Consider the following 71,230-nt stretch of genomic DNA (forward strand, 5'->3'; position numbering starts at 1 on the left):
TCCTAGGAACATATTTTCATATGATAAACAAAGGTCACTTTAAGCACAGGCACCGGTGAGTGAACAAATGGTAGCTGAAGGCTACGTGATAACTTCTAGCTGTTGCTGGCCTGAGAGCCTGGTTCTCCCAGCATCAAGGGTTTTCCTCTGGAGTGAGGCCCCAAGTTCCTCCCTCTAGGGGCTTTAAATCATTCTCTGTGCCCACCCATCACACAGACTTGGAGTGCGTTATACAATATGCACAGTGTCCAGACTGATTTCATCAGAAAGGGAGGAAATGGGCCACCTCACCATTTAATTACATAACTTTCATCCAATGAGCAAAACTAGGTTTCTGCCCCCCAAATTCCACCCCCTCTCCCGAGGCTCTTTATTTTCCTAGATCTCCTGGCTTTGAGACTGTATCTTGGATAGAAGAGCAGGAAAAAGGTATTGCTTGCCTCGGTTCAGAACGCTTGGTGGTGCCTCCACGGGAGGAGTAACGCAGCTGTTTTTCCCCCTGTTTGGCACCCTGGTCCCTGAGTCTACCAATGACCTCCCACAAATTCAGGAACTTTTCCTCAGGTAGAAAGGACCAGACACTCAGTTGGGCTGTGCTGGGCAGGGACAAATATGCTCCTGGGCAGCTTTGGACAGCTGTGGTCCTTCCCTGCTTTTCAGGATGAACACACAGGATTCCATGTGGCCTGAGGGGGCTGAGCAGGCAGTGGACTCTGGGGAGGCCCCACAGAGAGGACACTGATCCATTTCCTTCCCAGTGAGGTTAGCTGAGTGGGCTGTGGCCAGCCAGGGTGGGGATGTTGGGGTCAAACCAGCCATTACTGAGCCTTCTTATGTATGTGTGTGTGTGTGTGGGGGGGGAGGGCTGCTGATTGAATGCAATGGCTGAGGAACTCCCTAAACTCCAGTGAAGTAGAGACTGAGTCTTTTTTCTAACAGCAATATAGATTGCCAAGCCGAAATTTTATCAGACATGTTCTTCCTTCTTACTGTTCTTTAATTATCCTGGGAACTCAGGTCAATGCAGGTGAGGGTTTCCTGTGCAGGGTGGAGAGGGAGTCAGGAAGGGTGCATTTTTGGATAATTTCCTTGCTCTTAAAAGGGATTTAGAAAGTAGACTTGCATGCGAAGGTGGATCGAGATGGCCTGCCCTATCTGGGTTACAAGGGTCATAGCCTCCCCAGTTTCCAGGAGCCACAAATATGGGACAAAGCAGGGTCCCCCGAGGTGGAGCAAACACCGGGGACCTTTGAGCAGGGAGGGAGCCCTGTCAATGATCTGTGGATTCAAGGAGTGTCTCATCTGCCTAGAGAAGCAACCCGCCCCTTCCGGCACCTCCCTCTTCCCATCCCCCTCTGCACCCCTGCCCTTGCCACTGGGTGGAATCCTGGAAGCCCCGACCTTCTCTGAGGAATGTGGAATGGCCTCTACACCGTCTGTAACAAAGAGAAGTGCCTTTGATAACTGAGTCGTGGCTGCCCAAGTAGTCTTCCTGACACTTTATTTACCTGGGCCCCTCTTCATGTAGCTCTGGCTCCATGGGGCCACCACAGCTTCAGCCCCAGCCCAAACCCAGCCCGAACTTCCCAAACAAGTTGGCCTCTTCCAGAACCATTTGCTGAAGGCTTCTCTCGGGCAGCGGGTTGGAGACCAGAGGTACTGACTGGAAAGGAGCCTTGAGCAGCAAGGTTGGGGATGACCTTGGGAGCTGCTTCTCAGCTCAGGTAAAAAGGCTCTGAGAAAACTGCCAAGCAACTTGGGTCTAAAACTGAGAAAGCGCTGCTTGGAGCTCTAATGCAGGTGGCACCTGCATCCTCCTGGGGGCCACACACCTGCACCCAGAGGCCTGAGGAGCCACCCCATCCACAGCAAGCCTCGGAATAGGCACCCAACAAAGACCTGCTAGAGGCTAAGCCATCAGGATGAAAAGACACCCAGGCTCTCTCCCCATCAGCCACCTCCACCCCTCTCTGATTGCTTCCACCACCTTGTCACTGCGGGCACCCAGATGTGGGGACACTTCCACTCTGAGGAGCTTGTCCAAGGACACCATTATTGGCTTTCTTTCCCCTCACCCACCCAACATCCCAGACCCCAAGCTCATGGGCAGGGCCATGCTGCTACCATGGATCCTTTTTTTTTTTTCTGGAAGGAAACCAATTGGTTTTCACAAGGATTTCCTTTCTCCAGCATTCACACCCCAAGTGAGCCCCAGGCTTCCCTGCAGTCCGGCCAGTTCTGGGCCTGGCATGACCCCTGAGGCCAGAGCAACCCTGGCCACCCCCGAAGCATTTGGGTGGGCAGGCCAGAGCCCTTTCTCTGGCACAGAGCACAGAGACACAGCTGGAAAACCAGGACAATTAGCCAGTGGCTGGCGGCTGGGCCATAAAAACACAGGAAGTGGCCACCACAGGGCGGAGGGGACGGCTGTCCCCAATAAAGTAATTGTTACAAAGAATGCCCACATTCCGAAGACACAGGCTCAAGCCTGGGCCTCAGCTGACTTTCAGGGTTTGAGGCCTGGGAGGGGGTGTGGGGACGGAAGGAGGGACTGTGTCTCCAGGAAGAGGAGGAAGATGTTTACTAGATCAAAAGTCCTCAGTGCCCATCACTTAACCTCTCACATTCCTGCCCCATCAGGACCGCAGACACCCTTTTCACACGCACATCCCATTCTGTGATTTGAGTTTTGTCATAGGGCTTGCAATGTATTTTTTATTTTTTTCTGGAGAGGTCCGATGACACGCAGCTGTCTGGGCCAGGCTCAGGGGGTCCGTATGGATGACCTGCTCAGCTCTCCTACCTCTTGAGTGCTCAGCTTGCCGTCCCCCGCAACATGTTAGCCTTCTTCCCTAGGAAACACAAAGGACTGGCGGGACCAGCGGGCAGAAGATCCCGACGCCCTGAGCCTGCTTGGGCCTGGTGTCTCTGCGCCATGCAGCTCTTCTGTAAAATGAAGAGCATGGCAACACCGGCTTTGTCCCGGTTCTAGGGAGAGGCGAGGATCAGGGGAGATGAAAGGCCCTGGAAAGGGCTCCGTAGATACAAGATGAAGTGACAAATACCAGAGAGAGCTTAACAGTGAGAGCCGAGTGCAGATCTGAAGGAGAGCGGCCAGTGCCCCTCCGGTTCTAGATCAGGCACAAAGCTACCGTGTCAGCCTGCCCAGCCTAGACTGGCTCTGTGCATCCTAGCCCGGCATTGCCACCTGGATTCAGAGAGATGGCAGTTGGCGGCCTCAGGCCCACTCCCTGTGGTGGTTAAACGGAGAGGAGCGCACGTGCAGGAGCCAAATCTCCTTGGCCGCACTCCTCTAGGTGCAGATCCCCCGCAGCATAGGTCCCCACAGCTCACACTTTCGGTTCCTGGCCCTTGGACACAATGCTTCAAAAACCAAGGAAGATCCTCTCTCAGCTCTTCCCCACTCAAAGCTTTCCAGAAGCGATCATTAGTAATGGGCCAGGGTTCCCTTACCATCCCCTGGAGATGAAAAACAATTTTCTTCCAAGAATGTTTTACCTTGTACAGGAGAAAGTGCTTTTAGGACCTTGGTACATATTAGCAGACATCTTGGGCTTCCCTTTCCTTGATTTTTAACCACTTATTTAAGTATAGCAAACATAAGTGTAGCTCCCGGGATTCTCACAGACACGCGGTGTAACCGGAGCCTGCCCTGTAGCAACCTCCTCCTGCTCCCTTACTGCCCTCCACTAGCGTGGTTTCTAACTTGGTTTGTAGTTAAGACTTTTGAGTCGAGTGTAATTTCTTAAAATTAACTGCTTTAACTTAAATCCCAAATGTTAGGTGAACTCGGCGATGCAGCTCGCAGCTAGGGTCATAATTTATCTCCTACGGAGGGCGAGTGGTTTGGGGGGGGGGATAAATGATTAGCCATGGCAGATGTTTGGGGCTCACAGTCGTTCTCGCGGGGGGCACAGGGCGGGAAGGAGCCTAGCACCTCTGCCGTCTCCGCGCCTCACCTCAGGCGGTGGCTAGAAACGTTGCCGTCAAAGCAATGATTCCCTTTTCTTTTCTCTTAGAATAGAAGGAGCTTCTTAACACCCCCCCTTTCCTGCAAATGCGTCAACACTACCCCTTAGCCCCCAAGTCCAGATTCCTACCAAGACAGCTCTCTCCCCCCTTTTGCAAGTTTCTTGCTTTCATTCTTTGAACCTGTGATTGGAGGTTAGAGTGCACCCAGTTGGAAGGAGGAAGCCCTCAGCAATAAAGGTTTGAATAGTTAGCTGTGGTCTGGTCGCCGCCTTCTCGCGAGCACCCCCCCCTTATCTTTTAAAATGCAAATCATATTTGGGGGGTTGCGCGCGGGGTGCGCGCTGCGCCTCGACGTCTCCAGCCATTGGTGTCTGTGTCATTACTAATAGAGTCCTGTAAACACTCGTTAATCACGTCAGGCCTCGGCCCCGGGCTCCGCGCGCCAGCCTGTGGCGGGTCTTCCCCGCCTCTGCAGCCCAGTGGGAAGGAGGTGGGAGGAAAAAAGGAAGAAAGGGAGGGAGGGAGGGTGGAGACAGGCCAGTGGGAGGGACCGCCTTAGAGGCAGAAGCGCCGCGAGGAGCCAGCGGAGCACCGCGGGCCGGGGCGCAGCTACCCGCGGCTCCTCGCGTCCGCGCCTTTCCCTCTCGCTCCCCGCGGCAGCCCCCAGCGTCTGGCCCCAGGCAGTATGGTGAGGTTGGCTGCCGGGCCCTCGCCACCATGTACGTGAGCTACCTCCTGGACAAGGACGTGAGCATGTACCCCAGCTCAGTGCGCCACTCCGGCGGCCTCAACCTGGCCCCGCAGAACTTCGTCAGTCCCCCGCAGTACCCGGACTACGGCGGCTACCATGTGGCGGCCGCGGCCGCGGCGGCCGCGAACTTGGACAATGCCCAGTCCCCCGGGCCGTCCTGGCCCTCGGCCTACGGCGCCCCGCTACGCGAGGACTGGAACGGTTACGCGCCGGGGGGCGCCGCGGTCGCAACCAACGCCGTGGCGCACGGCCTCAACGGGGGCTCGCCGGCCGCCGCCATGGGCTACAGCAGCCCTGCCGACTACCACCCGCACCACCACCCGCACCACCACCCGCACCACCCGCCCGCTGCGCCTTCCTGTGCCTCGGGATTGCTGCAGACTCTCAACCCCGGCCCTCCCGGGCCCGGCGCCACCGCCGCCGCCGAGCAGCTGTCCCCAGGTGGCCAGCGGCGGAACCTGTGCGAGTGGATGCGGAAGCCAGCGCAGCCGTCCCTCGGAAGCCAAGGTGAGCGGCCGCGCACCCCGCGAGGGCGCCCTGGGGGGCGCGGACCCCGCGCCGTCTGCTGGGCGGGCCGCGTGTTCCGTGCGCACCCGGGTGTCCGCGGTTGTCGGGGGCTCCGCGCCTGGAAGGAGGGCCGGGGAGACAAGGTCGGGAAGCTCGGGCACTCGGGGCTTCTCCAGCGCCTAGGCTGGCGGGGCGGGGGCGGGGGTGAGTATGTTGGTTTCATAGCCCGGCTCAGGTTCGGATAGAGGAGAAGCTCCGCTGTAGCGAGTGGATCGCGTTCTCCCCGCTTGCTGCCTCCGCTCGCACTAGGGGAGCAGTTTGGAGACGGGAGGCGGGAGTCGCAGCTCCGCCGCCCGGCTCCGGAGCCTGCTCTCTACGCCCTGCTTCCGCGCCGACCGCTCAGGAAGGAGGGGGCCGGGGCCGGCAGGCGGCGCGTGGACGCAGGTCTGGCCATTCGGGCCCCTCAAGGGGTCGGAGCTACAGCGAGTCGGGAGACTGGGGCAGAGGTGCTGTGTCTGGAAAGGAGGTGTTGGCCCCAGGAACTAAGGTGAAGGGGGCGCGCCCCGGCCTTTGAACTTTTGATCTGCAAAAGGGTCATTTCAGTCTGAAGCTGGAGGGCAAGAAGCCCCGGGAGCGACGAGAATCCGTGGTGCGGATTCAGCCCCTGCTCCCAACAGGGGTCGTTTGTTCTGAATCGGGATGGGTGTGTGTGTGTGAGTGCGAGTGTGTGTGAGTGTGAGAGTGAGTGTGTGAGTGTGAGTGTGTGTGAGTGTGTGAGAGTGAGTGTGTGAGCGTGTGTGAGAGTGAGTGTGTGTGAGTGTGTGTGTGTGTGCGCGCGCGCACGGGGGCGCGCGCACACGCAAGTGATAAGACGCTGGTTCTGGAGCTGTTCCTGCGAAAGTCCTAGGTTTGCCGGACTGTGGGGCCCATTGGTTCCGGGTCTGCCCCTCGTAGCGTCGGGATGTGTGCGAAGGTGGGAAGGAAGAGTGAATAGGAGGCTTGGGAGAGCCCTGTTGGCGTCCCTTTTCGCTCCGCGAAGTCTTCCCAGCCCTCTGCACTTCCGCTCTTTTCTCTTCCCTCCTTTCTGACCCAGCCAGGCTGCGCGCAGGTTACGGCCGCTCGCAGAGGTTTATAGCCAATTACAGCCGTATAAATCAGAGCAACCGTTGGGGGCTGTCTCTGGGCATCCGTTTCTGCGTCACCGGGCACCTGCCGGGATCGTTCGGGTGGGAAATGCAGCCGCCCAGGGAGAAGGCACAGGGCCAGCCTCGAAACCTCGGCTTGGTCGCTTCCCCTAGAGGGGGCGCCCTGGTCGGAACAGAGCGCGCCCAAAGAAAGCATTCTTTACGGAGCCTGCCAGGGGCGCAACAGGCGGGGACTCGCTGCCTAAGGGAGACCTTTGGCGCGTCCCGGGACAGCGCAGAGCGGAGGGAGAGGGAGGGGAAACGCAGGAGCCCGGGCCGCGGGGTCAGCACCTGAGAGGCCGCTGTGAAGTCCCGCGACGAGGTGGCAAGGCCGCCGTCGGCGCCGGGCGCCCTTGTGATGTTAATGTGCGGAGGCCGCGGCCCGCGGGCCGCAGCCCGGCTCCTCTGCGGAGCATCATCTGTCAAGGGGCGAGGGGGTGGTACTCGGCCCGGCCCGCTTTGATATACACCTTCCCAGCCTTGCCATTGTCTCTTTTAGGGCCCGGAAAGAGGGTGGTGACTTTCGCAGTCAATAATGAATTCTGGCAAGTCCCTCTCATCTCTCCCCTCTTCCAGTCCCCTCCTTGGTTCCCAGGGGGTGTGGGGCGCCTCCAAGGCCCTTGGGCGCGGGCCACAGAGCGCCTAGGGGCCTGGTCACCACGTTTACCCGGCCCGTTCGGGGCACTCGGCACCCGAACGAGAGTCGCACCCCAGCACCCCAAGGCGAGTGTCTACTGGGGAGTTGAGCTCAGAGGACCCCTTTGCACCCCGCTCCCCAGCCCTGGAGGTGTGTTTTATGGCTCCAGCCTGACCTCAGTGCCAGCCGCGCCTCTACTACCTGCCTAACCTAGTCGGATTCTCAGTTTCCTCATCTGTGAAAAGGGGCGACTACCACTGGCAGCCTCCTGTGAGTCGCAACCTGTGAGGCTGTAGCTCGTGGGAACGCACCACCTCTTGGAAGGCCCTCGGGACTTGTTAGTTTCCCTCACTTTCTTCGGCGGCCGGGGGTCGCGGCGCTGCGCCCATTCAAATGCGCCTGCCGGGCGGTGTTTATGTTAATGCGCCTGGCGGGGAGGGGATGAAAGCCGGGCCGCCATTTGCTCAGTAGTGGTAATTCAAACAGAATGCGGTTGTTATTAAGGCATTGAAAGGGCTTTTCTTTGATAAGATCGCCTTGTCCGGCATTGTTTGCGGCTGTGTTCCCCTTTCAGCGGCTTGGGGGAGCTCCCTCTGATCCAGCCTGTATCTTCCCAGGGCGCTTTTGTTGTGGTTTGCAAAGGGTTTTACCTGAACAAAGTTGGCCTGCGGGGCATTAAACACCTCCGACTAGCTCCCAGACCCTTTAGATCTTTCTGTCCGACTGGGCACCGGGCTACAGAACCAGTTCTGCTGCCAGAAGACCCCGGCCTGGCCGTGGCTCTGCCGAGGGTTGACCCAGGACAGACGCGGTGGAGACGCCAGACTCTAGTCTGCTCCAACTGCGGCGGCACCATTTGTCAAGGCCCTTCGGTAAAACAATCAGCCCCAGGTTTAATATGTTGACTCAATCCAGTGAGTATAGATTCTTGGTCAGGATAGCTCTGCAGGGTTTGCGGCAAAATAAATGCGGGATTAAAAACAGAGTGGGAAATGCCAAACCAGGTTCCACCGGGTATATACAGTGTCCCCAGCTGGCGGGGCTTTCTGCTTGCCAGACCCCAGCTCAGAATTCCTGCAGAGGGGCCTGGGGTGCTGGGGGTGGTTCTGGTGACTTGAGGAAACCTGTCATCTCCTGCACTCCCCTTTCCACTTCCAAAAAAGCAAACAGAAAGCAGCCTCCACTACCACCAATTCGCAGTCACAATCCCAGTTGTTTTTAGGTGGGCTTTCATCTCTGGTCGGCCTGAATATTCCCGGGACTCTGGGTACTTTGTCCTGTTCTTTTTCCCTCTGGTCCTAGCTGGCTCCAGTAACATATTTGTTTCACCAAAATGGTGGTTCAGTTCTGCTTTCTTCTGTGTGTAGAGGTTTTAGTTTTTAATTTTTATTATTTTTATTGATTTAAAAATATGTCTTTATTGATTTCAGAGAGAGGAAGGGAGAAAGAGAGAGAGAGATAGAAACATCAGTGATGAGAGAGTCATTGACCGGCTGCCTCCTGCAGGCCCCCCACTGGGGATTGAGCCCATAACCAGAAATTGAACCTCGAGCTCAACCACTGAACCACGCCGGCTGGGCTAGTTTTTCTTAATTTTTAAAAACCACTTAACCCCAAGGTTAGTTTAGTTGTCCTGGAGAGCCCCACACCCTCCCCCTAGGGCTCTCTGTTGGGGGGCAGGAGCGATCTTGTCAGACTGGCAGGAACCAGCCAAACCCTGGCCCCCCAGAGCAGTGAGGAAGAGAAATGGCCCTTGGGTTAGGGAGGTTTGTCATTACCCATGAATGATGGGCTGCCTTTAGTTCACAGTTCTGACTTCTTCCTCCAGTGAAAACCCGGACGAAAGACAAATACCGGGTCGTGTACACGGACCACCAGCGGCTGGAGCTGGAGAAGGAGTTTCACTACAGTCGCTACATCACCATCCGGAGGAAAGCGGAGCTGGCTGCCACCCTGGGGCTCTCGGAGAGGCAGGTGGGAACTGCCCTTCTCCCTCCCCACGCGGTCACTGCCTGAGGGTAGGGGGGCGCTCCTGTGGGGAGAGTTAGAAGCAACGCTGCTGAAGCCACCTAGTTCTGTGGGCAGATTAAAGCACCAGGATGGAGAGAATTTTCCTTCTGAATGCTATCAAACAAACAAACAAACAAACAAACAAAAAACCCAAACTCCTTCCACCTGTAGTCTTTTTTGATGATGTTGATTATTTTTCTATTTTTTTGGGGGGGGGGGGTCAGGGAGATGTAAGAAAAAAACAGTATTAGTTTAATCCAGAATTCTATTTGGGTCAATAAAGACTTAAAGACCTATTCTCTTTGGGCCCAGCAGTGTACCTGGAAAAAAAATTAATAGATCCCAGTCCCTGCGCATAAAAACTAGCGGGGTGAGACTTGACTCACAAACTCTCTATATTGTCTAGAAAAAAACCCACAACAGGCCACATTGACAGCCAGGAAGCCCACATTAAATCTCATTCTCCACCCCAAGGTGAGGAATATTACTTTTTAGGTTAGCTTTGAGAGGCCAAAGGTTGCCATCTGAAGTCCATCCAGCCCTGGCTTCCTCTTGCTTAGTGCAGAAAGTGCCTTTCTGGTTTCTGTTTTCCTTGGTTCTGAGACTCTGAACTTTTCCAGTAAAGTTGTAGATAAAGGTTGCTTTGGAAAGAAACCTGGGGGAAAAGGGGGGAGGGGGGAGGCCCTTCTCTCAGGATGCTGAATTGGGTTTGGGAGGGGCTTCAGTGGTGGGCTGTTAAGGAGATGTCAAGAAAGGCTGAGAGAGGGTTTGGGGGTCCTTCCTGAAGAGAGGGCACTGCTTTAGTTAGAGAGGGAGGTATTGATGACATCGGTTCTCCCCCCACTCACATCCTCTTCTTCACCACCTTCTGTTTTCTCCACCCATCCATTTCCAGGTTAAAATTTGGTTTCAGAACCGCAGAGCGAAGGAAAGGAAAATAAACAAGAAGAAATTGCAGCAGCAGCAGCCTCCACCACCTGCAGCCCAGCCTCCCCAGCCACAGCCAGGTCCTCTGAGAAGTGTCCCGGAGCCCCTGAGTCCTGTGTCTTCCCTGCAAGGCTCCGTGCCAGGCTCTGTCCCTGGGGTTCTGGGGCCAGCTGGGGGGGTGTTGAACCCCACTGTCACCCAGTGACCTACAGTGGCCTGCAGCAGCAGAGCAATTTCAGGCTGAGCCACGAGGAGCACGAACTCTGCTCGAATCCTCAGGAGAAACCCCTCCCCTCCCACCCACAAGTGTACACCAACTTGCCCAGCTCTCAGAGGAAAAATGAGGGCCTGGAGTAAAGACAAGTGGGGTTGAAGGCCTCAGGGAAGACACTGTCCCAGATTTTGACTTTTTTCAGTCTGACTCTTTCGGCCAGTTAGGAGATGGAAAGGAAGACCACTGGGACTTCATGTAGTGCTGGCAGAAGCATTGTCTGGACTGGCTAAACAGACCAGCTTTCAGCCCCCTCCTCCCTCGCTCTTTACCTCCAAAATCTGCAGCATGCATCTCTGGTTGGCGCTGAGGGGAGACAGGGACTCAGGGGACCACCAGTGCTTGGAGCCAAGGTGGCTTCTGCCTACTCACTGCCATCCAAGGACCAGGGCAGGCAAGATTTAAACTGCAGAAGTCAGAGGCAGCTAAGATAGAAACCTGGACCCACCAAAGACTGCAGAACCCCCAGGTCTTTGTCTTTCTTCTCTCCCCCCCAGACCAGGACAGGCTTGGCTGGTGTATGTGTGGTGGATGGTGTGAGGGGTGGTTTTGGACTCCAGGCCCGACAGGGGGGCCGGACTGGGCCTTGTTTAGAAAGCCTGTCACCAGAGCTTCTCTGGGCTGAATGTATGTCAGTGCTATAAATGCCAGAGCCGACCTGGACTTCCTGTCATTTTCACAATCTTGGGGCTGATGAAAAAGGGGAGTTGTTGCTGCTGTTTGGGTTGTTGGTCTGTGTAACATCCAAGCCAGTCTTTAAGAAGCCTCTGGATCCATGGGGAGAGAAGTGATATGGTGAAGGGAAGTGGGGGTATTTGAACACAGTTGAATTTTTTCTATAAAGAAAAAAAAAAGAGATAAATGAGCTTTTCAGATTCTGTATTTATTGTCTTCAGATTTTGTCCAGATTTTTTTTTTTTTTTTTTTTTTTAAGAAAGAAACATCTTTCTCTACTTGCCAAGAAGCATTAGCAAAATCAGGGAGACGGTGGCGAAGGTTATCTGGACAACCTCATTTTACCCCAGAGCGTCAGAAGCCAGAGAGAGCAGGTTCTGAGACCTTCCCTGCCCCCAAGCTTGAGCCCAGCCTTGGTTGTGAAACGTGTGGTCCTCCTAGGGGTGCCTTTGGGCAAAATGCACGTCTGAATGGGCTGCTGCTTCCCAGCTGTGGTGAGCTTTGGGGGCTGAGGGTCAGAGAGCCTCTCATAGCATCTCATCAAATTCACACCAAGGCGATTGCCAACGTTCCCTTCGCCAGTGACTCCCTTCGTCCTGGGAGTGCCTCGCAGCGTCCTCACCCCAACCCCTCTCCCCACCTGCCCCGTAAACAAGAATTGAAGAACCAGAGTGAGAAGACCCCTTCAGGGACGGTTGCCCGTCACCGGGCGGATTCCCTGGGGACCGGGCTGCTGTTCTTGAGGCTCTTGGTCCTGGAAGCCGCTGAGCTGGGCACTCGGAGCAGGGCTTCGCCCTCCGTTTCGGTCTTCCCACGAGTCCCTCGAGCTCTACTCAGAGCCCCCCGGGAGGGAGAGGTGCCCCGAGGGCTGGGAGGGCGAGCGCCGCTGCAGACGTCACTCCCCCCGCAGCGTCTCTCCAATCCCGAGCCTTTCCGGGTGGCGCATTCCGCTCCGGGGCTGGGAAAGGGGCTCGGGCGGGGGGACAGTGCCGGGCCGCCTCGCCCTAGGGAGAAGCTGGGTTGGGGTCCGCTGAGCAGGGGCCCGGAGCCCGGGGGTGCGGAGGCGCGGGGAGGGGCGCCCAGAGCCGGCGCGGGCCTCGCTGCCACGCCCGCTCCGTCGCCGCCCCGCGGTTGCTATGCGTTGCTGTGAAACGCCTGTCAATAAACCCTGTTTGGAGTGGAGCGAGAGCCCAAGGGTTGTTTGCTTAGTGGTTAGAGGTTCAAAAGTCGGTATTGTCCCGCGGCGAGCGATTACAAGCTCTTCCCCTTCCCGGCCGCCCCGCTCTGCCGCCCGCCGCGCGTCCGCCCGCGCCTGGTGCTTCCGGCGAGGGGCGCGCAGCCGCTCGGAAAAGCCGGGGCCCCGCGCGGGCCCCCCGCCGCCCGCCAGGCTCCCAGGCCACGGAAAGGGCAAGAAACTCCGGCCCGCGCCGGCAAAGTGGGGCCACCGCGCTCCAACGCCAGGACAGCTCCCCTGGAGCAAGCCCGGAACACGGGGACGTGGCGCGAGTGGGCAGAGCAGCTTGGGGAGGCTCGGCAAGGCCGGTGCCCCGACGCCTGGGCTTGTCTCTGGCAGGATGACTCCCGCCTGCGGGCGCCCCCGGTGCTCTGCTGGCAGGGGGCACCCCAATCCCTCCGTCCCAGGCACCCTGTTCCTGGCTCGGGCCGCCAGGGGGCGCGCGCACTCTGGGAAGAGCTGGAGCCGCGGCCCGCGCGCCTCGCAGCCGCAGGAGCCCGCCCGCAAAGGGACCGGGTCTGACCCCGCCGGAGGGTGCGGGGCAGCTCCGGCGCCTCTCGCACCCGCCGCTCCCACACTCGGCCCGGCGAGGCTTCCCCACTATGGCCACGGGCCCGGGCAAAACGAAGTTCAATTAAAGCAGGCTCAGGGGGATTCTTGGATCTGTTCGATGTTTAAGGAAAAACAAATCGGCGGAGGGGAGATGCCCACCATTCTAAGACGGCCTTTTTACACAGGATGTTTCCTTAAAAAATCACAGTAGTTTGGGTGTGATACTAATATATGGAAAGACTGAGAACTTAAGATAACTAAGAGGAGGAGGAAGTACCAGCATTGGAGAATTAAGTAAAATATATATATATATGGAGAGAAGTCAGTCTGGGTCTTTTGTTGTTCTGTGAACAATTCATGGTCTTACCATACTCGTCCAATAAAGTTAACAAGATGCACTGCTAGTGAAAGCAGTAAAAGTTTCAACGAGTTTCACTTCTTTCTGATAATATCTAGTAAGACCCTTACACTAGTCAAGAAAACCAGTCTTAAATAGAAATCTGAAGATATAAATAGCAATATTCTTGCTGTTACAACTACTCAGGAAAAAAATGAAAGAAGGCTGAAGTGAAGGAAATCTCAGCTGCAGAATCTTAAGAGATTACATGGTTTTTAGGGGCACCGTTTTTACATGGTTTTAGAGACAGGCTGCTGTTTATCAGTTTAATGACCTTGGGGAGATCACAAGCTCTGAGCCACCACTTCTGCATCTGTACTATGGGGGCCAAGTGAGATAAGGTAGCATACACTGATGATTAGATCCTGATAATTACAGGAGCTGCTGCTTTTTTTTTTTTTTTTTTTTTGCTTTTGCTTTTTTTTTTTTTTATCAAGAACCATCTTCTCTGCAAAGTGCTCAAGGGTCCTTACAAAGAAACTTTGAACGTGGATAATCTCTCCAATCATGCTAGAATAACCCCTTTCCAGAATTGTTTCTAGTGCATTCAGGTTTGCTTACTTCAAAATAGCCTCAAGTCTGTTGTCTCTTATTTCCAGTCTCAGAGTCTGCATAAAATCTCAAGTGGCCAAGCACTCACATTCCAGATGTGAGGATGAGTTACTGACCTGGTAGCTTACTTGCCCTTCATCTACCAGAAGATACGTCCTCACTTATAGTTGAACTTTGGAGACAGGTTAATTGAAGATGTAGTTGGGAACCTCTTTATAATCAATCAGGACACTTTTAAAAATTCATTTATTTTTCAAACAATTTCCATCCCAGCATCTCAAAATCAATTCTGTACTCTTTATTTTGTTATTTTAGGTATTTAACTTAAAATTAAAATATTTTCTTAAATCACACTTAGACCATACAAACTTCCAACCCCCATAACCTTATATTTAGCCGTTTTTTCCTTTCTTCCCTACCCTTGTCCTTCAAGATGATGATTCTGATTTAGGAAATTGAGCAGGTTTTAGTGATAAATGTGGGGCGAGCTGAGTGATACTGGGCTAAAACAATCGCTAAATTTACTTAGCTACAACTCAGAGATAATATATACTTATATCACTACTTCTTGGGAAGGTTATGAAATTAGATCTAGGGGGAAAAAACTCTCAAATTCCAAACAAGGAAAGTAGAATCTGTCAGTTACAGAGATTATACCAACATTTACCTTGAAGAATCAGTTTAGAAAAGGTGGGTGGGGGCAATTGCATAGGTGACCTTCTGGTTCCAATGTTTCTAGTACCCAAACATTACATTTGTTTTAACAACAGCTTTTCCAAATTGGAATTTGTCATTAATCTCAATGACTATAGATAATATCAACTAACTTGCCAGAGCCCCCAAATTAAATGACCAGTTTGTTCTTTCTGCAGGATCCTGCTGATTCTGTGCTAGAGATCTAATCCATAAGCCAGAACACAACCAGTTTTGATCCATAAAGAAGAGTTCCCTGAGATCAAGTGATAAGTAAACTGTCCCTTCACACACTCAAATTTACTTAAAAATAATATTCAGGTCATGTATTGGGTTTTTATGTCCAATATTTTATTGATAAGAACCCAGGCGTTCATGCATTTTAATACTTGTGTTTTAATTTCTAGGAAATGAATTTTTTTCTAATTGTTCACATGTTATATCAGAACTCCCAGGATTGACAGTCTGCTATCATAACACTTGGTATCTGCAGGATGACAATAATAGGCTTTATATAAGCAGTAGTTGATAAATTCCTCTCCAACCTCAGCAAGCAATGAAAAACAATGTAAGAGCTAAAGTACAAATATACAATGGCACTTAAATAATTTTGATTTATTGTTGATTAGTAGAATCAGCAACAGAGATTATTGTTAAGTACCTAAACCACAGATTAGGAGCTGTTAAAAATGACCTGAGCAGGCTCTGTCTTTTACTTATGAAAGACACAGTGTATCGTTCTTTAACTCTGTGTACCTAATGTATTAAAAACAACAGAAAACACACCCTCAAACCTCAACAAAACTAGATTCTATTTGCAGCCCCTCCTCCCATTTTCTAGGCGGAATTATGTGCATTGCCAAAAACAAACACAAGAAAGACATGATTAAGCAAGAACAAGAAACCATTGTCCAGTAAGTAGCAATATACAAGAGTGCAGCCTGGAATCCACACATATAACTCACCACATAATCCACCAGTTTTGGTCCATGAAGAAGAAAAAGACTGCTTGTATGGAATCCACACATATACAAAATGCATATATAATTTTTCTTCTCAAACCACTTTATTGAAAATAATGTAAACTTCAGAAATCCAGATTCCTCTAATTACTTTTATTCCTGTTATAATTTTCATCATACCTATAAATTTCATATAACCATCTTTGTACTTTTAGAAATCTGTTAGTGACATACTGTTATACACATTAGACACTATTCAGATATAATTCTTGGTCATGATCTTAAGCCCACAGAAAGCCAACAACCAACATTTATTTCTCATTTCTTCAGGTAGAGTCTTGAAATGTACATCCAGTGTTAGGGTTGCTCCTCTTGGGGTGAACACTTGTCCAAGACTAAGCTAAAAGGCCAAATGGCCAAATGAACTGAATGACCAAATGACCGTGCGGCCTGCAGCTGCTCAGTGAGCCCATTTTTAGGTGGGTTTGGGAGTACTGAGTAAGCTACTTTTGCAAATCTAAAGCCAGACAAAGCAGATAAGCAGCACGCTGTTTCCTCAGCTCAAACTTTTCATTTATTCCCACCTCCCGCCACTACCTCAGAGAAACTACTGTCTGGATTTGAATCTTTGAATGTTTTAGACAGAAAAAATGGAAGAAAACTTTGCTCCTGCCCAAAGAGGCCGATTGTCTAACACGGGCGTGGGAGAAGCATCGGGCCTGGCATCAAGACACCTGCGCACCGCCCAGCCCTTAGGGAGACAGCGCTCAGGTGACAGCGGCCTGCCTCCCTCCCCCGCGGCCTGGATGGACGAGTCACAAGGCTTCAGGCTCCTGGACGCTCCCCAAGGCCCAAGCACCACCTGACCCCTCCAGCTCTCAGCGGGCGTCGGGTCTCCGGCGTCCGGTCTTTTCTGCCTTCCGACACCCGGCGGCCAAAAAGGCAGAGTTCGCGACCGGCCGGGGACAGCGGCACGCCCGCGCCTGGACTTGCAGCCGTTTCCCGGGCGTGGGAGCGCGTCGTGGGTACCGGCCGCCGAGCCCCGGCCGGGAGCCCAGCCTGGAGGCGCGAGGCCCCGGGGACGCCACCCCCGCGCGCCCCGCGCCCCAGCGCCGCCGGAGGTCGCGCCTCCAGATTCCAGGCACTTTCTTTGTCTTCTTTGGAACAGCTGGGCTTCAGCGGTTGATTTTGTCGTCATAATGAAACGTCCTAGGGTTTTTAAAGGGCGCGCCCCGCTTTGGGCGGGGAAGGTGAGGGGAACCCGGGCCCCGGGCGAGGAGCCCCCGGCGCCGCTTCCACCCGTCGGAGCGCAGCCCCGGGAGCAGCGGCCAGGCAGGAGGGACTAGATTCGGGGAGGGCCGGAGCGTGGGTGCGCTCGGCCCGGCTCACAGCGGCCCCGCCCGCTTCCCGCCAGCCTGGGCGGCGACGCTGCACGGCCAGCGCGGGGCGTCCGGCGGGCGGCGCTGCTGCTCCGGAGGAGAGGCCGGCCCGCAGCGGGCGGCGCTGCTCTCCGACCGCGAGGTGGACCCGAGAGCCGGGCCTGGGAACCGGAGGGCTGCGCAGCGGCAGCCGGCCCGGGGCGGTCCCCGGGGAGACCCCGGGCCCGGCCCTCCCCGCCCCGCGGCTGCTTCTCCGGCCCCCGCAGAGCGCACGAGCGGGGGTCGGTCGCAGGAGGCCTCGCCTGAAACTGTGGGTGCGAACGAACCTCCACCTGCCCACCTTCCTCCGCCGTGTTGTCGCCCTTTCGCCCCCAACTCCTCCTCGCCGCGGCCGGCAGGGGCGGCCGGCGATCGGGGCGGGGGCGGGGGCGGGGGGCGGCGCATCTCCCCGAGCGGGGTCGCGCCCTAGGATCCGGCGCTGTCCGTTCGTCTCTGCGAAGGAACGTCACCCCCTCGCCAGCCTCCAGATACTGCGCGGGCCACGCGGTGGGTGGCGATCCGAGGGCGGTCCCAGCCCGCGGCGCTTCGCAGCCTGTGGGGACGGGGCGGGATCCCCCAGCTCGGCGCTGGGACGAATCGCGGACGCGGGTCCCCAGGCGGCCGGGCTCCTTCCCTGCCCCGCGGCCCTGCACGTCCTGCCCCGCGGAGCCGCGGACGGCGAGGCCGCCTCTGTACCGGTCAATGTTAACAGTGGCGGAGGCGCTGTGCAGGCGCTCCTGCCTCGCTTCACCGTCCGCTCCCGGCCCCCCCTCCAAGCCAGGCCCCCTTCCTCTGGAGACGGCACTTGCACTTCGGGGTGCACTCCTGGAATAAGGACCCTTGCGCCCGCCCTTTGCGGGTCTCCGCCTGGTCGCCGAGCGCGGAGAGCGGCGAGGCCGAGCGCGCACCGTCGCTCCGCGCGGGCGGGAAACCGCGGAGGAGAGGTCGGCGGGCTCGGGGCAGCGGGGACGCGAGAGGGGCCCACGGAGGGACCGGGCGGGGCAAACGGCGGGGAGGGCGGTGGAGGACGCGGGGAGCAAAATTCACCTGTGACGGTGTCAGTTGTTCAACGAACAATTTAATAGGCAGCAAACCAATACTGTAAAAATAATACTTAACAGTGTCAACGGCACTTTTTTTCTAACCTGCTGTCTTTCCGGTAGGAGCCTGGTTGGGTTTAAGCTTTTATTAATAGAAGCTAATTGTATTACGAAATTACAATTCCTTCTAACGAATTTAAGCCATGCGGAGAAGTGAAAACGAGTTACTGATTTCTCTCCCATTCTATCAGTCCCAGTCCTCTGGGTCACCACTGTTAATACCCTGGCCCATGTCACCCCAAGAATTTCCTCTGCTTACACAAACATATATTACATGTCATCTTGTTCTTCCTTTATCTCTCCTTTAAACAAAAGCACCAAAAAAAAAAAAAAAAAAAAAAAGGTCATACTTATTTTGTGACTTGTTTTTAATCACTTAATAATATATTATGGGCATTTCCCCAGCTCATTAGGTATAAATCCAACCAATTATTTTTAATGGCCACCATATTTCATAAATTGGGATATACTAAAATATTATTCATTCATTTCTTCAATAATTTCTTTGAATGTTTATTATGTTCAGGTGCAGGGAAAACAGTATTTAGATCACAGATATGAATCCCTGTCCTTGGGGAGCGTACATTCTAGTGGGGAGAGATGTATTTAATTCCTTCCTTAATGATGGATATTCAGGTTGTTGTCAGCGGTTTGCTATTATAAACGGTACAAATGTAAATAGCTTTTTTGTAAATATATTTTTACATATATTTTTGTATTTTAAAAAATTATTTTTAATTATGGTAAAATACACATGACATAAATTTAGCATCTTAACCATTTTTAAGCGTACAATTCAGTACTGTTAAGAACAGTCACATTGTTGTGCAATGAATCTCCAGAAAGTTTTTCATCTTGCAAAACTGAAACTCTGTAACCACTAAACAACAACCCCCATTCTCCCTCCTCCCAAATACTGGCCACCACCATTTTACTTTTCATCTCTATGAGTGTGACTACTTTAAGTACCTCATCTAGGTGAAATCATATAGTATTTGTCTGTTGCATCTGGCTTGTTTCTTTTAGCATAACGTCCTCAAGTTTCATACATATTGAGGCATATGTCAGAATTTCCTCCCTCTTTAAGGCTGAATAAATATCCCATTGTAGGCATAAGCCACACTTTGTTTATCCATTCATCCACTGAAGGGTCTTTGGGCTGCTTCCAGCTTTTGGCTATTGTGAATAATACTACTATGAACAAGGGTGTACAAATGTCTCTTCAGGACCCTGCTTTTAACTCTTTTGGCTATGTATAAATAATCTCCAAAAATAGGTTTGTTGGATCATATGGTAATTCTGTGTTTGATGTTTTAAGGAACGACCAGACTATTTTCCATAGCAGTTGCACCATTGTACATTACCATTAACAATGCACAAGGGTTCCAGTTTCTCCGCATCCTTGCCAACACTTGGCACTCATTTTTTTTTTTTTTTTTTTTTTTTTTTACAATAGCCATCTTAATGGGTTTGAGGTGGTATCTCATTGTGGTTTTGATTTTCATTTCCCTAATTATTAGTGGTGTCGAGCATCTTTTCATGGGCTTATTGGTTGTTTGCATATCTTCTTTGCAATAATGTCTAGTAAAGTCCTTTCCTCTTATTAATCAGATTGTCTTTTTGTTGTCCTTGAATTGTGGAAGTTCTTTATACATTAACCTCTTATCAGAATATATTTGTAAATATTTTCTCCCATTCCATAGGTTGCCTTTTCCCTTTGTTGATTGTGTTCTTTTTTTTTTTTTTTTAAAATATATCTTTATTGATTTCAGAGAGAGGAAAGGAGAGGGAGCGAGAGAGAGATAGAGACATCAATGATGAGAGAGTCATTGATCGAGCCCACAACCCGGGCATGTGCCCTGACCGGGAATCGAACCCCGATCGCCTGGATCCTAGGTCGACGCTCAACCACTGAGCCACGCCTGGCTGGGCGATTGTGTTCTTTGATACATAGAAGTTTTAAATTTGAATGTGGCAAATTTACCAATTTTTTTCTTTTGTTGTTTGTGGTTTTGGTGTCATATCCAAGAAGTCATTGCCAAGTCTAATATCATGAAGATTTTCCCCTGTTTTCTTTTAAGAATTTAATACTTTAGCTATTAGGTTTAAGTTCTTGATCCTTTTTGAGTTAATTTTTGTATATGGTGTACAGTAGGGGTCCAACTTTATTGTTTTACATGTGTATATCTAATTTTCCTAATATATGATATTTGTTTAAATGAATGTTTGTACCATTAGCACTTAATGATATGGCAAACATCTTTGGTCTCAGCTCTGTCATCTTATTTTATATAAAACTTTCTTATGTACTGCTTCTTTAAAAAAATATCATCTTCTTATATAGCCTGTATTTTCTGTAAAATTCTTGGGGCATGCTTTTTTCCCTGAGTTCTTCATAAGCACAGCTTCACTCTCTTCTACTGCTGAATGCTGATGTACTAGTTGCACTAATGCTCACAACTATAAAAATGGACCCCCAAAGATATGATGGTCCACATATGATAAAAATTTATTTCTTCTCACAAAATACTATGAAGAGGATGTTTCTGGCTGACAGTGAAGCATTATTCTGTGAGGTAATTCACTGATGTAGGCTTCTTTCATAATGTGAATCCACCAGTCCTTAGGGCCTAGTTTTTGCTGGTGTTCAGCTCTGGCAGAGGGGAGAGCAAGGATGGGGAAAGCTGCTTCTTTATTTACTTATTTATTTTTATTATTATTATTTTTTAATCCTCACCAGAGGATATTTTTTCCATTGCTTTTCAGAGAGAGTGAAATGGGGGGGCGGGGGGAGAAACATTGATGTGAGAGAGACACATCGACTGGTTGCCTCCTGAACGCACCCCGACTGGGGCTGGGGACTGAGCTTGCAACTGAGGCACGTGCCCTTGGCTGGAATCTAACCCAGGACCTTTCAGTCCGATGGCTGACACTCTAACCACTGAGCAAAACCAGCTGGGGCAAAGCTGCTTCTTTAAAAGCCTAGGCCCCAAAGGGCACACATCACTCCCACCAACTTATTGTCATCCAGATCTAGACAACGCTACACCTATCTACATGGTGTATTAGGAAATGTAGAAATGCTGTGTGCCCAGGAAGAAGAGGACATGAGATTTTCTTGAACATCTGGCAGGCTCTGCCATAGAGGGTTAGAAGTCTGAGTTAAGTATTATTTTACTCCTTTTAAGACAGTTGATCTTTTTTAAGTAGATGCCCAAATTATTGCTCCTTTTTTTTTTGAAGTCTAATTACTTTACCAGGTATGGTTCCATGATAGATTTCCTATACCATTTCCCCCCATATAATAATATTTTTAAAAACCTGCAGCTTTGATTCTTTTATTCCAGGAAAAAATGGAATCGTAGTTTTGAATACTTACATGCAACTTCAGGCACGGACATTCAATTTCCTGTAACAAATATACTTGGGAGATTTGTTGTTGTCACAAAGTCACATTCCTGCAGATTCCAAAAGTATTTGTAGCTTTCCTTTGAGTAAATCTGTATTTTTCAGCTTGCAGGTTACAACTCATGAGTGGTCATGAAATCCATCTAGCGGGTTGTGACCTGTTGAATTCATTTTCTATTGTTACATAACAAATTACCAAACTTAGCACCTTAAAACAACACTCCTTTGTCATCTCACAGTTTGTGTGGGTCAGGAGTCTGAGCACAGCCTAGCTGGGCTTCTGCATGAGGTCTCACAGGCTGCAGTCCAGGTGTGGGCCAGGGCCCCAGTCTCATGGGAGCGCCCAACAGGGGAAACAACCACTTCCAGGCTCACTCAGGTGGTTGGTGGAGGTAACTTTCTTGTAGCTCCGTAGCCAAGGGTTCTACTATGTGCTGCCTGTTGGTTAAAGGCTGCCCTGAGATCCTAGAGACCAGGAACAGTCCCTGACCCATGGTCTTCCTCAATATGGTCATTTACTTTATCAACCGAGCAAGGAGACACTCTCACTGTACTCATAAGGAAGGAAGGCCCAGAAATTCTTGGGTGGGACTAGGGGAGGCAGGAGGCAGCTGTGTGGTCATCCAGTGGCTACATTGATCACGTAGTTTCCTGTGGTGGATTTGCACCTCCTTGTTTGCACAACCAGCTCTGGAGGTCGCCATGCAAGTCTGGTGCCCAGCCAGGATGACCGCTGGGACCCTTCCCATAACTTTGGACTTTTAAAGGATAGATTACTTAAATTGGAAATGCTACATTAAAGAAAATGTTCATTTTTTACTTTAATAAATATAGTCATTACTTTCCAAAACAGTTTAGTAATTCACATTACCATCACAGGTGCCTATGAGTGAGTTCCTCTTTCTTCGTAGCCTCTTTGCACTGTACATTATCTTTTTATCTGATGGACAGAACATGCTAACTAATTTAATTTTACATGCTATAATTATTCAGCAGTTTGAGCACATCTTCATGTTTATTGGACATTTGCATTTTCTGTGATTTGCTTGAATCTATTATTTTTAGATTTTCATTTAATCTTTGTAACAGCCAACATCTATCTCTATGAGATAAGATTCTAATCCAGGCCTTTCTGACGTTAATCACCATGCTACTTCCACCACCACTGAATCTGAGCTCTGAATGCAGCAGATTTTCTAAGTATAAAGGCAAAGTAATAAATTATAAACAAAACAATAGTTATCAAAAACATCATTTTCAAAATTTAAAAGCAAAAAAAGAAAAAAAGTATTTGCTCCAAAAATACCAGAGAATTGTTATCTTTAGCACATAAAGAATTCCATGCAAAATGATAAGAAAAACTAGACTTCTAAAGAAATATCATGCAATAACATAAAACTTTTAAAAATCCAATACTCAGTACTAGAGAGGGTATGATGAAACAAGCACTTCCTAGACTGATGATAAGATCATAAATTCATTTATTTTTGGATGGCAATTTGGCAATATATTTTATAAGTTTTAAAATATACCCATTGAGTTCAGTAATTACACATCTAGAACTAATCTAAGGAAATAATCAGAAGTAGGGAGTTGGAAATAAGTGTCTAACATTAAGATTTTGGAGAACTAAATTATGGTAAACCCATTCAGTCGAATGTTATATAATATTTAAAGCTGCTCCTTTCAGAGTATTTGATGATCTGGGGGAATACTTATTCCTTTTGGTTCCTACATAAAAAAAAAAAGCTGGATACAAAAGAATCTATACAGTATGATCTTTTGTAATTATATAGTTGTGATAGGCTGAAGAACGGCCCTCTAAAAGATATCTGTCTTAATCCCTGAAACCTGTGAATGTTACCTTCTATGGCAAAAAAACAAAAGAAGGCAAACCAACACCACCACCAAAACAAAACCCCCAAAACCCCAATCTCAGTGTTTGCAGATAGGATTAAGTTAAGAATTTTGAGATGGAGAGATTATTCATGGATTATTCTGGATTATTCATGGATTATTCTGGATTATTCATGGCCCTAAATGCCATCACAAGTGTCCTTATAAGACAGACGCAGAGGTAGATTTCACACAAGCATGTGGGCACACATGATATGAAGGAGCAATGAGTGATTTGATGTTGCCTTGGACAGTGGAGCAATGCAGCCACGAGTAAAGGACTGTCAGCAGCCACCAAAAGCTGGAAGAAGCAAGTAACAGATACTTCCCTATGATCTCTAGAGTGTAGCTCTGCCCATAGCTCGATTTTAGCCAACTGGTCCTAATTCTGGACTGTGGCCTCCAGATCTGTGAGAGAATAAATTTCCATTATTTTAAGCAATGAAATTTGCGATAATTTGTTACAGTGGCCACAGGAAACTAATATAGCAGTGTTTTTATTGCTGTATAACAGACAACCCCAAGCTTAGTGTCAGACAACAAGATTTTATTATGTTCATGGATTCTGTGGGTCAGGAATCTGGACAAGATACAGCAAGAATGACTTGTCTCCACTCCACAATGTCTGCACCCTCAGTTAGGAAGAGAGCTAATCCCCACTGGAGTGTCGGGGATAGAAGACATCTAGAGGTTTCTTTATTCATGTATTTGGTGCCTAAATAAAATGAGTCAAAAATTCGGCTCATTTTGGATTGTTAACCACAGTTCCTTTATGTGGCTTGGGCTCCCTCACAGTATGATAGCCTTGGGCTTTTCAGGCTTTTTACAGTTAGTCCCATGCCTACAAGTTATTTACATTCCTCTACATCCAAGTTCTCTCCTTCTAAAGCTTCACCGCTTTAAGGAATTAAGCTAAGGCTCAGGGTCCAGGATCTCATAATGTAGATCAAGTCCAGATGCATGTTAGGCTCCTTCAGTTAAATTCCTTGAGTACGGTTCTATTTAATCTGAAAACTCATGAATTAGATACAGATTTTCTGCCACTCATCCCTCAAATAAACCCAACATACAGTGTTGGGGCAGGTACAGGATAACTGCTACAGACACTCCTGTCCTAAAGTGAGGAAAACAGAAACACAGCAGTCCTTGGTTTACATTAATTATGAAATCCATCTCAACGTATATGACCCATTCATTGATTAGGACTTTGTTCTGCTCCCAGGGAGTCACTATCTGGGATTTTTTCCTCTGTCCTATAGGTCTTTGTTCCCATTCTCTGAGTCACCATTCCATTTCCCATAAAAGGTAGCCAATGTTTGCAAATTTTAAAGCCTGATTTCTGCCTAGAAGTTTGGGGAGCCAACGGCCTTATTTCATTTTATATTATCTCTGTTCCTTTTTAAAAAATTACCTTTATTATTGAAAATATTACAGATGTCTCCTTTATTCCCCGTTGACCCCTTCTACCCTGAAATGACTCCCAGCCCCAGGCCTTCACCACACTATTGTCTGTGTCCATGGGTTATGCATATATGCATAAACTCTTTGGTTAATCTCTCCCCATCTTCCCTCTGAGATTCCTCAGTCTGTTCCATGCTTCTGTGTCACTGAATAAATTTTCTTCCTCAGTTTATTAAGTTCTTTAGATTCCACATATAAGTGAGATCATGTGATATTTGTCTTTCTCTGACTGGCTTATTTTGCTTAGCATAATATTCTCCAGGTCCATCCATACTAAAGGGTAAGGGATCCTTCTTATTCACAGCTGCATAGTATTCCGTGATGTAAATGTACCACAGTTTTTTTATCTACTCCTCTACTGATGGGCACATGGGCTGTTTCCAGATCTTAGCTATTGTAAATTGTGCTGCTATGAACATAGGAGTGCACATATTCTTTCTGATAAGTGTTTCAGAATTCTTAGGATATATTCCTAGAAGGAATCACTGGGTCAAGGTAGTTCCATTTTTAATTTTTTGAGGAACCTCTATACTGTTTTCCATAGTGGCTGTACCAGTCTGCATTCCCACCAGCAGTGTCCTAGGGTTCCCTTTTCTCCACACCCTCACCAGCACTTGTTTGTTGATTTGTGGATGGTAACCATTCTGACAGGTGTGAAGTGATACCTTATTGTGGTTTTAATTTGCATTTCTCTGATGACTAGTGACTTTGAGCATTTTTTCATATGTCTCTTGACCATATGTATGTCCTCTTTGGAGAAGTGTCTATTCAGGTCTTATGCCCATTTTTTAATTGTATTGTTTGTCTTCCTCTTGTTGAGTAGTATGAGTTCTTTGTACACTTTGGAAATTAGCCCCTTATCAGATGCATCCTTGGCAAATATGTTCTCTCAGACCATGGAGTTCCTTTGTATTTTGAGGCTAATTTCTTTTGCTGTGCAGAAGCTTTTTAGTTGATGTAGTCCCACTTGTTCATTTTTTCCTTTGTTTCTCTTGCCTTAGGAGATATATCAGTGAAAATTCCACTATGTGAGATGTCTGACTTTACTGCCTATGTTTGCTTCCAGGATTTTTATGGTTTTGAGACTTACATTTAAGTCTTTTATCCATTTTGAATTTATTCTTGTGTATGGAGTAAGTTGGTGATCTAGTTACATTTTTTTGCATGTACCGGTCCGATTTTCCCAACACCATTTATTGAAGAGACTGTCTTTACTCCACTGTATGCTCTTGCCTCCTTTGTCAAATATTAATTGACCATAATAGCATGGGTTGATTTCTGGGTTCTCTGTCCTATTCCATGGATCTATATGTCTGTTGTTGTACCAATACCAGGCTGTTTTGATTGCAGTAGCTTTGTACTATAGTTTGATATTTAGTAAAGTGATCCCTCCCCCTCTGTTCTTCTTTCTCAAGATTGCTGCAGCTATTCAGGGTCTTTTTTCATTCCATATAAATTTTTGGAATATTTGTTTTAGCTCTGTGAAATATGCTGTTGGTATTTTAATAGGAATTGCATTGAATCTAAAGATTGCTTTGGGTAGTATGGACATTTTAATGATATTAATTCTTCCAATCCATGAACATGGTATATTCTTCCACTTGTTTATATCTTCCTCTATTTCTTTTTTCAGTGTCCTGTAGTTTTCCTAGTACAGGTTTTTTACATCCTTGGTTAAGTTTATTCCTAAGTATCTTATTTTTTTAGTTACAATGATAAATGGTATTGTTTTTTAAATTTCTCTTTCTGAGAATTCATTGTTGGTGTATAAAAATGTCACAGATTTTTGGATGTTAATTTTGTATCCAGCTACCTTGCTGGATTCATTTATCAAGTCTAGAAGTACTTTCATGGAGTCTTTAGGGTTCTGTTGTACTGCCTCTATTCCTTTTGATTCAAGCAGATACAATTCCTTTAAAATCTTTGTGGATTTCTTATGTTTTGATTCATAGAAGTCCATTCCATTAGATAACAGTACCTACAAATCTCAGACATAAGCCTTCTCCTCCTTGAGTCCCCATGATTCTGCTGAGCAATAATGCCTTTAAGATTTTTAGAAGCCCTACTGTTTAATAGACATTGTAAGGCTTGCCATAAAATCCTTAGAAAGGTGCAAAATATGCCATCTTAAAATATGCCACTTTGACATAGGAATTATTTTGAGCTGAAGGCAATTGAAAGTCAGCAGATCCAGGGACAGTTCTTTGCCCTCCTCTTTCGTGCCTAAAAGGGCACATATTTCCCTTTGCAAAGGTATTTCCCCTCCCCTGTAGCAGGAAGAGGAGAGCAACTCTTATCACCAAAGATGGAGAGTCAGCACTAAGATGAGTCCGCATAAACAAACCTTACTAAAATAACCTTAATCTCCTATTAATCTCCATCATATATTTCCTGGTCACTTCCCCACAATTTATTATCTCTTGAAGCCCAAACTCTTTCCTTTGTTAAAATAGTCTATAAGCCCCTGAGTCTAGTCACTTTGAGTTTCATTTCTTTTTTGTGAAATCCCATGCAGGTAAAATATTAATAAAATTGTGAGGGTTTTTTCTCTTATTAATCTGTCTTTTGTAGGTTAAGGAGGGTAGAGGAAACAATTTTCCTCCCTGACAAAGACTTTATCTGGTTGAAAGAGTCTATACCTTTCTTAGGTTCTAACAAAGGGCTTAAAAACATACCCTTGGCTTCATTTGAATTCTGAAAACATATTTTCTTGGCAGTGCCCTGGGCTTGATCTTTGCTCAGAGGACTTTTCTTATTATTGAAAATCCTTTACTTAATCAGTTGCCACTGGTACACAGTCCAACCCCAGGGACTGGGCCCACAACCTGGGCATGTGCCCTGACTAGGAATCAAACTGGCAAACCTTTTGGTGCACAGAAGTAAACCAACTGAGCTAGGGCTACATTTCTTCTTAATTATACTTGAAAACTGAAGAGTGCATTCTTTAGTTCATTTTTATCCTTTCACGTTTTTTACAGGCAGCTAGAATAAGTTGGTGGCACCTTTAATACCCTGTCCATTATTAAGCACATTTCTTTTTTAAAAAACATGTATCTTTATTGATTTCAGAGAGAGGAAAGGAGAGGGGGAGAGAGAGAGATAGAAACATCAGTGATGAGAGAGTCATTGCTCGGTTGCCTCCTGCATGTCCCTGACTGGGGATCCAACCCGCAACCCGGGCATGTGCCCTGGCCGGGAATCGAACCACGATTGCCTGGATCCTAGGTGGACGCTCAACTACTGAGCCATGTCTGGCAGGGCATTATTAAGTACATTTCCTATTTTCCACATGAACCTCAGATGACAGTGTTGCCAAAAATTCTGCCAACACATTACAAATATCTTCTTTCCTTCAGCTTCCGATAACATTTTTTTCACTTTATTCAAGCCCTCACCACCAGCTTTTTTTTTTTTAAACCACCAGCTTTCCCAATGCCTGCCTGGTTTGTCATCTAGTCCCCCCCCCCCCCCAAATACCACATGTTTTAGGCATTTTTAAGGCAGCAACCTCTTTCCAGGTTGCTGTTCCTATCATTTATTACTGTGTGGCAAACCACCTCAAAGCTCAAACAACTGTTTTAATATGTTCATGGATTCTGTGGGCCAGCAATACAAACAGCGAATAGTAGCTTTCTTTTGTCCGCAGTGTCTGAAACCTCAGCTGGGAATTCCTGAATGGCTGGGGGCTAGCATCACTTGAAAGCTTCTCTATTCATGTATTTGGCACCTTGTCTGAGATGACTCAAAGTCTTGGCTCACCTGGAACTCTCAATGGGAGTCTCTACTCTTGGTCTCTACATGAGGCTTGGACTTCCTCACAGCTTGATGGCCACAGGGTAATCAGACCTCTTCTGGGGCCCCAAGAGCATGTGTTCCAGGAAACAATGCAGAAGCTGGTGGCCTTTAATCATGTTGAGTCACTTCTACCATATTACATTGGGCAAAGCAGCCATATGCTCATCCAGTCAAGGAGGGAAGACATAAATTCCATTTTTTGATGGGAGAACTGTCAACAATGTGTGGTCATGCTTTCCAATAGTCACATGTAAACACATGTATTTATATATGTGTGGGCATAGAATACAGACTGAAAGGAAGGTACCAAAACACAAGTGATTAAGAAATAATCACTGTTGTAGTATTAGGGGCATTTTTTTTCCTTTTTCATAGACTTCTACTCTTCTCAAATTTTCTATAATTACATTTATTTGTAATAAACAATTATTTTATGCTTTACTTTTTATTATGACAAATTTTAAGAATGTTCCAAAGACAAATAGTCTAACAAAGTCCCATGTACTCATCACCCAACTACAATAATGATAAACTCATGGTCAATCTTGCTTCATTTACATCTCCTCAATATTCTAAATAAAATGCCAAATATCACACCCACTTATTTCTAAATATTTCAGAGTGTGTCATTAAAAGATATGGACAATTTACCATTATCATACCTTAAATCAGCACCTCTACACAGCAAAGGAAATGGTCAACAGAATGAAAAGATAATCTACCAAACAGAAAAAATATTTGCAAATCATATATCTAAAAAGTGGTTAATATCCAAATATATACAGATCTCATACAACTCAATAACAAAAAAACAAACAATCTAATCTTAAAATGGGCAAAAGACCTGAATAGACACTTCTCCAAAGAGGACATACAGATGGCCCACAGACATATGAAAAAGGTCTCAATATTGCGAATCATCAGGGAAATGCAAATTATTATTATTATTATTATTTTAAAAGTTTCTTTATCTTTAGTGTTGAAAATATTACAGATGTCCCCTTTTTACCCCCATTGATCCCCTCCACCCCACAACCACCCCACCCTCAGGCCTCCCCCAGACCAATGTCTGTGTCCATGGGTTATGCTTATAAACATATAAGTTCTTTGATTAATTTCCCCCTGCCCACTCCCTCACCTTCCCTCTGAGATCCCTCAGTATGTTCCATGCTTCTATGTCTCTGCATCCATTTTGTTCATCAGTTTATTTTGTTTATTACATTCTATATATAAGTGAGATCATGTGGTACTTGTCTTTCTCCTTGTCAGAACTGCCTTATTTCACTTAGCATAATACTTTCTAGTTCCCTCCATGCTGTCCCAAAGGATAAAATATCCTTCTTTTTTACAGCTTTGTAGTATTCCATGGTGTAAATGTCCCACAGCTTTTTTATCCACTCATCTACTGATGGGCACTTGGGCTGTTTCCAGATCTTGGCTATTGTAAATTGTGCTGCTATGAACATAGGGGTGCATAGATTCTTTCTAATTGGTGTTTTGAGCTTCTTCAGATATATTCCTAGAAGTGGAATCACTGGGATACTTCACAGATCTAGAAAGAACACTCCAAAAATTTTTATAGAACTAAAAAAGACCCTGAATAGCCACGGCAATCTTGAGAAAGAAGAACAAAGTTGGAGGGATCACAATACCAGATATCAAGTTATACTACAAAGCCACTGTAATCAAAACAGCCTGGTACTGGCACAAGAACAGACATATAGATCAGTGGAATAGAATAGAGAACCCAGAAATTGACCCAAGCCATTATATTTAATTAATATTTGACAAAGGAGGCAAGAACATACAGTGGAGTAAAGACAGTCTCTTCAATAAATGGTGCTGGGAAAATTGGACCGGTACATGCAAAAAAATGAAACTAGACCACCAACTTACACCATACACAAAAGTAAGCTCAAAATGGATAAAAGACTTAAATGTAAGATGTGAAACCATAAAATCCTAGAGAAAAACATAGGCAGCAAAATCTCAGACGTTTCTTGTAGCAATATGTTTGCTGATACATCCCTAGGGCAAGAGAAATGAAGGAGAAAATAAACAATGAGACTCCATCAAAATTAAAACTTCTGCACAGCAAAAAAACCCCCCAAAAAACCATCAACAAAATGGAAAGGGAGCCCACTGTATGGGAGAACATATTTGCCAATGACACATTTGATAAAGGGTTAGTATCCAAAATATATAAGGAACTCATACAACTTAACAAAAGAAAGAGAAACAATCCAATTAAAAAATGGGCAAAGGACCTAAATAGACCTCTCCCAAGAGGACATACAGATGGCTAAGAGACATATGAAGAAATGCTCAAAGTCACTAATCATCAGAGAGATGCAAATTAAAACCACAATGAGGTATCACCTCACACCTGTCAGAATGGCTCTATCAACAAGTCAACAAAGAACAAGTACTGGTGAGGGTGTGGAGAAAAGGGAACCCTAGTACACTGCTGGTGGGAGTGCAGACTGGTGCAGCCACTATGGAAAAGAGTAGGGAGTTTCCTAAAAAAATTAATATGGAACTGCCATTTGACCCAGTGATCCCACTTCTAGGAATATATCCTAAGAATCCTGAAACACCAATCAGAAAGAATCTATGCACACCTATGTTCGTAGCGGCACAACTTACAATAGCTAAGATCTGGGAACAGCTCAAGTGCCCATCAGTAGATGAGTGGGAAATGCAGATTAAAACCACAAAGAGCTATCACCTCACACCTGTCAGACTGGCTACTATCAAAAAGACATCAAGACAGTGGTGGCAGCAGCTGCTCTTCGAGTTTCACTGTGCCACCTAGGGATGACAACAAGAAGAAAGATGCTGGAACGGTGGCCAAGAAAGACAAAGACCCAGTGAATAAATATGAGGGCAAGGCAGAAAAGCAACGGTCCAAAGGCAAAGTTTGGGACAAGCTCGATAACCTAGTCTTATTGACAAAGCACCATATGGCAAACTCTGTAAGGAAGTCCCAACCATAAGCTTATAACCCCAGCTCTTGTGTCTGAGACTGAAGATCCATGGTTCCTTGGCCATGGCAAGTTTCAAAGCACAGTACTCAAGTAATTTACACCAGAAATACTGAAGGTGGGGATGCTCCAGCTGTTGGTGAAGATGCATGAACAACAGGTTCCAGCAGCTGTACATTTGGAAAAAGAAAACTGTACTTAAAAAAAAAAAAAAGACATGGCCCACAGGCCACTGCCGCCATGTCTCTAGTGATTCCTGAGAAGTCCCAGCACATTTTGCGAGCACTCGACACCAATATCGATGGGCGGCAGAAAATAGCCTTTGCCATCACTGCAATTAAGGTGTGGGGCAACGATATGCTCATGTGCTGTTGCGGAAAGCAGACATCAGCCTCACCAAGAGGGCAGGGGAGATCACAGAGGATGAGGTGGGACATGTCATCACCACTATGCAGAACTCACGCCTGTACCAGATTCCAGACTGGTTCTTGGACAGAAGGATATGAAGGACGGAAAATACAGCCAGGTCCTGGCCAATGGTCTGGACAACAAGCTTTGCGAAGATCTGGAGCAGCTGAAGAAAGTTCAGGCCCACAGAGGGCTGCACAACTTCTGGGGTCTTGGTGTTCAAGGCCAGCACACCTACGCCACGGGCTGCCAGGGTCGCACTGTGTGTGCGTTCAAGTAGAAATAAATCTGTAGGCCTTGTATGTTAATAAATAAAAACAAAAACCTAACCAACCAACCAAACAAAAGACAAGAAATAAAAAGTGTTGGTTGTAAACTGAACATTGCTGTTTGAACAATAAAAAAAAAGTGTTGGCGAGGTTAGGGAACCCTGGTGCACTGTTGGTGGGAATACAAACTAGTGCAGCCACTGTGGAAAACAGTATGGAGGTCCTTCAAAATAATTAAACAATAGAATTACCATACTACTCAGCAATCCTACTGCTGGGTATATATCCAAAGAAAAAGAAAACACTAATTTGAAAAGATATATGTACCCTCTTGCTCATTGCTCATTTAGCATTATTTACTATAGCCAAGATATGGAAGCAACCTAAATATCCATTGATGAATGAATGGATGAAGAAGATGTGATATATATGGAATATGTGTGTGTGTGTGTGTGTGTGTGTGTGTATAATGAAATATTATTCAGCCATAAAAAGAAGGAAATCTTGCCATTTGTGACAACATGGATGGACCTTTACCTGAATTGGGGGTGTGGGCGGCTAAAATGGCTGAAGGAGATCAAAAGGTACAAATTCCCAGTTATAAAATGAATAAGTCATGGGGTTTTGACACCAGCATGATGACTATAATTTATCACACTATATTGCATTTTTGAGTAGCTAGGAGAGTAGATCTTGAAATTCTCATTACATACAAGAAAAAAATTTTGTAACTATGTATGGTAATGAATTTTAACTGGACTTATGACGGTGATCATTTTGCATTATATATAAATATCGAATTATTATGTTGTGCACCCAAAACTAACATAATGTATGTCAATCATACCTCAATAAAAATAGCAATTATATCATTAAATTTACCTATTTTATGTTCAAAGTTACAACTGTCTCATAAGTCTTTTAAATGTTTTTATTTTATAGTTTTGTGTGTTTATACTAAAATACAAAAAAGGTTTACAAATTATGGTTGGTTGATATGTCTCTTATGGCTTTATTAATCTATAGAAGATATTAACCCTCAATCTCTTTGTTTATGTTTAATCTTACAATTTATTTGTTGAAGAAAACAGGTTTATTTGTCCCATGGGGTAGTCTACACTATGGTTTGTTGGTTATATCATCGATATGTATATATTTCCTCTTTCTGAGATAAATGATAGTATACAATACATATACAAAGTTATTCTAAAACATGATTGTAACACTTAGCCAGAATTGCAGGTGCCCTAAGATTTAACCAGGAACTATATTAAAGAGGATCAGGAGGAAAAAGTGGTAGATAAAAGAAAAAGCATAAAGAAATCCGTGCATATCGGCATCAGGGAGAGAAAAGAAAGAAGGAAGCAAACATGTTGAAAAAACTTATAAACTAATAATGAAAACAGTGAGAAGCGAAAACAACAGGACTTGAAGAAGGGAGATGTTAGTTATATTGAATTCATTCATGTGTTCATTCCTTTAATGAGTCATTTCCTATTTACTGAGCACCTGCCAAGCACAAGACACTATATTGTGTATCATAACATTGATAAAGCTACTGGAGAAAAGTCAGAATGGAAAAAAGAAATCTTTGGAAAAGAAGTATAAAAATTCTTTATATAGCTCTCTGGACATTTGTTGGCTTAGCATGTCCCAGGATTGGAGGCCAGGACAGAGGGGGAAGAGTGGGATGCCGTAGGCTTTCGTGGATGGTGGCCCTTTGTCAGAGTTGATATGAGAGCTGTGATGTCCATGCCTTGCAAACCCTCTGGGACAGAGTCTTCAGTTTCAGGCCTTGAAAGCTGGCATTTACAATAAACAATTTAAGGAAGTTTTGCAAACTTCTATTAATTTATTTTTTAAAATATATCTATATTTCTCTTCCAAATATGACAGTCACTGTGAAAACTACAAAGCATCAGAAATAGACATTATTCAAAGTGAAAGCTCCACCCTAACCACTACTGTCTTCTAAAATTTTATTCATATTAGTCTCTTTTTTCTACTTGAAAACATTTACAAAGCTCTGAACATTTCTGACAAAAGATAATTTTTTTCTTTGGAACTTAGTTAATGGTAGATAACTTTTATTGAAAGAAATAATGTGGCCCTAGCTGGTTTGGCTCAGTGGTTAGAGTGTCAGCCCTCAAAGTGAAGGGTCCCGGGTTCAAGTCCAGTCAAGAGCGTGTACCTCGGGTGTAGGCTATTCTTGGGTGAGGATTAAAAAAAAAAAAAAGAAAGGAAGAAGTAATGTGCCTAGGGTCACACAGCTAGTAAAAGATGGGCCAGGGTTCAGGCCACAGTCTAGCTTTAGAGCACATGCTGTAAGGGCTTTCTAGGACAATGCTAGCCAACACAAATATAATCTGAATCACACATGTAATTTAAATTTTTTAGTAATTGATGCTAATATATTTAATTTCACCAAATATATCTAAGTTATTATCATTTAAACATGTAAACAATATGAAAATTATTAATGAGATGTGTAATGTTATTTGTTTCATGCTGAGTCTTTTAAATTTGATGTGTACTTTGCACTTTCAGGGCATCTACGTTTGGCAGAGGAAAAACAAGAAACAAACCACATACAAAATAATGTTGCGATTGTGACCATGATTATGAAAAAACAAAATAACAAAACAGAGATATGTAGAGAATTGCTAGAGGGACTACTTTAGATAGGATAGGTAGGAAAAGAATTTTTGCAGAGGTGACATTGGAATAGAGACCAGGGTAACAAAAGCAATAATGACAACGACAAGTTGATTACTTTGGAGCTTATTATACTCCAGGTGCTGCTTTCCATACATTAACTCACTTTCTCTTCACAAAAATCTGATTGGCTGTGCCTATGATTATCCCCGTTTCCCAGATGAGGAAACTGAAGTGGAAGATGTTTAGTAAATTGCTGAAGTTTACACAGTAACTGCGAAGGAGCCACTTAAGGTGACCTGAGGACGAAGAGCTGTCCATGCAGGCTTTGATTTGTAAAATCTCAGGTGACAGTGGCAGGCTAAGTAATGGCCCTAAGCATCTCCACATCCTAATCTCTGGGACCTGGGAACGTTGCCTTACGGGGCAAAAGGGACTTTGCAGATGTGATTAGATTACTGATCTTCAGATGGGGCCATTATCTTGGATTATCCCCGTGGTCTCACTGTCATCACAAGGGTCCTCATAAGAAGGGGACAGAAGGGAATTTGACCTCAGAAGACATAGTGAGTATGACAGCAAGAGGCTGGCGTGACGGGAGAGAGTGCAGGAGCCAGGGGGCACTAGCGGCCTCCAGAAGCGGGGAAGGCAGGATGTGGACTCACCCCCGAAGTCTCCAGCAGTAACGCAGCCTGAATAACCCCTTGATTTCAGACTTCTGGCCACAGAACTATGAGAGAACAAATTTTTGTTGTTTTAAACCACTAAGTGTGTGGTAATTTGATGGCAGCAATGTGGTAAGTGCAGGAACTGTGTGTGTCCCTTCTCCGTGCTCTTTCGGCCTCCAGGTCTTTGCCTGGCTGTTTTCTTGGTACCAACTCCCTCTCCCAGTCCCCTGTCCTTAGATTGCCTACTTCAAACTCTGATACAATTTTTCAGAATCTCCCAGAGTTGGTTTTTCCTTCCTCTATATTCCTGAGCACTTTGTATAAACCAAGGTATGTCACTTACACTCCTGTATTACAATGTACCCTGTTACTCGTCTGAGCCTTGCTTTTGATGATGAACTTCCTGGGGCTAGGAAACCTATATTTTGCCTCTTTTTAGCCCCATTAATCAGCACAGGGCCTGGTAAATAGTAAGCAGTCTAGCCTGGCGGGGCGTGGCTCAGCGCTTGAGCATTGACCTAGGATCCAGGAGGTCATGGTTGGATTCCCAGTCAGGGCACATGCCCAGGTTGTGGGCTCGATCCCCAGGGGGAGGAAATGCAGGAGGCAGCCGATCAATGACTCTCTCATCATTGATGTTTCTGTCTCTCTCTCTCTCCCCCCTCCCTTCCTCTCTCTGAAATCAATAAAGATATATTTTTTAAAAAGTAAGCAGTCTATTCAAATTTATGGGAAAAAAAAAGCATACTAACAAACAGAAAAACACAATAAAGGATCACACCATATAAAGTTCCCAAAACAAAGGCAACGTGTTCAGCAGTCCCTGGTATTCTCTGGTCACCTTCTGACCCCAATGAAAGGATGGAGCAGTGTCCCGGGAAGGCTTCCTCTTCCCTTCCCAGTCTGACCTTGAACTGCCCGGCCTACGGGCACCCTAAGTCAGACAGCCTCACCAAGCACTGTGCAGCCTGGCCACACACCGTTATTTGTTTGCTGAGGCTCCCCAGGGCCACCAGTGATTAATGAGGCGAAAGTTTTACAAACTTCTGAGAACACACTGAATTGTAACTTGGTATACTTGCTGCACTTTCTGTAGAAAAAGTGACAATAATTTAGTCAGCGTTCTTTTAAATCATGCCCATTTTTTCTCAGCATGAAGTTCAAAGAAGAAAAAATAATTAAAAATAATCTGTAATCCCTCTACTCAGAGTTAATCATTGATAACATTTTAGAAAGTTTATTGTTAATTTTGAAAATACTACACTCCTATTTTTAAAAATATAAACAATTAAGAAGAATATAAAGTTAAAACATAAAGGAATGATGCCTGATTCCACTCTCCAGAGTTAACTACCGTTAATATTTGGTTCTAGTTTCATCTAGCCTTAAAAACAACAACTATACAACAACTCATAAAAGAAGTACAAGGTCTCAACAATAGTTATGGAAACAAATAACAAAATTCCACACCAAAAATGCCCCTAAAATTCACCTACTACCATCAATGTCTTTTTAAAATTTCTAGTCCTGTTTCTTATGAAGAGCTAAACTACTCGAGTGAGGGATGTGCCTTGTAACTGCTTGGGAGCCCCAAGGGCATGGCCCTCCCAGGGATTCGGTGGACAGTGGGCAGGAGTTCCGGAAGGGATGGGACTCACCCATCCTTTGTCAGCTTTGTGTGGTTACGCAGATTGTACCTGCATTTTATAAGTGGTGAGAAAAACAAAGGTGAGAAAGATCTTAGCCTGTCTTTATAGCGAGTGGCTGAACTAAGTAAGGAAACTTAGTCTAGACTTCCTATTTCTGGTTCCTGCTCCACTTCTCATCTCAAATGACAGCTATGTGGCGCATGATAGTTTGAATAAATAAATAGTATGTGTGAAGTGATTTCACTTAACCTCCAAAGTTAAGCAAAGTTCAAGGTGAAGCCATAGAGTTTACCTGTTGATACGGCCTTCATTGTGACTATTTTCAAGAATATAGACTTTGTGGCTGACTTATTTTCTTTAAACATACTCTATGCATACTTTCCAGAATCAGCTACAGGGCTGGCCTTGAAAAAGCAACCTCCTTATTTCTGGAGAAATTGGTTACATTTGCAAAACAGGTTGTAAAGGTTAACATCTGAAATGAATTTTGTATTTGCCAATTGACTTTTATGAGAGTGCAGAAGATACGAACTTCACAGACAATAGTGAGAACCTTACAAAAGCCACACTTGCCACAGCTCAGCTCTACCCTTGGACTTTGCTTTTTGGAAATATTTTTACCATCATCTTCTTGGATGTGGGACAGCTGTGGTAGCACCAGCAGTTATTACAACCACAGTGACATGACCTTGAGCCCAAAAGTCTAGTGGCAGCATGCTTTTCAGTGATTTTGTAAATACCCAATCACCTTTTACTTGAAATGCCTCAAGTGGCTTCTATACTGAATACTTCCAGGTAAAAGAAATAAATAGAATGCAATTATTGCCCTTATGCAACTCACTATTAGGGAGACAGAATAAACTTGAGTAGGAATCTAATAAAGGTAAGGATGGAAAGATGCTATGGGGGTAAACAGTGCAAGCATGGTGTGGTGAAGGGGCGTTTCAGTTATCTGTGCTGCAGAGGAAACTGCTCCCTAACTTAGGGGCTTATTTTTTTCAGTTTTGTGGATTTACTGTGCTTGGCTGGGCAGTTCTCCTGTTGGTCTCATGTCCTTGCACTAAGATGGTGACTGTGGCTGGAATTTTCCAGAGGTTCATCTGAGGCACTGGGATGGTGAGACTTTCTCCCTCTCCATGTGTGCTTAGAGCCTCTCCTCTCCATGCAGCCTCTTCATATGGACACTTCATGTAGTCTTTCCAACAAAGTGGTTGGGGTTTTGACATGGTGGTCTGGGCCACTCCCCCCCAAGCATACATCTGGAAGCTATCAGGTCTTCCTAAGTGTTTGGCTCGGAACTGCACAGCATCCGTTTTGCTTCAGTTTCCTGTTAAAGTGAGTCACAGGCCCAGCCCAGATTCCATGTGGGTAGGGAATACACAAAGATGTGGACACTAAGAGGCATGATCCATTGGGGGTTGTCTCGGAAACTGGCTACCGCAGAGGGGCACTCTGTGGAAGCTGGGATGTCTCCTGGAGAACAGTCAATGGCTGATGAACTAAGAGACATGATTAGGAGGCCCAGGGCCTGGTCCAGAGCCTAGCATAGCTATTCCTCAGTAAATATTGATGTAAAGGATAATGGGAGAAAAGAGGGAAGGCAGGCAAACATAGGAAGGGCGAGTCGGTGGGCCCTTCCAGCCAGAGGCCAAAGAACACTGTTTAGGGGCAATGCAGTGGGTTTCAGGACCTGCATGCATAACTATGGGCTCAAGAACCGAGATGCCCAAGAGTCCAGGCTGGGGAATTTGGACTTGACCCTTTAGATTACGGAGGCTACTGAGCAGTTTTAGGTAATGGAGAGGCACTGATCACATTCACATAGAGAAAGATCTCTCTCTGGCCAAGCGAAGCGTGGTGGTGGTCTGGGGAAGCCAGTGCTAGAGATGAGTCCAGTGAGGCTGTTGCAGTGGGCCTGGTGAGGAAGCAGGAGAGGGTTTGGGAAAACCGTGGCAGCAGGCACGCAGAGGAGGCCGCGGACTGCGGGAGTCCTGAGGGAGAATGAACGCCCACTATTCTATGATTTGTGATGTGACCAATGGGGTTTGAATACATATGAGGACATGCACCTTAATATGCTGCATTTCCCTCTAAAAATTTATTATAAAATAGCACATTATATGAATACATGTATATATATGTATGACTTAAATAAATACAACATAAGAAATACATGTTCCCAAAGTTTCTGATGTAAAACAAAATGTGAAATTTGTGCTGCTAATGGAATAAACTGCCACTGTCAGAAGCACTGCTTGGTTCTCACTGAAGGGAAGGAACAGGAAGCTGAAAGAAAGAAACAAGTCCTTCCTCCCACTTTCAGCTTTCAAGCCTCCTTCTAGTGCCTCCTACTGGTTAGCAAATGCGAACCAGTAGCCAGTTGTCAAAGGAGAAATGTACTAGTTTTCAGTCTCAGCTCAGCTCCAGCATCATAAAGAAGAGCTCTGAAAGGTGGGTTTGCGGCCCATAAATAAGAGCTTAACAATCATATCTAGATGTAAGAGTACTTGACATGAGCTCTCTTCCCCGAACTCTCCCCTCTCTCTTTCATTTCTAGCTCAACTGTCTCCCTCCAAACAGGATTTGACTTGGTCTGCAGTAAAGGCACATACTGAATAAGACATTTAAATCAATAAAGGTTTAAAATAGATAAAGATCACACACATTCAGAGCAGTGTTTCCAAAACTGTGTGGCTACCAAAGGGGAAATATATTTTATATTATGACTTCTTAGACATAGACACATATAACTGAAAAAAAGTTTCATGAAGCAATTCTTATCCTCACTATGCATAATGCACTCTGATATTTTCTAATTTATTTAATTTTTAAAAAGCCTGATAACCCACTGAACTGACTTCATCAATTACTAATAGGTTGCAACCTACTGTTTGAAAAACACTGATTTACAGGAAGGGGAGGTCCAGCGTTTTATAATTACATATAACATTTAGGGTCTGTTTTCCTATCAAAAAGTACTTTCCACATACATTATTTTATTTAACCCTGATAACAATCTTGTGAGGTGGGATTTAGTAATGAGAAAAGAAACTTAAAGATACCAAGTCATTTGCCACATAGTTCAGAAGGGTGTGAATGGTGAACACAGAACTGGAAGTTAATTTTTCTGGATTGAAAATCTCAGCCTCCCTCAGTATGCTATGTCAGGATGGAAAAGAGTTCAGCTCTAACTGAATAGGAATTATAGTCTTGAGCTTTCTCACAGACAAAGCAGACCATGAGTTGTGTAGTGCTCATTGTCTGATTTCCACGTTAATTTCCATATTTGGCCGAGATCCTTCTCTTTCTCCTCCATTGGATCTGAGGACAAAAAGCAGCATGAATGTTGGCTTGTGTTTTACCAAAATATGTTTGTTTGTGTCCTGTTTATCCAGAGGAGAAATAATCTGCTCTAGAATATTAGGCTTTCGACATGAAACAAAAGTAAACCATGAACTTACTTACTGCAATAAATTCAATTACATAGTATTTTCAATGTTAAAAAATTCTTAAATATTGTTTTGTACATTTTATTGGGGTCTAGAGCTGCTCAAGCAGAAATAATTTCATATATCAATTTCAAATTGGCAGTATTTCTAGACATATCTAGAAGTGTGAAACTTATGAATTTTTTATTTTTATTATTTTATTTTATTTTTTTAATTATATCTTCGCTGACTTCAGAGAGAGGAAGGGAGAGGGAGAGAGAGAGATAGAAACATCAATGATGAGAGAGTCACCGGTCGGCTGCCCACAACCCGGGCATGTGCCCTGATCGTGAATCGAACCCCGATCTCCCGGATCCTAGGTCCACGCTCAACTGCTGAGCCACGCCCGGCTGGGCCTTATGAATTTTTTAAAGCATGTGTAAATAAGAGAAATGATTTTCCAAACTCTCTTTCCATTAGAATTCAGACTAATTTAGAATTCAGAAAAATCATACAACTTATTAAAATGATAGACATTACAACAGAATTATTGTTACAATTTTTGTTGTGTGATTGTCACTATAAGTGACAGTTCAGTGTGTTCTGTAATGCAGACAGGAATCTTGCATGGCATATACACCATGTCCCCAAAACGTGTATACATACTTTAATAGCTGACAGCTCAATTGATGTTTCTTTCTTTTCAGCCATACTAAGCTTTGAACAAAAAAAATTTATCCACTAGACTTTTTTATGGGATACATAAAAGATAAAGTTTACTGTACAAAACAGGCAACAGTTGATGAACTGAGGGCACACAAATACCGAATGAAATGATTCTTGATGTTTGGATTCCATTGCTTTGAGTTATCAGCAGTGCCTGGACCAGAATGGTGATCAGTCTAAAAATAGGCATTGACAAAAAAATTTATTCATTTCTGTAGATGTTTTTACATTTTGAAAATGAACTGTATGTTAACAAACACTGATTTTATAGCCATTCAAAGTATATACATTTTGGGGGAACACTGCATATGCTCTGTGTGGAATGATGAAGCAATTCAACTTGAAGTTGAATTATAAGATGTTTTATAAAATTGTAATAAGCTAGAACTATCTGTGCTTTCAGAAGCCATGCAATTTTGTTTATAGAGAAAAATAATTTTAACGAAACAAACAGCAATAGCATTTTATTATGCCCATTCTAGCTCTTGATTATAAACATAGCACACTTTAATATGGGAACCTGGCATTGATGAGCTATCACTACATAGCCCAAAAGATCCATATCAGCCAGGCACTTTTTCTCTTAAAACAGCTATGGGTAGCCACTGTTTACAGAGCTCGACCTCCTCTCCATCTCCAGAGTTATCTGCAGGTCCTATCCCACCGCTGGAGCTGTCCACCCGCAGCAGTTTCCTGAGAGCTGCCTGCCAGCGGACGCCCGCATCACTCCCACTCCCTTTGCAGGGAGGCCTTTACGCTTCCTGCTCCTCTGCCTCAGTTTCCCAGTAGGTGTATTGCTCCCACATCTAGCTTGTCAGAGTCGAGTCTGAGTAAAATTTGGTTCAGTGTTAACCTAGAACTCCCTCTTCTGACCCTTCTTGTGGAGGGTTTCTAGGTGGCTCTGTTGACATGAAATACCTTAGTTTTGAGCTTTTTTCTCAGAAAGAAAAAAAAAAATGAAATTCCTTATGCAATCATGTCAGCTTCTAGCAAAGTTCTAACCTATGTTTTCTAAAGACAGCCTTTCCTGCTTTAAATACTATGTTAACACAAAGAATTGAGACCGTTATCTGAGCAGACAGTTTGCATCAGCAGTGTCATTAGACACCTGAGAGATGGCCATTCTGGGGGGGAAAGAAGTACATAGGAACAGGTCCCTGGTTCCCAGACACACACTGATCATTGTAACCATTGCAACCCACATAAGACACACCCTAGACACATGCACACAGACATAAGCCCACAGGCAGAGTCAGACGCGGAAAGACAGAGACCCACCCCAAGACACACCCACACATCACACCTACAGATACACAGATCTAGGGGGGCGGGCGCGCCGGAGGGAATGAGGAAATGTAAGAACGGGTTGATTTCACCAACTTGAAAGGACAGTGCAAGACTTAGCGTCATCAGGGCTTCAACGCATTGAACTGACTTCGTTGAAGGAGAGGGTGCAGAGAGGGTGCCAGCGTTAGGCGAAGGGGCCGAAATTATTTTGGGGAATGAAAGCAGCCTTTGTTGTTCAAAAAGAGAAATTTGGGGAACCCGAGTGACTCCTACTTACTCTGGTAAGTTCACTGACAGTCAATCCGATTTCCAGGACCCGGCTTTTAAAAACTGGGGGCGCTTCCCGCTCGCCCGCAGAGCCCCGAGGGAGCTCGGGAGGCCGCCCGCGCCCTGCGCCCCGCGGGTTCCCGCCGTCAGACCCGCTCGGGCGACCGCGGAGCCTGGAGCCCTCGGCGGCCCTCAGGTGTCACTGCAACGTATGGCTTTAGGTGTGGCTTTTTGGTTTTTGTTTTTAAATCCTCACCCGAGGATGTGTTTATTGATTTTAGACAGAGAGGAAGGGAGAGTGAGAGAGAGAAACATCCTGCACACACCCGACCTGGGGCTGGGGGCCAAGTCCGCAACCTGCGCGTGTGCCCTGGCCCGGGCTCGAACCGCGATTCCCGCACCTTTCCGTGTACCGGACGGCGCTCCGACCAACTGCGCCACACCGGCCAGGGCTGAATTTAGGTTTTTTTGTTTTGTTTTTTTCAAATACATCTTTATTGATTTCAGAGAGAGGAAAGGAGAGGGAGAAACAGATAGAAACATCAATGATGAGAGAGTCATTGATTGAGCCCGCAACCCGGGCATGTGCCCTGACCGGGAATCGAACCCCAATCGCCTGGATCCCAGGTCGACGCTCAACCGCTGAGCCACGCCCGGCCGGGCTGAATTTAGGTTTTAAGGTGAGAAATTCTTTAGCCAGCCTGCAGGAAGAAATATATCGCAGAAGAAAAGAAGACTTTTGGTTGCCGCGCACCATCTCTGGCGCGTGCGGGGCGACACTACTCACCCGGCGCCCCACCGCGCAGGGGCGGCCGCCGAGCGCCACGCTCTCGGGGGTCTCCGACCCCGCTCCGCTCTCTCGGTGGCTCCTGTGGGAGAGTGTGTGGTGGGGAACCCTACAGGGTTCTCCGAGTCCCCGGGCCAGGCCCCGCCCCGCAGCCAGGTCCCCGCGGCAGGGGTCCGCAAGCGCGGGGGCGCTCCGGCTGCTCTTGGAGCCCAGGCAACGCCCCATCTCCCGCGGCGCCCCGTGAACTTACCTCACCTCCTGCCAAAGATTCGGGAAGAAATGTGGGGCTGGTGGCTTCAGCTCTGAGAATCTTCGCGAATGGAGGTGCGGGCGGGCGTGTCCCCGACTCCCCCTCCGTACGCGAGCCCGCGGGCCCGGGATCCCGGCCGCAGCCCGAGGAGCGGCGCGCGCTCTGCGCCCGGAGCCGCGCGCAGCCCTGCCCGAGCCCCGCTCTTCCTCGCGGCCTTGGAGGTCTCCTGCGCGTCTGCTTCCTCCAGGAGAGGAGTGCGGCCAGCTTGAAGGGGGCGGCGGCAAGTCACCTCGGCAGTTCTGGGGCCTGGAGAAGGCCCCTGGTTGGCTGGTGCTCCCCTCCTCCCTCCCTCGCGAGACAGGCTTGGAGCTCCGGCGCTCGCCCGGTGCCCGAGGGGCCGCGCAGACTCGGGGATTCACGGCGGCGCTCCCAGCCTGAGCTTTTCCACTGTCTTCCTCTCTCCGAGGCCCTTCTGGCCAGCCGGGCCTCGCTCCCCGCTGCCCCTGGGCCTCCCCGGAAGGCCGGCCTGTGCGGACAGTACCCCCTCCCCTCCACCAGCCCTTCCCTGCCTACCGCGCCCGGCCGCGAAACAAACTCTTCAAGGACATCATTTCATCTCATCCTCGTTATGAGCCCATTTTGTGGAAGAGGAAAAGAGAGAATTAGTGCCACGCGTGCGTAGGCGAAGAGGGCTGGAGTCCAAGCCCAGGGCGTCGGCCGGGCTGCAGCTCTTCTCCGAGGGAGGCACGAGCGCCCAGAGGGCAGCCCCCGGCGCTTTCAGCGACTCTTAGCGGCGGGGCCCTGCTCTGGGCGGTTGGGACGCAGCGCCTGGCCCTCGCCAGCACCTCCGGGCCCTGGGCGACCACCTCTCCTCTTAGGGTCGAGGAACCTGGAACCCGGGAGGAGAGGCAGCGGCCTGGCCAGCGCGCTGCGCAGCGACTTGGGACCGGAGCTCCCCGGAGGGCGGGGGGTTGGGTTGAGCCCGGGAAGCCTCCTGGCACCCCCCCCCCCCCCCGACCGAATCTCGGCTCCTCCACTGAGGGCCGCTGAGCCCCAGCTGGTCCTCCCCGCTGCTCCGCGCCGGCCCCCCCTGTGTGGGACGCGGTCTCCTACCTGGGGAAGGTCGCTGTGGGAATCAAAGGAGGTCATTTAGGGGAAGTGCGCAGTAAAGGTCAGTGGTTGTATGAACTATGGTCGCCTCAACAGCGACCGCGTGGGGATTTGTCAAAGGAAAGGCCCCTCGGGCGGCATTCGATCTGGACAATCTCTGCAGCAGCAGCAGCCCCCCCTCACTTCCGAAAATAACGACGGTCATGAAACAGTAGCGACGTTGCGGGGGGATAACTACTTTCTAGATACTGAATCAAGCGCTTGGCATGCGTTCTTAGGTTTAACAATTCACCTCCACTTTACAGATGAGGAAACGGACACACAGGGAAGTTGAGTAACTGTATCGGGGCGGTGGGTCAGCGCTAGAGGCACCTGAAGCGCAAAGGCACATTTCCTGGATTCCCGAGCCCAGGGCGCGGGAGGCTGCTACCGAGGGCAGGTCCCTGTGGCGCCCGTCGCTGACGAGGAAGTTCCCCTTCCTGATCCACCGAATATCTTTTCCTCCAAGGGGTGAATCATTCCATTTCTCTCAAAAACAATAACAATGCAAAAGTGAAAACAAAAATTAACAACTAAACACACACAAATCCGGGTCTCTTTGCAAAAGAGAATACTAGCAGCCACTCGGGGAGCCAGCCAACGGTCCCCCAGGGTGGGCGGGCTCGGGAGGCACCTTCCAGCGCTCCGCGGGCTAAGACGCAGGCGAGAGCCGTGAGCAGGGGCCGGAAGGCCCAGGCCAGATCGCCCCTAGCACAAGGCACTCTGGCCCTCAGGCTCCAGGGGTAGGGACACATCCAAAGCAATACTCCTTCCTGTGAGCTAAAGAAAAAGGCCTCTCCCCACAACCTCCGGGGGAGAGACAGGAGACCCAGCCGAGGCTCCCACCAGCTGGGCTGCTACCCACCTGCCCTCCCACCGCCATGCCTCTGGGCTATCTTACTGACAAAATCCATCTTGAGAAGTGACTCTTAAGTTAAAAATGAAACAAAACAAAACAGAATCCACACACTAATATGCTAATGCGTTACCCCAACCCCAAACCCAGATGTGGTGTTTCTTAATTATGGGTTCTTACCTAGTTAGGACTGAAAAGATAAATGCTGCTTTAATCTTTAAAACAAAATGGAATCATAGCACCACAACGGAGGCTGGATTCAAAGCAAAGCAATCGATTTTCATCTCTTTCCGTGTTATCCGTATTTATTAAGCATTTTCCACAAACATCACCTGCATGCAAGGCCCAGACCCTCAAACCAAAACTGACTTGGAAACCACAGACGTTTGTAAAGAACTGGTAAGTAATTTCACAACTTTAAATAAAAATAACCAGTTTCCCAAACTCCTCAACCACGTGTGTTTTTATCATTTCTAAAGATGTAGAAATCATACTGGCTCTGTGACTAGATTCTAAGGTGGGTCAGGCACCCTCCCACACAGCCTCCCTGCGAATACACCAGGAACTAATCCAGGTCCTAAATAGAAAGCTGGCTCATGGGTCCACCTTTCTCCTCTAAGCCCCTAGCTCCAGCCCTATCTCTGTCTGCTCTCTCTGAAGGTCTAGGCCAAGGGGTTATGCAGGGACTCTTGCTGGGCCCCTGGGCCCCAGCCCTGCTGCTGCCCAGCTTCCCTCAGAAGTTGTCTTCAGAGGAAAGGGGCAGGTTGAAGAAAGGGTGTGTGGGGGGCAGGTGTGGCTGTGCTAGATCATGGAAAAGAGAGGAGAGGGGGGCTTGAATTACTCAAGTCCAGGGGCATCTGTTTCACTGGGTCTTTGAAACCTCAAACATTTCCTTTCGATTATTTCTGAAATGTTAAGGCAAAAGCCTGAATGAAAATGGCTCTGTTTCTGGGCAGATAAAGGCACTCCATTTAGCTGGCCTGCCACGTGTTGGAGAGTGTTCCAGTTAGTACGGTTGCTGTTGTCTTTTGAAGAGTTGGTTTCTCTAAGGAGGTCCTTGGTTATGGAGCACTGGGACCTGCACAACAATAGCAGCCCTGGCCGATCCAACAGCATCACCAGAAGAGGCCGCAGATTTACAGAAACCTGTCTCTCCTTGCGGGAGGTCGGCCAGCGTTTCCCCACAGGCCCCAACGGCACCGGCGCTCGAGAGCGGTGCTTCCCCCTCCTGCGGGGGCCACCGCAGCTCCTGCCGCACCAAACCGCCAGCGCCGGCGGTGCGCACCTGGAGTCCTAGGCCCGCTCCCCCTCCTCCGGGAGGGGCGAAACCGCGGGCAGGGAGGGGGCCCCACTTCTCACCGAGGTTCCTGGGGCCGCAAGGGTGCGACGCTGGAGGGCTGCGGCGACGCACTAAGGCCTGGAGGCAAGCGGCCCTCCCGGGCAGCAGCAGGGACAGCTGGCGGCACGGCTCCTCCGGGGGGCGGCGGCGGTGGCAGTGCCAGCAGCTCCTCGCCCGAGGTCACCGCGCAGTCCTGCTCGGGCTCGGTGTCCCCGCCACCCCCGGCTGCTGTCCCGCAGCCGCGCTTCTTGTCTTCCTCTTTTTTCCACTTCATGCGGCGGTTCTGGAACCAGATCTTGATGTGTCTCTCGGTCAAGTTCAGCATGACGGCCAGCTCCACCCTGCGCGGCCGCGAGATGTACTTGTTGAAGAGGAACTCCTTCTCCAGCTCCAGCAGCTGCGCGCGAGTGTAGGCCGTGCGCGTCCGCTTGCTCTCCTCGGGCTCCGCCGAGTAGGCGCTGCCTGCCGGAGACACAGGGCGTGAGCGCGGCCCCTGCCCCGGCCGGCCCCTCGGGAGGTCGGGGCTCGCAGGGACCCTGCGGTGGGCTCCATCGACAAGTGATTCTTGAATGGGTTCCCTGAATTTGTGTTTGTGTTGATGCTGATTAAAATGCACATAACAGATTTCTAAACCTACTTGATTCTACAAAGGCAATAAAATGTCTTTAATACAGAACTAAAAAACAAAAAACAAAAAAACTTTCTGCCGATGACCCACAGTAAAAATACATTTCAGATCACTACCCAGTTCACACAGATATATAACTGACACACAAAATTTCAGGACATTAAATCAACCTTTACCACATAGGATGCTATCTAATTTTTCCTATTGTTTACTATTTCATTCTTTCAAAAAAAGGTCTCAACCCAGTAAACTGATTTCATCACTCACTAACAGGTGCAACTCTCAGTTTGAAAAACCTTGAATACATATATTGTTATATCTGACCATAATATTTGCTCCCTCTATAGTTATACTGTAATCAGCCCCAACTCAAGAATCAGTAAATTTTCTATAACTATCTTCATTTTAACTTTGGCTGTGCCCCTGTCCCAGAAAAGAAGTGAAACTATTCTGGGCCTATAAGAAGGTCACTATCAGCCTCTGCCTCTCTCTTGGGCCCCAAATCCTGGCTGAGGGCAGGCTCAGAGGCCTGAACCCAGCTTGGGGTTGGAGGGCATGGGATGGGGGGATGGGGTCAAGGGCTCCCAGCTCTAAGCCCAGCCTTGGGGAAGCAACAGCCTGGCATGACCCTGTAGATTAACTCGCAACTGGTGTTTGCCACTGTACTCCTTGAGGTTCTGAGCTTTTCCTGTCTCTTCCAGACACTGACTGCACCAGAGTTGTGGACTCCTGGTGTAAGTTCCATCGAAACTCTGGGAAGAGGCCTAAGTTTGTCCGGGTTGGGGCAGAGGTATGAAACGTTTCTCCTGTGACTGTTGGCGAGGCCTCAGGGAGTTGAAAAGCTGGTGTGCGTGCCTGGGGAGGAGGGTTAATGACACAGAGGAGCCTGCCTGGGTTTCCCTCAGGCTAAATGTTAGCCCCCAGCAGCCTTGGCAGAGGTGCAGGCCTGAGTCAGCAAAGGACGCTTGCTCGCCGCAGGGCATGCTTGGGTCTTACACTTCCAAGCCCTCGTTGGCATGGAGGAACATTTTAAATCATTTACAAAGGCCCTCCAAGGTTCTAAAAGTCAACCACACCCTCTTCAGGGCCCTCTTCTGCGGGCCTCCCGGAGGTGCTGTGAGAGGCTACCCCAGGGGACAGGTGCTCAGGAGACTGGCAGGGGACGGAGGCTGAGGCGGGGGTGTTGGGGGTGTTGCTGGGAATATGGCAACATGCTGGGTGAGGAGAGCCGGCCAGAGGGGCTGAGACAATTCACTTCTTAGGCCGAGTTTTTCAGAAGCTCCTGTTAGTATTAATGTCTGCACTAGGAATGAAAGCCCTTAGTCATTTTACTCTCCCCAGGGCCTTGAAACCCCACTAAGAGCGGCCAGGCTGGCTCACAGACCCTGGAAGTTTGGCTTCTTAGGAAGTTTTCCTGGGGAGGACCCCCCACTCCAAGCAGCCTTCAGGAAAGAGGGCTCCGGGGCCCCTTCCTGGCAGGCTGAGCCTGCAAAGGGCCAGAGGGCGCCGCAGAGGCCCCCGGGCCCTGTCGCTCCAGCCCCACGATGTCACCCTTCCAGGGTCCCTTCATGCCCTGGACAAGGCTGCCAATTTTCCTTCGGGTTTTACTTTCTGGCTTCTTGGGTCCCGCTAGAGCCCAAGCTCCACCAGAGCTGGGGTAACACCCCTGAGGGAGGAGGGTAGGGAATTTAGGCCTCCTCGGGGCCTCCCACGTCTTTTCCTCCCCTGAGGAAGCCGCCAGCAGCGCCCGGAAGGCCAGAAACGAGCATCCCCAGCGCCCTTAGAGACCGGAGCCCGAGAGGGGCGCAGCTCTCCGCAGGAAACTGCGGGCTGAGAGTCCCCCACCGCTGGGGAGGACGCCGCCCTCCCGCCTCCCGGGAGACTGCGAGGCCTTAGGCCCGGGCCGCGGGCGGTGCAAATACACCGCAGCGGCCGGCATATCTGGCGCCCCCTTGGGCAAGGGTTTCGCCGGAGGTGGGGAAGATTGAGGCTGGGTTGGGGGCCCTGTCCTGCCTCGGGGCCCGCCGCGTCCTCACACTCAGCTTTCGCGAGAAAGTGACCCCGGAGAGGCGAGCCCCGAGGACCCTGGGCGAGCCCGGATCCCCCGAAGCCGGCTTGGCGGTGCGGGGTCAGGGTCAGGCGGGGCCTCCAGACCCGCAGGATCGTCGGGGGTGTGGGGGACCGCCAGCTCTAGCCTCTCCCCCTACTCCCGAACGTGAGTTGGAAGGGAAGAAAAGTCAACTATTTGCAGTGCAGGTGTGACCAGAAGTGGCTGCAGCGCGGAAGCGATAACATTGTGTGGCGGGGGCGGCCCGGGCCGCGCCGGAAATCACCCGCAGGTCGGGGCGGGAAGGGGCCCCGGGGGGGGGGGGGCTGCTCCGCTCTCCGCCTCCCGCTCCCGGGAGACCTTCTGTTACCCGCCGCGGCCTAGGGCCGTGCATACCCAGGGCTCCCTCTTCCCTGGACCCGCTGTGCTGAAAGAGCATCTCCTTCCTCAGACTGACTTTCTGGAAGCAGCGCGGGGAGACCCCTTCAGGCTTCTGTTTGGTCAAAAGTGAAATTAGCATCGCAGAGGCCTGGCCCGGCTGCCGGGCTCCTAGGTGAGCGGCCCGTCGCCGGCCTCGCCTCGGCCCCTGCCTGGCGTCCCCCACCCCGGCCTCCGACGTCCCTGCCCTCCTGCCTCCGCTGGGTGCCCGTGACCGCCGCCTTGCTGTGGTGAAGCCGCCAGGCTCAGGGCGCGAGCCGGCCGGGGCTCCGAAGGCGCGCTCCTGCCGCTCAGAGGTAACCCGATCCCAGCTCGGCTTCCTCCACTCGAGCTCCCGGTGTCCCGGGCGGGCAGGTCCCCCGCTGGGGGACCACCCGAGGGTCCCAGGCTTGAGCTCGGGCAGGCCTTGGCTCCCTGGGAGGGGCTCCCGGAGTTCAGCGTACAGGGGAGGTAGGGGTCTAAGCTCCTAGGAGGAGAGCGGAGAAGCAAAGACGCTCCAGATTGGACCAGAAAAGCGCGTCAGTGCGATATGGCCTCATTGGCTCTCCGTGCGGTTTAGGTTTAGTCCGACCCCGGGTTATCCGTAGGGACCGGGAGCGTGAGCTAGGAGAGGTCCTGCGGGGAGCGCGGAGGCAGGGGCAGCCGGGTGAGAGGGGGTGGGGACTGAGGGGCCGGGATCCAGGCTTACCTGCCCACTGGCCTTTCCACGCGTGAGCCTTGGTAGACTTCATCCACGGGAAAGGCAGCTGGACGCGGCTGGGTTCCTCCAGGGCGCCTGGCACGGCTGTATCCGGGAAAGGCCCGGCGGGCGGGTGGGGGAGCGCGAGCTGAGCGGGGAGATGGTGGTGGAGGTGTGGCACCGTGGGGTCCTCGGCGAGGGGGGGCACCTCGTACGGGGAGATGTCTGGCGGGCTGCCTTGCTCCAGCGCGCCCAGGGCGCTGGGGAACGGAGGCGGTGGCGGCGGGGGCTGGCGGCCCATGTACAGGCACGCGGGGGGACTGGCGCTGAACTCGGGCGCGGGGCCCCGCTGGAACGCGCATGTGTCCTTGTAAAGGTGCGTGGCCGCGTAGTGCTGCTCTTCGCCGTTCATGGCTGCCGCCCGCGCTTGGGGATCCAGAGCGGGGAACTGGGGCCCCGACCCGGAGCTGTGCAGCTCTCCCACTCCAGGCGCCACCCCTACTCTCTTTGACAGCTCCGCTCTGCTCGCAGGGGAGCTCGCGGCCGGCTGGGACTCGCGGGCCCGCTGCCGCGCCATAGGCTCCACGGTGGCCCACGTGGCTCAGCCCGGGGCTGTTATTGGCCTGGCTGACCGCCTTAAGAAGCAAGGCCCAGGTCCCCGCGAGCACCCGCATTTGTTTCGCTTTTCTCTCTCAGCTGAGTTCACTGCACACACCTGTATGCGCAGTTGGCAGCGCTCTCCAAAGTGGGGCGCGCATGAAAAGCTTAGAACTTCTCTTCGTTTATAGCATCAGTTTCATCAGACTTTAAACGACCTATTTTCCTTGTATATTTGATAATGTACATAATACATTAGCAAATGTAATTTATAAATATACATGTTGAGGTTGTACACTTAAACATTTTAGGGAACACGGTCAAAAAAGCTTGCAGACCCCGGCTCTGCAGGTGGGAAGCAGTTGGTTCTATTTATCTGTGCGTTTTGCATGCAGCCACCGGGGATACCGGTGAGCTAACACACAAAACCAGCCTTTCTTGTATGTTTTTATCTGTAGCTGTGCTGCGGAACTTCTGGAGAGTAAACTGTAACTTCTGAAGCATTCATGGTCGCTTTTAAATTAAAGATATCATTAGGCATTGTTAATTTTGATTTTGATAAATTGAGACTCATTTGGCCAACTCAGAATGGTTTCCTAATGTGGCAAGGGGGAAAGAAGTAGCGTCCCCTCCTGTGGCTGGGAGGCGGGGGCAGGAGGTTGGCCTGGAGTTTCCAGACCCTTGATGGCTCTCCACCGATCCGGACCCGCAGAGTCCGTCAGCTGGAGGCGTCTACTCCCGCGTCCGACTGAGAGACGACAGGACTGGGAGATACGGGCAGTGTTTTAAAAAGAAATAAAAGCGCTGCGTTTTTATGACAAAGTCAGCCTTTGGCTTCCGCCGGTTGGGTAACTCCTGGGCACCCTGGGGTCCTGACTTAAATAGAGACGCTTTTTCGGACTCGATGGTGCGGACTGACTCTCCCGGCCTCGGTGGCACCCACCCCAGGCATGAGCTTGACCAACGCCGCCAACATTTTGCCCTGAGCGTCCTGGGCGGCCTTGGACCGGGTCCTGCTGAAATGAACACATTCCTGGAACCACACGTAGGGTTTCAGAAAAACTGGACTCCTTCGTAGAAAAGCCTAGGCAAGCGGGAACGTGAAGCACAAGGAACCAACAAGCGAAAAATCACTACGATCTGACTTTCCTAAAGTACAAACTGCATTCAATCTTTTAACAGGTAGATTTTAATATATTTTCTCCTAGTGGAAATATTTTTGTTTCACAGTTGTTTTTTAATTGATTTTGGAGAGAGGAAGCAAGGGAGAGGGAACCCGCAAACCCTTTGGTGTGAGAGAGGACCCTCCAACCAAAGGAGCCACGCCGGCCAGGGTGGAAATATTTATGTTTTAAATGCGTACGGATTCAGTGGCTACGCAAGACCCAAGGTGGAATTCGCCTTCTCTGCGGAGTCCTGTTAGATGCTGGTGTCCCAGAATGGGCGCTGAGGCGTGTGCTCTGTACCGAGTGGTCCGCGCGAGTCTGGGAACTCGCGCAGCTACTGGGATGCCCGGGGGGTTGGGTGAGGAGTTTCAGGGATTTCTTTAGGGAAAAGGGCCACCTGCGGTCCTCGGGGGCCAGGGATTGAAAGGCCGTGGGACCCGCGCACCTAATCTCTGCGCGCCCGCGTCAATGAGAACATTGTTCTCGGGGCCGCGGAGAACCGGTCGCTATCGCCCGAGCCGCGAGCGACCACATCGATCAGGAGCTCGGGCCGGAGGGGGTTGCCTGGCCGCGGCGTGTTGACCCTCGGAGATAATCTGCCAAGTCGCGGCGGGTTGACTTGGCGACGCGGATATGAGCGGGCGGCGAGCTCCGCTTGGGACAAAGATCGGCCACCTTTCCCCTCCCCTTCTTCCATCTTCTCATCCCTCCTCCTCCCCTCGGCAACACCCCCCCCCCCGCCCCTAGCCGGACTTGGTCCACAGCCCCCTCCCTTGCTGTTGGCCTCAGCTGCCACCCTCGACCCAGAGTGTTTACTTTGCACTTCTCGCTAATTGCACATTTCTGTAAATTGGTTTCCATTCGATGCTTCATTTGCTCCCATTTAATGTTTTTGCTCGGACCTGCAGAAAGAAAAGAGGCGCTCAGCGGAAAGCAAACCTGCTCACCGCGCGGGAGGGCAGGAAACCCCTCACCCCGGCTGCGCAAGCACGTGGGGGGAGGAGACGGGGCGCTGAAGGTGCACGCTCTCACTTTCACAAGTAGCACATTTTGCTGTTTGCTACCTACAGGAGTGACCCAGGAGGCTAAGGTCCAACAGCCAGTTAGTGTTATTATTATTAGGTGGAACAGAGCTAGCAGGGTTTTGGGATTCACTAACTGTAACATACATCCAGCCTGTAGAACCTCCCACTAAGCAAGGTCGCGCGTTGTATTTCTTCTGTGGGTGTAGCTCCCGGTGTCATAAAATCGCCAAGTCCATTACAGGTGAAATGCGCTTCCGCCGCGCATCCCCCGCCGCCCGCGCCCCTCTCGCCTCCCACAGGCACCGAGCGTTACTGAGCCATTAGGCGAGCGCCTGCCTTCCCGAGCCATTTAACAGCAGCTCTTATGGATAAATAAACAAGAAAGGCTGTAAACCAATTATAGTGTGGACAGTGAAAAAGTCGTTTATTAGCAGGACGTCCTGATAGCCCTCGCTGATACTGGAGGCCCTCGTCTGCCCTCTTCCCCCTTCAAGCCCTTACGGGGACGCGGTTTGCGGCCTGAAGAACACCGGTTACCTTGTTTTAGTCTCCCTCGGAGGTTTCACAAGCCTGCCAAGGGCTGAACTTGCCTTGGTGTTAATAACGTTTAAGCCATCCTATCCCATTATGGGGGGGGGGGGGGGGGATGAGTCTTACTTAACTCCAAGAATATGTTCATAAGGAATTTAATTTATTAGAGTATATTTGTTTTTATAACTAATTTGCCATTAAATATACAAATTAGATTATATCCTGAGTTGAAACACTAAGGATGTGGTGTATGTAATGCGAATATTCCCATAATTTACTATGAATTTTTAGTAGTTAGTCTTCCCTTCAGTGGGCACTTAGCGGGCCGGTTTTAATCCCCGGGGCGAACCATGCTTTCCTTCTCCTTCTGTGGGATTTCCTCCGAGTCTGGTCTCCTGGTCTGAGAGGGGCCAAGGAAAACCTATTTCGTTCAGGAAAAAGGACCTCAGACTTTGAATTAAAGCCTTTCCATCGACTTCTAGGGCAAAACAATCCAGCAAAAATAAGTGGAGAGTGGAAATTAGTTTCCAGAAAATTCAGCCCCTCCCCTCCCCCCAGTCGTGTAGATAAATGCAGCCTAAAATCTCATTTACCTGGGCATTTGTCCTGTTCTCTGCCTCACCGTCTTTCTCTAGCGAGCGCGCGGAGCAGGGGGAGGCGCCGGCGCCCCCGCGCTGTGCGCGGTGTGCTCGCTCCCTCTGGGGGCCTCCCGCCCAGGAGCCCGCTCCCGAGACTTCCAGCCCTTTTGTCTTCTTTTTGTTTCATCCTCTGAGGCTCTCAGTTTACTTTGCAGCTGAAAGGAAAGTGTGAACGGAGGTAGAGACTCCAGAGGGTCTAAAAAGGCCCCTGCCTGTCCCTCCTCGGGAATCACTGTGGCCTACCCTTGCAGTCCTGGACCCTTCCCCTCCCGCCTGCTCTCGCCAGGCGCCCATTTCGGCTCCACCGTCCAGAAACACTGTCTCCAGAAACCTCAGTCCTTGTCATTTCCCTCTCGCCGTAGTCCTAGCTTCCATCGAAATTCCCTTCTTTGCCTCCCACCCCCCTCCCATCACCATTTCCTGTGACTAACCACTTGTTCTCCGGGAACCTTACCGTCAGGTTCCAGCCCAAGCCCAAAGAAGACGACCCACACTTCCCGGTCTCAGACTTTGAGCCGCCTTCCTAAAGCATCCTGCCTTTCACAAGGTTTATTAGTTGAAGGACGAATATTTTCAATAATATATTAATTTTTAAAATTTATTTTTAGAGCGAGAGGGAGAGAGGAAGAGAGAGGGAGAGAGAAACGTACATGTGAGAGCAAAACATGAAACATCGACCGCCCCCTACTGGGGATTCAGCCCCCAATCTGGGCACGTGTCCTGACCGGGAATCCAACTGGGATCTCCTGGATCCTAGCTCCATGCTCAACCGCTGAGCCACGCCCGGCTGGGGTGCAATAATATTTTTGATGAAACATTTATACAGTCCTTCCCGTGTGACTGCCTGCAATCTCTTTGAAGGACAGAAAGCCAGTAGTAAAAATATGTTTTGGCTTTAGTGGGTGATGGAAAACTCTTGGGAGCTGCATATAGCCCTCTTCCAAATTTCCCTCTGCTCTGCACAAGCTGTGTGTCACCTGGCAAGGTACACAAGTCCACTAAGCTTCCCTGTCCTTATTTGTAAAGTGGACAGAATATACTGCCCATAAGGTAGATCCACTGCATACAGTAATAACAGCACACACTCAGAGCCAGGCTTTGTTTCAAGCATTTTACATATGCTAATCATTAAAATGCCATGAGGTAGATACTCTTATTCCCACTTTGCTGTGGAGGAAGCTGAAGTGTAGAGAGGTAACTTACCCAGAATCACACACCTAATAAGAGGCAGAGCCTAGATCCCAGCTGAGGTTTTAGAATTCATTCTCTTGAATGTGAGACTATACTATCTTGTCTTTGTAGTAGGAAATCAAGACATATTTTAAAATTGTTTTTGTGAGAAATCACTGAGATAAATTGTCTAATGTTCTTGGCACTCTGTAGCCACTCAATAAATGGTCATCTCTTTCTTTCTCCCCTAGTATTGCTTTTAATGTATCTACAAGCATTTAACTATTGGTCATCCTTGTGTACAAGAGCACTGGGATGCTGTAGCCCTGTGTTTTAGGGGAATATGCCCCAAAGTACTTAAAGAGGTGGAGGTGGAAGAGCTGGATGGCACTCTCTCAAGCCAGCCCTCCACAGGCTATGGAGAAACAGGTGCAAGGGCCTCTCCTTTTCTATACCCAGGAAAGCCTGACAAAAAGGCTTGAAGGGTGAACTAATCACACCCCTACTGGAATTAGCTATCCTCATAGGTGTGGAATCCAGGATGAGCTGTGTCTTATAGGCAGAGGCCACTCCCACTACATTTCCTATGGTTCTTCCATTCCCCAGGTTGAAGATGAAGCTATTGTCATAAACTCAGAGGAAACCCTCAAATAGCTCAGGAAAGAAGGGAGTGATTCTGGTGTCTGGGTTGGAGCAGGGCAGAATCCTGCTCCATACCTGCTTTCTCCAGGTTGGGAAGGTGTTCATGTGCAACTCCGGTTTTTCTTGTGAAGACACAGAAACACCTTCATCAAAGTGATTCCTTTGTGTGTCCCAAATCTAAGACTCATACAAAAATGTTAAAATTAGAAATCTGTGGAAATTAAAGTGGGAGAGTCAGCTCCAAACTCAGAAGGGCACTGCTGAAGGCCCTCACTTTGGACTTCTTAGGATAGGTCCATTCTCTTTTTTGCAGTGAATTAAGTAAAGGCTCATTGTTTGTCTGTGGTGTCAACGTCACTGAATTTTCCTATCTGTAATTCTTCCTAGATCTCTTATCAGTGTACTGTTGTGCTGAGAGAAACTGAATTGGAATACATTTATTTTGTGTATTTTCTCCAATTATACATTACAACACATTTACCTTTATAGGCAAATTTCACCAAGATACAGACTTCTACTATCAATGAAATAAACTGGAGTAGTGTTTCTGGAAGTGCAATTGTTGAACCATGTGTATCAAAATCACTGGGATTCTTGTGGTGAACACTATATAGTATAGACAAATGTTGAATTATGTTGTATATCTAAAATATATAATCCTGCATACCAATTTTAGCACAATAAAAAAACACTGGGGTGCTTATAACATGCAAATTCTTGAGCCTAATCTCATGCCCACTGAATAACCACATGTGGGGTGGGGTGGGACCTGGGAATATGCATTTTAAGCAAACCCTAGGTCATTCTCATGTACACTACAAATTGAGAATAACAACAACAATAAAAATAAACAGTTAAACTATAATTTATTTGACATATGGAGACTCATAGATACTCTTAAAGAATAAACATGAAGCATGGGAATTCAAATAAAAATACATTTCTATGCCATAAGATTGTTGTGAGGTTTAAATGAGGAAATGTATGGAAAAATGCCTAAGTCAGTGCAGAAAAGGTTATTTTTTTTCTCTTTTTACCCATCCTCCACCCCCACCTTTTCGGTAACCATCAGCTTGTTCTCTGCATCTATGGGTCTGTTTCTGTTTTGTTTTCTGTGTGTTTTTATAGATGACACATGTAAGTGAAATAGTATGGTACTTTTCTTTCTCTGTCTGAATTAATTTACTTAGCATGATACCCTCTAGGTCCATCATGATGTTGCAAATGGTAAGATTTCATTCTTCTTTTATTGCTGAATAATATGGCATTGTATACATGTACCATATCTTCTTTATTCACTCATCTATTGATGGACACCTGGGTTGCTTCTCTATCTTGGTTACTGTAGATAATGCTTCAATGAACATGGCGTGCATATATCTTTTTGAATTAGTGTTTTGGGTTTCTTCTGATAAATAACAAGAAGTGGAATCCCTGGGTCATATGGTAGTTCTATTTTTAATTTTTTGAGAAACTTCCATCCTGGTTTCCACAGTGGCTGCACCAATTTACAATCCCACCTACAGTGCACAAGTGTTCCCTTTTCTCCACATCCTTGCCAGCATTTGTTACTTGATTTTTTAAAAAGATTTTTTAAATTGATTTTTAGAGAGAGAGGAAGGGAGAGAGAGGAGAGAGAGAGAGAGAGAAACATTGATGTGAGAGAGAAACATCTATGGGATGCTTCCTGCACACCCTGACTGGGGACTGAACACACAGCCTGAGTGGGAATTTGGTGCACTGGAGAATGCCCAACCAATAGAGCCACACCAACCAGGGTTGTTGATTTTATTTATTTATTTGTTTGTTTGTTTGTTTTGTGATAGTTATTCTGACAGGTATGAAGTTGTATCTTACAGTTTTTGTTTTTTGTTATTATTATTATTTTTAATAGAGAGGGAGGAAGGGAGAGAGAGAAAGAAACATCTGTGTGTGAGAGATACATCTGTCAATTGCATCCTGTATGCCCCCACCAGGGATTGAACCCGAAACCTAGGTATATGCCCTGACAGAGAATTGAACCTGCAGCTTTCCAGTGCATGGGACAATGTTTCAACCAACTGAGCCACACTGGCCAGGGCCTTACTGTGGTTTTAATATATATTTCCCTGATGATTAGTGATGGTGAGCACCTTTTCATATGTCTGTCTGCCATCTCTACATCCTCTTTGGAGAAATATTTATTCAGGTTCTCTACCCATTATGCAATTGGACTGTTTGTTTTTGGTGTTAAGTTGTATGATTTCCTTATATATTTTGAATATTAACCTCTTATCAAAAATATTATTTGAGAATATCTTCTACCTTTCAGTAGGCTTTCTTTCTCCCTTGTGCCCCTCCTCCGTAGGTTGTCTTTTCATTTCATTGATGGTTTCCTTCACTGTGCAAAAAGTTTTTAGTTTGATGTAGTCCCATTTGTTTATTTTGCTTTTGTTGTTCTTGCCTAAGGAGACATATCCAAAAATTGCTAAGACCTATGTTAAAAAGTTTACTAGCTATGTTTTTTCCCAGGAGTATTGTGTCTTCAGGTCTTACACTTAAGTCTTTAATCCATTTTGAGTTTATTTTTGTGTATGGTGTAAGAATGTGGTCTAGTTTCATTTTTTTGCATGTATCTGTCTAGTTTTCCCAACACCTCTTTTTGAAGAGACAGTCTTTACCCCATTGTATATTCTTGCCTCCTTTTTCTAGATTAATTGACCATATAAGCAAGGATTTTCATCTGGACTCTATTCTATTCCACTGGTCTATATATCTGTTTTTACGCCAGTCCCATACTGTTTTGATTATTGTAGCTTTGTAGTATAGTTTGAAATCAGGAGGCATGAAACCTTCCATTTTGTTCTTTTTCAAGATTTCTTTGGCTTTTTGGGGTCTTTTGTGGTTCCACATAAGTTTTACAATTAGTTGTTCTAGTTCTGAGAAGAATACCATTGGTGTTTTAATAGGGATTACATTGAATCTGTAGATTGCTTTAGGTAGTAAGGACATTTTAACAACATTAATTCTTCCAATCCATGAGCATGATATATCCTTCCATTTATTTGTATCCTCTTCAGCTTCTTTCATCAATGTCTTACAGTTTTCAGAGTACACGTCTTTCCCCTCTTTGGCTAAATTTATTCATAGGCATTTTATGCAATTGTAAGTGGGATTGTTTTATTAATTTATACTTCTGATCAGTTGTTATTGGTGTAGAAAAACAACAGATTTCTGTATATAGGTGTTACTGATTTCATTTATTAGTTCTAATAGTTTTTTGTGGAGTCCAGAAAGCATGTTATTTAAGTCTCTACATGGGAAAACACATATAAACCCTAAGCATTTTTACAGTAGGTTATAAATACCCAATATTTTCATAGCTATCCTTTTCTCTCTTATGCATCCATTCTTTTTTTTTTTTTAAATCCTCACCTAAAAATATGTTTTTATTGATTTTTAGAGGGAGAGTAAGGGAGATAGAGAGAAACATTGATGTGAGAGATACATTGATTGGTTGTCTCCCATATATGCTCCAACTGGGGATGGAACCTGCAACCTAGGTATGTTCCCTGACTGGGAATGAAACCAGCAACCTTTTGGTGTATGGGACAATGCTCCAACCAACTGAACCACCAGCCCAGGGCTTACATATCCATTCTTTATGTGACTAAGGATTTAGAAAGGATCAGCAGGATCTTATTTTATTATTGTGTTTACTCCCACTGAGCTCTTTAGAAACAGTAGGACTCTAGTTGGGATGTTAATGTGGCTCCAATGTAGGTTCAGAGAAGTTGAGCTGAGCATTTCCAGTCACAGTAGCTAACACATAAGGGCAAATAAAGGGAGGCAATAAAACCAAAGCAAATTGATTCATCTCCCGGCAGTACCATTAACTTGTGTCTTAATGCCATACTCTTTCTTCACTGAACATGACCAAATAGCTTCCTTTAAAGGTAAATGAATTTTATATAATTTGCAGCTAATTCCATTTAATTCTGCCCACATGAGCATGTGATAAGGGAATGTTAAACTGGTTAACAACAACAGGCTAAAAGGGGCATTCAGGAGGAGGCCAATATTTGATTTCCAAGTGCTCTGGCTCAGCGCTGAGAAATCCAGATTATTATGAGTGTGTTGGTTTCTTGGTTATTTGCTTTCTGTTCTCCTCGCTCCTGAGTAAAGGGCAGTGAGAAAACACTAGGATCCCATCTGTCACAATGAGGCCAGTTACCACAATAATAGCTACTCCTTTTTATAAAATCATTCTTGTTCTGACAAACTCCCTTTGGACTGCAGGGAATCAGGAAGAGTAAAAATAATCAAATCAATAACAACTTTGTTATCTAGTAACTTAAACAACCCTTGCCTGCTGGGATGGCAGAACAGGCTCTCTTATCTTGGAAACAGGAAAACTTTCTGGATAGTAAACTGTTTTTCACAAAATGTTTCTAACTGGATTAGGTTCCTAGAGAAAGTGCCTAAGGTGGAAATCATGCCAAATTCTAATAACTTAGACACAATATTTTAAAACATGGGAAAGAATTTGCATCTTTAAATCTAATATATATTATTTAGTCTTTTTATTTAAGAGAACATCAATAGTTGCACGATTATTTGAATGTTGAAAGCCTTACATGGGCAATTCTCATTTAAATGTCTGGATCATCTAGTCAACTTGGTTTTTGTTCCTATATCAGTACTTGTCTATATCAGAACTTGCCCCACACTGTGCTCTTCTGGGAGCTTTCATAATGCACACCCAAATCTTCAAAGTCAAGAAATGCTTGCTCTACTGAACAATCTAAAAAACAGCTGGGAGTGGGCCTGGATAATGATTAGGATATTCCATGTTTATTTCTTTGCATGTAAATGTTGATGGCTTAGCTCAAGAGTCATGAAATATATCTTGGTTTGAAGAGAACTCTCTCTCCCACAGTACAGGTGTTCCTAACAGCAACTAACTAGATAGTACACACACCATAGAGATTGTCCTTCCTGACCTGATTCATTTAGGTAATTGAAGGAAAAGTAGAAACTGAGGAACTTAAAAAATGAAGTTAGTACATCTTTACTGCTTCAGTTTACACCCAAGTTCATCATTTGTATGCTGGGCTTCCAGTACAGACTCAATCATTTCACATTTACTTTAACACCTTATATAAGGTGTCCTTAAAGTCTGAACACAGAAGGCTATAGATAATAGTTTGTATTCTATGTATATAAAATAAAATAATATTATCTATACATCCCAGACTTTATGGCCAGCCTGTATATAAACTAACTTGATTTCCATTGGTTTTTCTTGGGAAAGAGGCACCTAAAATTCAATTTAGGGAAAGAAAATCTTTTCTCTTTTTACTAATGCTGTATTGTAAAACATAATCAATCAGCGTTGTCTGCTTCATTTACAAAGCAATTTATTAGACCCTGCCAACATAGTCACAGTCAAGCCTTGAAGTTTCTAAAAGTTGGAGTTAGAGATTGTTATGAATCCAGATAAACAGCAGTGTTTTCTTACCTTCCCAGCAAATTGTGACAGGTGATAACAAAAAGGCAAACAAAAGTCTCTAACCCCCACTCCGGTGTTATCTGTCTCGGGGCTCGTAACGACACAGAATTTGGAGTTTTCTCAAGAGAGTGGAGTGACACTATTTACCTTTTTGTATTTATATGACCAGTAGCCAAACTTAAATATAATAACTAAAGAAATTCATTAAGAAAAAGCACTTATTGCGAATCATTCAAATTTTCTCCTTCTGCATTTCTTTATGAACCCCTTCCCTGCAAGCCCTAGGGCCATTTTTTTAAAGAGACTACCAATCATATTCCATCCACTATTTATAATACTCTAGGACTTTGGTTCTGGTTATTGCTTGATATGAGGACAGAAAAGAACTGGAGATGATTTATGTACACTGTAGGTGAAAAAATAATTGAACAAAGTTGAGTGGTGTTTCAATGAGTTTTTTCAGTATGTTGGCTAAAGGGCATGGTCTTGAAAAGAGGTAGATAGGCACCTGGCCCAGCCAGTTCCCCATTCCTCAGTGCATTCAAGCTCCCTTTACTAAAAAATGTACTTGAAAAGACACAATTTTGTTTAAATTCTATAAAAACCACTAATTGGGGCAACACAAGCAACTAGTCCCTTAGCATCAAATTTTGCACACAACCCTCATGTCTATCAAGTTACTGGATGTTCCACAAATTTCACCGTCTTTCTCTCACCTTCTTCATCCCTAAGGAGCCCCGAAGCACAGGACTTCAGTTTACACCAAGGAGTCATTAAGGTTTTCCTCATTTGATGCCTGGGAGGAAAACATATAGGTGAGCAGTGATCCAATAAGTGAGCAGTGATACTAAAGCCATAGTTCTGACTTTGTGGCTCTTTGAGATGATCATGAATGCTATGAACCATATCCCCAGAAACACACACATGTGTGTTAGCACACAAAATTCTACACAAGATTTCAGAAAATTCACAGTCCCCTGGCTATTCAGCCCACCACTGCCATCTTTCACACAGCACAGTGTCCCTGCACCCAATCCATGCCCAGCTTGTGCTTTTCATCTCCACTTCTGAAGTTTGGGTTGGTGGCACTTTGCACTACCTGGAACTTTACAAAAGTTGTTTCCTTGTAAATATTCACAATGACCATTGTTTATTTGATTGGCTACTCATGCTACTCATGCTAAGTACAGAGGATTTATACACTGAGTAATTATTGCTCAAATTTCTGACTGTAGGCACCTTCTCTGGAAGGATAATAAACATAATGAGGTCAAATGGTGAGTTCGGAAGAGGTGAAATTATAATTCTAAGATTTATTAGAAATTCATAGACTTACATGTACATTGAATGGTGGCATTGATTGGGTGACATAATGGTAGTTTGGCTGAAGACTGTTTTTCTCTTCAACAAGTTCTTGTCTAATTATCTACTCTGTGCCAGGTACTGTGGCAGGCTTTAGGGATATAGCAGAGTAAGACATGATCTTTACCCTGGAAGTCTTAGATTGTAGCAGTGGGAAGAAAGCAAACACATAAACATACAGCAAAGAATTCCATATGCCCTGAAAGTGTGGCTCTTCTGCCTCTTAATGGCAGCTTGTGAATGCATTGCTCATATTGAGACAGTCTGGCTTATCCTTGAGGCCCAGTTTTCAGTTATTTCTTAAAAGCAGGTAGGGGATGGTCTGACATCATCACTTACTAGTAGTTTGACTTTGGACTTTCAGCTGACCAGTGCTTCAGATTTCTCATGTACCAAATGGCAGCTGGGTGAATGATTAAAAGCATAGATTCTGGACCTGGACTGCCAGGGTTTGAATCCTAGTATTACTACTTATGAGTTGGGTGACCTTGAGTAAATTCTTTAACCTCTCTGTACCTCAGTTCCTTTTTCTGTAAAATGGGGACAATGATAATACTTACCACATAGAGTTGTACCCCATGAGTTAACAATATGTGGAAAGCACTCCAAAAAGAACACATATATAGAGTTTGTGAGTTCCTTCCTTCCTTCTTTCCTTCCTATTCAATAAATATCTCTGGAATGCCTACTCTGTACCATACACTATGCTAGGTATAGGGGATGCCATAGTAAAAAGGCAATTTCTGCTTTAAAAACCCCTCTAGTCTAGTAGGGAGTCAGGCAACTAGGGAGGAAATTTAAATGCAGTGAGATGGTCTCTGTGATAGACAGAAATGTAGGCTGTGGGAACACCATGGCAAGGGCATGCCCACAAGTCTAGGGGTGCTTTCTTTCTTGCTTTATTAATTCTTTAGCTAAGGCACATACCTTCAGCTCTTTTAGGACTTTTCTCACAGTTTTTTGTTTTTTTTAAATTAAAAGACTTAATTGTATTAAAAAACACACCCATAACATTTGCCACCTTAACCATTTCGAAGTGTACAGTTGCAGAACTGAAGCTCTATACTGATTAAACAGCCCCCTATTGCACCCTCCCCCCAACCCCTGACAACTGCTTCGCAGGGTTTTATAACTTTCATGGGTGTTATTCATCATGGTAATTTCTCAATGTTTTGTCATTATAGTTACTGTCAATGAAACATCATCTGCCACCATGAAATTCACTTGACTTGAGACTTTCCTCTAAAATCATTTTGCCTTTTCCCTTTCCATTGCTTTCTAGAATTCTATGAATTCATGAACTTTGTGTCTTCTAAAATGGAAATTGCTGTAAATTGAACAATGTTTTAGGAACAGGCTTGTTAATTACTGGGCTGATGGCAGCGTTGACTGAGTGCTCATTGTTTGCTAATTCCTGAGCTCACGTCTGCAGAAGATAGAAGGGAGTGGAAGGCAGCAGAAAAGATCTGTTTCACATAAATTTTAAGAAAATAAGTGTGTGTCTTAGACATGTCTTAGACATATTTATTTGAGTACCCAGCATGTGTATACCAGGTATGTCTAACAGGATGGAAGCAATCAATGTTTTAGGAATACAAATCTGACAACATGAAGTACGAACAAGAATACAATAGACTAAAGTAGTTAGGACAGTTCTGAGGCTGTTAAAGAGTAGAGACTGGGTCAAATGGAAGTTCTATTTTTAATTTTTTGAGGAAATTTCATACTGTTTTCCATAGTGGTTGCACCAGTCTGCATTCCCACCAGCAGTGTACCAGGGTTCCCCTTTCTCCACACCCTCGCCAGCACTTGTTTGTTGATTTGTTGGTAGCCATTCTTACAGGTGTGAAGTGATACCTCATTGTGGTTTTAATTTGCATCTCTCTGATGACTTTGAGCATTTTTTCATATGCCTCTTGGCCATCTGTATTTCCACTTTGGAGAAGTGTCTACTCAGGTCCTTTGCCCATTTTTAAATTGGATTGTTTGTCTTCCCCTTGCTGAGTAGTATGAGCTCTTTGTACACTTTGGAAATTAGTCCCTTATCAGATGTACCCTTGGCAAATATGTTTCCCCAGACTGTGGGGTTCCTTTGTATTTTGAGGCTGATTTCTTTTGCTGTGCAGAAGCTTTTTAGTTTGATGTAGTCCCATTTGTTTATTTTTCCTTTGTTTCTCTTGCCCTAGGAAATGTATCGGTGAAAATTCCACTATTTGAGATGTCTGTGACTTTACTGCCTATGTTTGCTTCCAGGAATTTTATGGTTTTGCAACTTACATTTAAGTCTTTTATCCATTTTGAATTTATTCTTGTGTATGGTGTGAGTTGATGGTCTAGCTTCACTTTTTTGCATGTATCTGTCCAATTTTCCCAGCACCATTTATTGAAGAGACTGTCTTAACTCCATTGTGTGTTCCTGCTTCCTTTGTCAAATATTAATTGAGCATAAGGGCTTGGTTCGATTTCTGGGTTCTCTGTTCTATTCCATTGATCTATATGCCTGTTCTTATGCCAGTACCAGGTTGCTTTGATTGCAGTGGCTTTGTAGTATAACTTGATATCTGGTATTGTGATCCCTCAAACTTTGTTCTTCTTTCTCAAGATTGCTCTGGCTATTTGAGGTCTTTTTAGTTCCTTACAAATTTTTGGAGTGTTTGTTCTAGATCTGAGAAATATCCCAGTGATCCCACTTCTAGGAATATATCTGAAGAAGCTCAAAACACCAATTAGAAAGAATCTATGCGCCCCTATGTTGATAGCAGCACAATTTACAATAGCTAAGATCTGGAAACAGCCCAAGTGCCCATCAGTAGATGAGTGGATAAAAAAGCTGTGGGACATTTACACCATGGAATACTATGCAGCTGTAAAAAAGAAGGATCTTTTATCCTTTGGGACAGCATGGATGGACCTGGAGAGTATTATGTTAAGTGAAATAAGCCAGTCAGAGAAATACAAGTACCACATGATCTCACTTATATGTGGAATGTAATAAACAAAATGAACTGATGAACAAAATAGATCCAGAGACATAGAAGTATGGAACGGACTGATATATTTCAGAGGGAAGGTGGGGGTGGAGGAGTGGGCAGGGAGAGATTAATCAAACATCCTAGATGCAAATATGCATGACCTAAGGACACAGACAATAGTGTGTAGAAGGCTTGGGTGTGGGGTGGGGGGATCAAGGGAGGGGAAAAAGGGGGACATCTGTAATACTTTCAGCAATGAAGAATTAAAAAAAAAAAAGAGAGCAGTTGAGCCTGGCCAGGCGTGGCTCAGCAGTTGAGCATCGACCTAGGATCCAGGCGATCGGGGTTCGATTCCCGGTCAGGGCACATGCCCGGGTTGTGGGCTCGATCAATGACTCTCTCATCATTGATGTTTCTAACTCTCTCTCTCCCTCTACTTTCCTCTCTCTGAAATCAATAAAGATATATTAAAAAAACAACAATAAAGATATATTTTTTAAAAAAGAAAATAACTAATCTCATTAAAAAAAAAAAAGAGAGTAGTTGAGAAATTAGAACATGTAGTGTAGAATAATACTGGAAATGGAGAAAGAGGGGAAAATCCAGAATTTAACAGGAAGAGACTATAAGACTTGGTGGCCTGTTGGATAAGAAGTAAAGGAAAAGGGGTGGGAGGTGGAAAATAGTATTTATTGAGAGCTGATTTTGTGCCAGGTCCTGGGCTGGGCCTTTTGCCCATAGGATCTCATTTACATTTTACGACATTCCTCTGCGTTAAGTATTATTACCCTCATTTTCCTACTGAAGAAGCAGAAGTTCAGAAAGGTTGATTAGCTTGCCCAAAGTCATGTGATTAGTAGTTGGGTGAGTCATATATTCACCCAGAATCTGACTCCAAAATGTATGTTTTTTTATTTCTAAAATGGATTCAAGGCTGATAGTTTGGAAGCCTGAAAAAAAAATGAAAAGAGGGCTTTGATAGAAGGGTCAGTTTTCAAGGAAAGGTAATGTATGGTTCTGTTTGAATATGCTGAGTTTGGGATGAAGGTGGGGAACCTAAATTCAAGGGGTTTACAGGCATTTGGAGATGAATGACTGAGTGAAAGAACAGGGCTGGGCATGCAGACAGCTGGAGACTTCAGTATTGATTGGTTTATTGAAAGAGTGAATGTAAAAAGGAAAGAGAGGGGAGACAACAAGATGGAGGCTTAGGTAACAGCGGTACCCGCCACATCAAAATTACAACTAAAACACAGAGCAACCATCACTCAGAACCTCCTGAAATCTAGCTGAACAGAAGTCCTACAACGAGGCAACTGAAGAAGCATCGATACCAGTAGGAGGGGCGGAGACGTGGGAGGATCGGGGCTGAATCACAGAGACGTGGCTGTGGTCCCACACCTGGTGCCTTGAATCAAAACTGGGAGGGATATCTCGGCTGTGGAGGTTTCCCGGAGGAATAAGGGGTCTCAGCCCCACAGTGGTTCCCCAGCCCAGGGTTCCTGGGCTGGGAAGAGAAGTCTCCACAACTTCAGGCTGTGCAAACCAGCGGAGACTGTGGCTGAGGGACATGGAGGCTGCGGGAGTCCCAGGTTTTCCTCTTAAAAGGCCGGCACACGGACTCACTCAGACTCACTCCCTCTGAGCTCCAGCGCTTGGCAGCAGCTTGAAAAGAACCTGGGACATTCGGAGAGGATCTAACTTGCCTGGAATCAGGGCAAGAGCTGGAGGGGCAGCTTTCTCCCAGACAGAAGAACTGGCAGAGGCCATTGCTCCTTTGATGAGCCCTCCTCCCTTCAGAGCCAGCAGGCAGGCACCTTTTCTGAATCTCCATCAACCTTCCAACCTGCCCGGGTGATTCCCTGAGACCCTGCCCCTCCCTACTTGCAAGCTCATCCAAGCCATTTTCAGTGGCTTTTCTATGCAAGTGGCCTCCCTTGCCTCATGCTTAGAACTTTCCTAAAATCTCTCAAACAAGCAGCAGCTGGCCTCAGCTTGCCCCATACTCTCAGTAAGGGGCCCCAGGCCTGGCACTAGCGGCAGCCTGCATTGCTTCATAGTTTGGCTTCTCCTGGACACCTCCAAGCCCAGCACAAGTAGCAGCCATCTACAGATTGCTGTGTAGTTCATGCTGGGTGGCCCTGGGCAAAGCACAGGCAGAGGTTGACTTTGCACTTCCCAGGAGGCCCCAGAGACAGTGTACCAGGTGATCAGCTTTGACCATGCTGGATTACAACCTTATCACATCCATTAGTGACACACTCAAGGGGCAGACACAGTGAACACCAAAGCTCCACTGAAGTAAATCCTGCTCCATAAGGGGGTCTCCAGAACAGCAGATCTTCAACTATAGCTGCAGCTGGTCCTCACAGCTCATGGGCCTAGAGGGTCAATTCCTTCCAGTGACACCAATAGCAATCAAGGCTTAACTACAACAGGACAGTGCACACAGCCCACACAGGGGAGCAGCTAGAAGGCCCAGCTCAGGTGATTGGGGAGACTGAGCCACTGGGCCCTACAGTACACCTACTACACAAAACCATGCTACCAATTCCAGGAGACATAGCAGCTGTACCTAATACATAGAAACAAATACCAGGAAGCAGCCAAAGTGTGGAGGCAAAGAAATATGTCACAAAGGAAAGAATAGAAGAAACTTCCAGAAAAAGAACTAAATGTAATGGAGCCAAGCAAGCTCTTAGATATGGAGTTCAAAACAATGGTTATAAGGATGCTCAAGGAACTTAGCAAGACTATTAAGGAAACTAGTGAGATAATCAATGACATAATAAAGTACCAATCAGAAATGAAGGCTACATGAACTGAATGAAGAATAATTTACAGGGAATCAACAGTAGAGCAGAGGACACTGAGAATCAAATCAGCAATTTGGAATATGAGGAAACAAAAAACACCCAACCAGAAGAGCAAAAAGAAAAAATAATACAGAAATATGAAGATAGTGTAAGGAGCCTCTGGGACAACTTCAAGTGGCCCAACATTCACATTATTGGGGTACCAGAAGGGGAAGAAAGAGAGCAAGAAATTGAAAACCTATTTGAAAAATAATTACAGAAAACTTCCCCTACTTGGGGAAAGAAATAGATTTACAAGTCCAGGAAGCACAGAGGGTCCCAAACAAGAGGAACCCAAAGAGGCCCACACCAAGACACATCATAATTAAAATGCCAAAGGTTAAAGACAAAGGGAAAATCTTAAAAGCAGCAAGGGAATAACAGTTAGTTACCTACAAGGGAGCACCCATATGACTGCCAGCTGATTTCTCAACAAAAACTTTGCAGGCCAGAAGGGAGTGGCAAGAAATATTCATTCGAAGTGATAAAAAACAAGAGCCTACAACCCAGATTACTCTACCCAGCAAAGCTACCATTTAGAATTGAAGGTCAGATAAAGAAATTCACAGATAAGAAAAAGCTAAAGGAGTTCGTCACCACCAAACCAGTATTACACAAAATGTTGAAGGGCCTTCTTTAAGAAGAAGCTAATGAACAAAAGAATCTGAGAAACAAAAGAGACAATAAAGCATGCAACAGACGGTCATATCTCAGAGGGAAGAGGGAAGGGGGGTGAGGGTAGAGTTGGGGGAAGAGATTAACAGAAGAAGTTATATGCATAACCCATGGACGCAGACAATAATGAGGTGAAGGCCTGGGGAGGGGGGAAGCGAGGTGGAGGGGGTCAATTGGGGAGGAAAAATGGGACACCTGTAATGCTTTCAACAATAAAGATAAACTTAATAAATAAATAAATAAATAAATAAATAAATAAATAAATAAATAAATAAAAAGGAAAGAGAGCCATGGATAAATTCTTCTTTTTTAATCCTCACCAGAGGACATGTTTCACTGATTCTAGAGAGCGGGGGGGGGGGGGGGGGGGAGAGGGAGATTGGTTGCATCCCATACTCACCCTGATCAAGGACTGAACCAGCAACCTAGGTATGTTTCCTTACCAGGAATTGAACTTGTAACCGTTCAGTGCACAGGACAATGCTCTACTCACTGAGGCACACTGGCCAGGGTGATAAATTCTTGAAGATATCCCCAAGTAGGGGACGGAAAAGAGAAAGGGGAATCAGTAAAGTCAGTAAAGGAAAGTTCATGGGACTGTGATTTAGAAAAACAGTACTTGTGCTTCAGTATAGAAAAGTGAAACAAGACAGCAGGTTTCAGGGTGTCAGTCATGATTCAGGAAAGTCATTGAAGAGTTCTGAGTAGAAGAGAGCACTATCTAATCTCAGTGCAAGTACCATGATTCATCTGACATCCTTGACTTCTGCTTTATACCCATATCCACTAGGTTCCCAATTTCTGTCCACTCTGCCTCTTAAATAGCCCTTGAATTGGCCTTTCCTTAGTACCCTTGACCACTGCCTTAGTGAAGACAGAGTCTCATCTGGGCTGTTGTGACAGGTGTCCCCCAAGGCTCCCAGCTGCCAGTTTCTTCACTAGATGTGTACTTCACCACTGGAGTTATTTTTCTTACAATATGAATTTTATAATTTTCCCAATCTAAATATCTATTTTCTCCACTGCCTATAAAGCCAAACTCCTTAGCGAAGCCCAATGAGTCCTTCAGTTTGGCACCAACCCTGGCTTCAAGCTGCTCTTTTCACAAAACACCCAATATTCAGTCAAATGCCCAGCATCTGCTGGCATCCTGCCCTCACAGAACCACA

At 46.8% G+C, this 71,230-nt stretch overlaps 2 protein-coding genes and 1 pseudogene across 2 annotated transcripts; 2 read left to right on the forward strand and 1 right to left on the reverse strand.

The window, feature by feature from the left end:
* The first annotated feature begins 4,710 nt into the window (after positions 1 to 4,710).
* CDX2 (caudal type homeobox 2) lies at positions 4,711 to 10,214 on the forward strand. Its single transcript, XM_087813855.1, has 3 exons — positions 4,711 to 5,251; positions 8,901 to 9,046; positions 9,978 to 10,214. The coding sequence occupies exons 1-3, from the start codon at positions 4,711 to 4,713 to the stop codon at positions 10,212 to 10,214; spliced, it is 924 nt and encodes a 307-aa protein (XP_087669981.1).
* Positions 10,215 to 31,647: 21,433 nt separating this feature from the next.
* Positions 31,648 to 32,095, forward strand: LOC107534349 (small ribosomal subunit protein uS13 pseudogene; annotated as a pseudogene).
* Positions 32,096 to 47,161: 15,066 nt separating this feature from the next.
* On the reverse strand, positions 47,162 to 51,349 carry PDX1 (pancreatic and duodenal homeobox 1). Its single transcript, XM_016209436.2, has 2 exons — positions 50,947 to 51,349; positions 47,162 to 47,607 (listed from the first exon to the last, which is right to left on the reverse strand). Exons 1-2 carry the CDS (start codon positions 51,347 to 51,349, stop codon positions 47,162 to 47,164), a joined length of 849 nt encoding a protein of 282 aa, XP_016064922.2.
* Between the last annotated feature and the right edge of the window lie 19,881 nt (positions 51,350 to 71,230).

Source organism: Miniopterus natalensis, chromosome 2, assembly GCF_054644295.1.
Source record: "Miniopterus natalensis isolate mMinNat1 chromosome 2, mMinNat1.hap1, whole genome shotgun sequence".
Classification (NCBI taxonomy): Eukaryota; Metazoa; Chordata; class Mammalia; order Chiroptera; family Miniopteridae; genus Miniopterus; species Miniopterus natalensis.

Excerpts from the sequence above, each read along its gene's own strand:
- CDX2 (XM_087813855.1), top strand. The coding sequence starts at position 4,711 with ATGTACGTGAGCTACCTCCTGGACAAGGACGTGAGCATGTACCCCAGC. Across the intron at positions 5,252-8,900 it reads GCCGTCCCTCGGAAGCCAAG|TGAAAACCCGGACGAAAGAC; the intron begins GTGAGCGGCCGC and ends TTCTTCCTCCAG. Across the intron at positions 9,047-9,977 it reads TGGGGCTCTCGGAGAGGCAG|GTTAAAATTTGGTTTCAGAA; the intron begins GTGGGAACTGCC and ends ATCCATTTCCAG.
- PDX1 (XM_016209436.2), bottom strand. The coding sequence starts at position 51,349 with ATGAACGGCGAAGAGCAGCACTACGCGGCCACGCACCTTTACAAGGAC. Across the intron at positions 47,608-50,946 it reads GTGGAAAGGCCAGTGGGCAG|GCAGCGCCTACTCGGCGGAG; the intron begins GTAAGCCTGGAT and ends TGTCTCCGGCAG.